The sequence below is a fragment of the Lissotriton vulgaris genome, chromosome 4_1, assembly GCF_964263255.1.
Source record: "Lissotriton vulgaris chromosome 4_1, aLisVul1.2, whole genome shotgun sequence".
NCBI lineage: Eukaryota > Metazoa > Chordata > Amphibia > Caudata > Salamandridae > Lissotriton > Lissotriton vulgaris.
The window spans coordinates 1,155,106,794-1,155,178,882 of record NC_141691.1 but is presented as its reverse complement, the minus strand read 5'-3'; the positions used below and the strand labels follow the sequence as shown (position 1 = coordinate 1,155,178,882).

Below are 72,089 nucleotides of genomic sequence, written 5' to 3'. Positions count from 1 at the left end.
GGGATTTATAATCCTGACCCGGAAGTAGAGGAATATTGGACCCTGTTATGTCCCTAGTAACGGGAACTTGTTGGGAGGTAACATTTGAGTCTATTGTTAATAAGAGGGGAGGAACGGGACTCAGGGATATTGCGGGCATAACCACAGGCAGGGGTGCGAAGTTTCCCATATTGCTCTTGAATTCAGTGTTATTCTCCTTTTCAGCTACCACCTGAATATGGGGAACCCCATTATTTGTAGATAAATTAAGGTGTTTTCTAAAGAGGATTTTCCTCCGCCTATTTTTTTCTATCCGTCTCAGCAATTTTCTTTTGTTTTTTCCATTCTTCTTTAAATCCTGTAACTTCCCTTTGTTGCCATTCTCTTCTGGAGCCTCACCCACTTCTCTATCTCCTTCGCCCAATTGCTTCTTAAAAATTGGAAAAAGGTCAGTCTCCGGTTTTGGGGGGGGGGATTTTCAGAGGGGTTTGCTTCTATATCATTGACACTTAGATTTCCTTCTTCATGTACTTCAATTACAGTTTTATTGATTTTGGAGTACTGGTCTTTTATGTCTACCCCATTTAGTACTAGAGGAGAAGAGGACTGTTCTTGGACTATGTCCTTCTCTTTTTGAGTGCCCAATAAGACCTTTAAAATCTTGGTCACTGTATCCAAGACACAATCAGATCCCCCCACAAATTTTTCCAATAGTTGTAAGATGGACGACAATAAATGTTCTAATATATGTAGGGAATCAGAAATGGGTTTGTCATTCCCCTGGCATTGTAGTGCCTCCATCCCAGTCAAATTTAAATTAGGACTAATGGAAAAATTTGAATGCGAGGATTTGGAAGGGGTACTAATGTACAACTTCAAACCAGCGTTGGTCGATGTTAGCGGAGTTTTTAGATCCAGCTCCGCTTTGACCGGGTCATTTTCTATATATCTTTGACATAGGTCATTATCCAGCAACAATGGGGACAGACCATTGTTGAAGGAAACTTTTGTCAGAGAGGTGTTTAAAGTATGGTAGGCGTCCACTTGTGGGGTTTCCCCTATATGCATGTTATCCTCTTCTGTACCGTTCCTAGTTTTTATAATTACTTCTGGTTCTAATTCAGTGTTATTTTTCGCTGTGGAGAATGTGGGAGGAGAGAAAACACTCTCAACAGTCAGAGGAACTACTTTTGATTCTATTATACTGGTAACCGCAATTTCCTTTCTGTTTTCAGACAATTCTCTTGGAGAGTTGGACAATCTATCCGAGAGAATGTCACCGGATTCTTTGAGGACCACTGATTTGTTATCCTCCATTGCAGCTTTAGTCTTGCCCTTTTCCCACAAGTTGAAAATCTGACAAGTGCTCTTCAGATTAGAGGCCTGACCATGCTTGTTTCGGAGGGGGTTCGATCTGGTTTTAGAATTTGATCTTCCTACCAGTATTCTCCCAGACCTCAATTTCTTTGTCATCATCCCACTCCAGTAATATCAGAAAGAGGGCAGGGGAGGTATTAGTAGAAAACGTTTACCAGATTATAAGCTTCAGATGTACAGCTGAACTATTTATCACTAGTGAAGGGAATAGATGGATTGAATCTAAAGTGCACAAACAAGAAGTACAGATCCTAAGAAGTTAGCCTCTGTCTTCTAATATGATCCCCTTATACGGCAAGGAGGTCACGGGGCCATAGCCAGATAGCTTGTGGAGCTTATGGGGGGGTGACTGTTAGGGAATGGGCCTAGCCTAGCCTTCTCGTGCCTCTGAGGGCCTCAGAGGGCCCGCCCTTGTCCCGGGCTTCTCCCGGCACGCTCCCGCGCCGCGGCGCCTAGAGGGAGATTTGTAGCAGCGCTGAGGCGGGGGAGTAGCCAGCAGGGAGAGCCTCACAGCTGATGGAAATGCCGAGGGTCAGGCGCTCCTGGGACTTGGAGTCCTGCGCCTGCCCTCGCTCGCAGCCCTGCACTGACCACCGCCCCAAAGTTGATTTTGGCAGTTCGTGACCTGGTTCCAACACTGACCACAGCACAGTTCTTTCAGTGCAGACCGGCAATCACGCAAACGATGCGGGACCCGCGAAGCGGGTTCCGCGAGGAGTTGAGGCGAGGAGCTGAAGGAAGAGCAATTCCGCCGTTAGAAGCTCGCAATCCAACAGTCTTTACCAGCACCAGACAGGTGAGCAATGCAGCGAGATCCACAAGCCCACAGGTTTTAGCGGTGCTGAGGCGGGGGAGGAGCCAGCAGGGAGAGCCTCACAGCTGATGGAAATGCCGAGGGTCAGGCGCTCCTGGGACTTGGAGTCCTGCACCTGCCCTCGCTCGCAGCCCTGCACTGACCACCGCCCCAAAGTTGATTTTGGCAGTTTGTGACCTGGTTCCAACACTGACCACAGCACAGTTCTTTCAGTGCAGACCGGCAGTCACGCAAACGATGCGGGACCCGCGAAGCGGGTTCCGCGAGGAGTTGAGGCGAGGAGCTGAAGGAAGAGCAATTCCGCCGTTAGAAGCTCGCAATCCAACAGTCTTTACCAGCACCAGACAGGTGAGCAATCCAGCGAGATCCACAAGCCCACAGGTTTTAGCGGCGCTGAGGCGGGGGAGGAGCCAGCAGGGAGAGCCTCACAGCTGATGGAAATGCCGAGGGTCAGGCGCTCCTGGGACTTGGAGTCCTGCGCCTGCCCTCGCTCGCAGCCCTGCACTGACCACCGCCCCAAAGTTGATTTTGGCAGTTCGTGACCTGGTTCCAACACTGACTACAGCACAGTTCTTTCAGTGCAGGCCGGCAATCACGCAAACGATGCGGGACCCGCGAAGCGGGTTCCGCGAGGAGTTGAGGCGAGGAGCTGAAGGAAGAGCAATTCCGCCGTTAGAAGCTCGCAATCCAACAGTCTTTACCAGCACCAGACAGGTGAGCAATGCAGCGAGATCCACAAGCCCACAGGTTTTAGCGGTGCTGAGGCGGGGGAGGAGCCAGCAGGGAGAGCCTCACAGCTGATGGAAATGCCGAGGGTCAGGCGCTCCTGGGACTTGGAGTCCTGCACCTGCCCTCGCTCGCAGCCCTGCACTGACCACCGCCCCAAAGTTGATTTTGGCAGTTTGTGACCTGGTTCCAACACTGACCACAGCACAGTTCTTTCAGTGCAGACCGGCAGTCACGCAAACGATGCGGGACCCGCGAAGCGGGTTCCGCGAGGAGTTGAGGCGAGGAGCTGAAGGAAGAGCAATTCCGCCGTTAGAAGCTCGCAATCCAACAGTCTTTACCAGCACCAGACAGGTGAGCAATCCAGCGAGATCCACAAGCCCACAGGTTTTAGCGGCGCTGAGGCGGGGGAGGAGCCAGCAGGGAGAGCCTCACAGCTGATGGAAATGCCGAGGGTCAGGCGCTCCTGGGACTTGGAGTCCTGCGCCTGCCCTCGCTCGCAGCCCTGCACTGACCACCGCCCCAAAGTTGATTTTGGCAGTTCGTGACCTGGTTCCAACACTGACTACAGCACAGTTCTTTCAGTGCAGACCGGCAATCACGCAAACGATGCGGGACCCGCGAAGCGGGTTCCGCGAGGAGCTGAAGGAAGAGCAATTCCGCCGTTAGAAGCTCGCAATCCAACAGTCTTTACCAGCACCAGACAGGTGAGCAATCCAGCGAGATCCACAAGCCCACAGGTTTTAGCGGCGCTGAGGCGGGGGAGGAGCCAGCAGGGAGAGCCTCACAGCTGATGGAAAATCCGAGGGTCAGGCGCTCCTGGGACATGGAGTCCTGCGCCTGCCCTCGCTCGCAGCCCTGCACTGACCACCGCCCCAAACTTGATTTTGGCAGTTCGTGACCTGGTTCCAACACTGACCACAGCACAGTTCTTTCAGTGCAGACCGGCAATCACGCAAACGATGCGGGACCCGCGAAGCGGGTTCCGCTAGGAGTTGAGGCGAGGAGCTGAAGGAAGAGCAATTGCGCCGTTAGAAGCTCGCAATCCAACAGTCTTTACCAGCACCAGACAGGTGCGCTATCCAACGCTTTCCCAACTGTTGCACCCTCTGGAGTTGGAATAGTAATTTTTACCCTTACGCTATCCAACGCTTTCTTACTCTTGCACCCTCTGGAGTTGGAATAGTAATTTTTACCCTTACGCTATCCAACGCTTTCCCTACTGTTGCACTTACTGGAGTGGGAATACTAATTTTCACCTACCCGCTATGCAACGTTTTCCCTACTGTTGCACTCTCTGGAGTGGGAATAGTAATTTTCCCCCCTACGCTATCCAACGATTTCCCTACTGTTGCACCCTCTGGAGTTGGAATAGTGATTTTTACCCTTACGCTATCCAACGCTTTCCCTACTGTTGCACCCTCTGGAGTGGGAATACTAAGTTTTTACCCACCAGCTATCCAACGCTTTCCCTACTGTTGCACCCTCTGGAGTTGGAATAGTAATTTTTACCCTTACGCTATCCAACGCTTTCCCTACTGTTGCACTCACTGGAGTGGGAATAGTCATTTTTTACCCACCCGCTATCCAACACTTTCCCTACTGTTGCACTCTCTGGAGTGGGAATAGTAATTTTTACCTCTACGCTATCCAACGGTTTCCCTACATTTGCACTCTCTGGAGTGGGAATAGTAATTTTTACCCCTATGCTATTTAATGCTTTCCCTACTGTTTAATTTTCTGGAGTGGGAACAGTAATTTTAAATTCTACGCTATCCAATGTTTTCATTAATGTAGTTTTTTGGGGACTTTGAATAGTATTTTTATTTATTTATGTATTTAATATTTTGTGTATTATTTTAGATAATGTTGTATTAAATTAACTTCTAAAATATTGAAAGTATATTGAATTTGTTTAATTTATTAAATATAATTAATTATTTTTATTTATGTTATTATTTTATGTGTGTAGATGTATTTGTAATTTATGTTATTTGTTATTAATTTATAATTAATTAAAATAATTAAAAAATATTGTTATTAGGCAAGTATATATTATATATTGTATGTTTATTTTTAATTAAAGTTTTATTATTAAATATGTATTATTTATTAATGTTAAACATTATTAAATATGTTTAAATATGTTTGATGTATTTCATAAGTATTATTTAACTTTTTTTTTACAGAAAAAAACCCGATATTTTTAATTACGATATTCTTAACATCGATATTTAGTTTCAATATTTTTTTACTTACCATGTTGCAGATTAGGTGTCGATATACTTGCCTTCGATATTCCAGCGTCGATGTTGCTGTAGGTCGATATTCTGTCCATCGATATTCTGTCAGAGATTCGTCTGCACATACCCTTCCAACTTAGGGCGACATATGCAAAAGAAACAATTGATGGACAGAATGCTGGCAATGCAAACAATCTCCCCCAGTCACAAGGATCTGTGTTAATCCATCATTCTTTTGCTCACCACCCCACCCCAGTTTGGACCCAGCCATATGCAAATCAGGCGCTAAGTCGTGAAACTTAGGGCCTTCACAGGGGAAAAAACAAAGCTGCAACACATTCTTGAGAATAGTTTGCAGCCTTGCATTTCTGAAGTGGCGATGAGAGGCGTTAAGCCAAGGAGGCTAACGCCTCTCACAGCAACTTCATTGAGAATATCCCCCCTAAAGTGTTCACCTATCAGCAACACATGAGCAACCAGTGGTAGCATCAGTTAGCTGTATCCAAGATAAATGCACTGTACAGTACACACTGGAGGGAGGCACAACTATCCCACAGCTATGTGTGGGAGACAGGCAGCCAGTGCAGATACTAAATGGCACTGGGTGACAGAACTCTAGAAGGTTTTTCACTTAAACTAGCATACACTTTAAAATGGAAGTGAAATCTTCCATTACACAACCATATATGTAGACAATTGCTTTAACTTTTCACACATTGGTAGTGTGCTATTCAGTGTATCACACAAGCAATGTTTGAAATCTTGCAAGGAAATATTTCTCTGAATTTGCGCCATTCCCCAAAGAGGTGTTTTTTATGCAACAACAGGTCTAATTATCTTTGTAGATCTGACTTTATGTCAAGAAACATTGGTAGTAGCATTTGAAAGGACCAAGCATCAACCATCGGGCACTCTCTTAATGCAATGCCAAGCAAAGCAATCCAAAGTGCTATTTGTGTTAAATAAAAGTCAACTTTCCAGCAAAGAGAAGGTTTGTGCCCTAGAGTAAATACCATATCAAGAGTTTGTGCTACTTTGTGTAATTTTGTGACAGCACAATGTCTAATTAAATCTGCCCAATATGTCACAAAGAACATGATTTGTAAGAGTAAAATGTAAATCACAGGATTTTACCTTTGTAAATGGCTAATGTAATATTCCTGGAATTCTTTTGAGTTCCTGGCTGTGTACATCCGAAACGGTTAGTGAACAGCCAGAAACTAACAATTGTGTACATAGTAACAACAAATAGGGCAGGATCATAAAACCTTTGACTGGTGCTGTTTCATGTCTGTTGTGGTAAGTAAGGCAGGAAGTGCTTTTACCACAGTAACATGAAAGCAGATTCTGGGGGAGGTAGTGTGTAATAAACTCTTTGTGCATATTTGCTGGTTTCACCTCCTTGCGGTGGTGAAGAGGGGTGCAGTTTTTTGTGGTAATGTGTTTTCGGCTTCATTGCTGTTGAGTGATGCTACTGTGTTGTACTGTGGTTGTTGTTTTGATTTTTTTTGACTGGCTGTGTTATGTTCTCTTTTGTTTTTATGGTGTTGGCACGTTCTTACTATATATTATTGTGCTATGTTTTGTTTTTACTTTAAAGAGGTCAACAAAAACTCCTACATTCCCGGCAAAGAAACAGCACATGCTTTTAATTTTTGTGACAAGAAGCTATTAAACATTGCCAAAAGGTGTTAAAATACCTCTACTCCAGCTCTCCAACTATTTAAGGCACAGTGAGTGTACACTTTATGTGATCCAGTCCATAGTTTTCTAGCAGAAAATGCTCATGAATTTACTTCTATCAGTGATAGAAGAAAATGATTTTGAAGCGGGAATGGGAAGGCAGAATCTCATCTCCTCTAGCTGAGGTCAGTTCATTTTGTTTTATTTTTATTTTAAAAATGTTTATTGACAAACAAGACTGGGCAGTATACAATATCAATTTACACAAAAAAAAACCACAGAAAAACAGAATATAAGATTAAACAGTCCCGTCACATTTCCTGGCGTTTTTGTTTAGCCACAGTTAAGCCCCAGAAAACCAATAATAACCCTTAAATAAAATTCCTATCTAAGTACCCCTATAATACTCGTAGCCTATAGCAATATACATCTTACAAGAAGTTACCCCAGATCTTAACGAATTTTCCAATTCATTTAATTCCTCTGATCTTGGCTAGTGACTATTCCATTTTATAAATTTCATTAACAAGAGCCCACCACTCCATTGTATGAGGTGGGTTCACAGAAATCCATGCCCTGGCTATCACCAATCTTGAACAGGACAATAGAATATTTAACAGATATTTGTTTAAGCTATTAGGTGAGTGTATACCCAGTAAAGCCAATGCTGCTGATAAGGCCAAGCCAATCACTTGTATTTGAAGAAAAATATATTCAATTCCCGTCCAATATTTAGCTAATGATGGGCATGAGTAGAGTATATGTTCGAGGTCTGCTGCCACCAGACCACATTTAGGGCATTTGGTGCGCTCACTAACTGTATTGTTTTGCGACCATTTCAAAATTCTTTGTGGAGTGTAGTACAAGTTACATACGGTTTTGTATAGTTGGAGTCTTAAGCTTGAAGTTTGTACCACTCTATTAATGTTACAAAATGCAGAAGATATATTCTGGGCAGTTACGTTGAGTCCTAATCTAGTAGTCCATTTTAAAGCCAATTTAGGACAGTCATCTAATCTGTATTGAGTAAGGCACTTGTAAGCCACACTAATGAGCGATTTCTTATTACCCGAGTATAAACAAGCCCAGATATCAGAGTCACTTAATTCAATCAAATTCATCTTACGTATAAAGAAATCTCTTATTTGCATATATTTGTAGCGCATCATATCTGGCAGTTTATACTAGAGTTTAAGAGTGTCAAAATGTAACAAACCCGCTGATGCCAAAATCGGCCCACTTACGCCCTACTTTATCACTAAAAATACCCGGTAGCCCTGGGTTATCCCACAGTGGCATTTCAAGTAGTTAAAATTAAATTCCAAATTCGTTCTGCATCCTTAGCAGTCTTAAATCTTACTCGTTTAAAATAATTTGGGTTGTGCACTCTTGCCAAAAATTGGTTCGCATCTCTGCCAAGTATAAACTAATGAAAAAAACATTGGTTATTAATAACATGAAGACTACGGAGACGTCCTAAAAAAGTAGCAAAGAAATATGTTCTAAAGTCTAGGAAATTAATACCGCCCTTATCAAGTGGGAGCTTTAATATCAAAATTGATCTTCGAGACTTTCTATAGCCCCATATAAAGCTACTGAGAATGCCATCCAATTTTTTGAAAAACAAGTTATGTACACATAAGGCAATAGACCTAAAAAGATTTAAAAATTTCGGTAAAATATTCATTTTAATTAAGTTGATTCGCGCTAAGAGATTAAGCGGAATCTTGTGCCATTTTTTCAAGAGGGCGCCCACTTCCTTTGAGAGAGAATCATAATTAAGTGTGTTTATGTCCCCAATCTTAGAGGATATTTTCACCCCTAAATATGTAGCGGCCTGACACATTCCATGCACTGGAGAAGTAGATTGGTGATTCATGATAACTTGAGTTTTATTTAAGTTTAATTTATAGCCAGAGATGGCACCAAAGCTGTCAGCTTCCTGAGTAATCCCTACCATGGCGCCCGCTACATTTGTTGTAAAGACCGCTAAATCATCGGCATAAGCTGTAATTTTAAGAATTTTAGCTTCATTCTGGAAAGGAATGATGTTAGATGGAGTCTGAAGGGCATTAATGAATGGCTCCATTGAGAGAGCAAATAGCAGGGGTGATAATGGACACCCCTGCCGTGTCCCCCTTAGGATTGGAAAGTTGGAAGACATCAAACCCGCATAGCTTATTTTTGCGTTAGGGTCCCTATACAGAGCCTGTATGCTTCTCAGATATCGTCCCTTCAGGCCGAATTGGTTCATAACCCCCAAAGATAATCCCACCCCACTCGATGAAATGCTTTTTCAGCGTCTAGTAGTATCAGTCCGAGTGGGGTGAGATTTGTTGCTGCCACAATCAAAAGCAGTTATGGCCATATTTATATGGGCCGTTGTATCCCTCCCTACCACGAAGCCATGTTGTTGAACATTAACTAATCTCGGCATAAGTGGAGCCAACCGTGTAGCGAGAAGTTTAGAGTATGCTTTCGCGTCCGCGTTTATCAAAGAAATGGGTCTATAAGACCCACATTCCGTTGGTGTTTTATTTTTTTTAACATAATTTTGGCAGTCTTCCATGAGTCAGGTGCTTTCCCTGTTTCTCCAATTTGATTAATAACTAAACAAAGAAGTGGTAATAGATCATCCGCACAAATTTTTATGGACCTCTATAGGAAGTGTGTCCTCACCTGCGGCCTTATTAGAAGGCAGAGAGGTGATAGCAAGTCTCAGCTCAGTTAGGGTAGCCTATTCCTCCAATCGCTCAATGCTTTCTTGCTCTAAATAATCACCCTTGGGAAGGTTCTTATTTATATATGCTTGTATATTGCCCTCAGTGTTACAGTTCTCAGGGGTATACAGCTTACCATAGTATGAAACAAACTGATCCATTATTTGTGCCGGTTGACTGTACATAGCGTCCTGGGGACCCTTCATAGATTTAATTAAAGTGGTTGCTCGATCGTCAGCCACTATGTATGCAAGAATCTTCCCTACCTTGTCTCCGCACTCATATTGGGAAAGTTTAAACTTATGAATTTTAAAACTGTTTCTCTCCCTGAACAAACTTTGCAGGGCAGAACGAAGAGCAACTAGTTTAATTTCTAGCTGAGCAATATCTTGTGTACTTTGAACCCCTAATCCAAGAGTGTCAGCGAGATGTTTTTCAAGTGTCATAATATTAGATGTTACCTTCTTAATCTCTCTCTTGCGATCTGCGTTTTGTTTAAGTATAAACTGCTGAGCAAAACCTCTAATACAGGCCTTACAAGCGTCCCATGCGGATAGGAGTGTAGCTGTATTAATATGTATTTCAATAAATTCTTTAATGTGCTCCTTGAGTTGTAATATGAAAACAAGATCCGCTAATAAATATCTGGGGAAAGAAAAAGATCTAAGTTCCGGAGCCCTTTGTGCTATGTTAAGCAGAAAAAGTATTGGGCTATGATCTGATGTTACTCTTGGACAAATCTCCATAAAACCTGTTTCAATAACTTTATCCGAAGCCCAGGCCAGATCGATGCATGAACACAGTTTGTGAGGCGGGGAAGAGTACGTATAACCAGCTATACCAGGATACAAATTCCTCCAAACATCTTTAATGTTATGTAAGCGTGCTAATTCCAGTATCGCAGCCCGAGTCTTTCGCATACGTCGAAACAAACCTTTCTTAGTTACATCCTGATCGTAGTTCATAACACAATTAAAGTCCCCCATGAGTATCAATTCACTCTCCCAAGCAAGTAATTCAATATTCAACCAGTCAAAGATGTGTGGTTCATCAATATTAGGCCCACATATGGCACAGAAGACATGTTTGCAATTTTCCAATTCGATTTGAGCGATCGCCCATCAACCTCCACTGTCTGAAGACGTTTTTATCACTTCCCCTCGTAATTGCCTTTTCTTCAGAATCGCCACTCCCTGTATAGGTGCATTTAATGTAGTACAGATCACCACTTCATAGCCAAGTTGCCCCAGTAGTTTCTTATCCTTATAACAAATATGTGTTTCAGTTAGCAGGACCGGATGTGAATTATACATTTTCAGCTCCTCACACACAAGCTGCCTCTTATTCTTATTATTAAGGCCCGCAACATTCCAGGCTAAACATCTAATTTGATACATTGAATATATTTAACATATCTAAGCATTCTATAATGTTCTGTAATTCCTTCATTATAGCCAATCTGCTATCTTCAATATTAACCGCCCTAATGCTTGTTTTGTCATTTTTTACTTTAACCCCCCCTACCCAACCACTGGACCCCCCACCCTCCCCGAACCTACCCCCCTCCCCTATGTTCCTAAAGGGAGAACCCCCCTCTAACTCCCGCTGCCGCTGGAAGGGCAGCCAACTAGGGGTGCAGCTATCTAAAGATCTGACTCCTCCCTGTATCTAGGACTTGCATCAGCCAGCCATTTTTCAAACAAAAATGTAGAAATAATCATACAATTAAACTACCCCCCTTCAAAGTTTCTAAATATTCTACTTTTATACATTTCCCATTACATACGCTTTTGTTCTGTACTAAATTTAGATAGTACCAGCTCCGCTTCCCTAACATCGGTGAGGTAGTATGTATGACCAGATTTGATGGCTTTAAGGCACGCTGGTTCCTGAAGATATATCTGGGCACCTGCTGACTTAAAGGGGTCAATTAGTTGTCGCAGCTTCCAGCGCTTCTCCATTGTAACCTTACTAAGGTCTGACCTCACAAAAATGTTACATCTTCCGTTAACACTGGGGAATTGGGTCTAGCTTTCATAGAGACAGCCTGTCTTAGTAAAACATCTCCAAAATAAATAAAAAAAGGGCGAGGAAATTTGCTTCCTTTGTTTCTATTGACTAATGGCAGTCTGTGAACTCTTTGCAGTTGCGAGTCCCAATCCCAATCGGCCAGATCTCGGAAGGCATGTTGAAATAATTTAACTATGTAAGCACGAGGGACCCCTCAGGAATACCAAAGAGTCTAAGGTTCTGCCTCCACTGTCTTATCCATATCCTCCAGTTTATTTTGAAGCGCCCAAATCTCTGCATCATGGTGAGCAGATCGCGTCTCTGTACGCGTCAATAACTCTTCTACCCCCACCACTCTCTGCTGTAGTTCTTCAATTTCTTGTCTGATTCCGCCCAGTTTACTGGTCACTTCCAATAAGCAATTCTGCATTTTGTTGTGGGCTTCTTGCCGCTGCTCAGTTAACGTATGAAGAATTAATGCTAGTGAAGAACTTTCCGTTTGAGCTGGATCTGCCATGTTAGTAATGAAAATAGAGGTGTCAGAAAGTGAAATTGGAGAGGTATGCTCAGCCAAAGGGCATCTTTCTTGTACTTCAATCCTTGTAGCAGTAGTGTTTGGGGTTGTAATGATAGTTTGAGTGCTATCTGTACTGTTTACCCCGTTTGTTACCACCTGCGGGCCTCCCCCTTCTACCAAATGTATATCCAAATTTGTATCCAAATCCATCACCTCTGGTAGGGTGACAGACATGAAGCAGTCCAACTTGCCTCTTCAGAAAAATGAACTATCTCTGTCGGGCTGTTCCCTGATATTCGCAGCGCCATGGTTTTCACCCCCCCCCCCTTTGCCTGTATCCACTTGCGTAACAGACTCTCATCTCTGATAGGTTTCCCTCTTGTGTTGGAGTATGAGATCACAGTTAAGAGAGTAGAAGGGTTAGTATTCTTCTTATTTTTGAGTTTGCTCCTTGCCTTAGCTCTTCCTTTCTTTCTCAATATCTGCTTGGCAAAGTCTGCGGGGACCCCGTTATTGGCTCTCCCTCCTCTTCCACAATCTCTTCATACTCATCATTGAAGAATGCATCCCCTTTTTCACCATTACTGGTAACATTTTTAAGAGTCCCAATTGCCTCATCGATGGTATCATCCTGTACCTCACCATTCTGCTCAAAATGAGTATTTTTCAAAACCTGGGGACTGCTATGTTCGATACTTCATCCGTCGTAGATCTGCTCAGCTCTTTATCCATACCCCCCACACTCTCTTCCGGGTATGCCGCCACAGATTCACCATTTGCTGGGGTACAGTTCAGTGCTTCCCCTTTATTGCCACTGGGAAAGTCAGTAACCAAAGTGTCAATTTTCTTACTCGCCCCCCCCTCCACATCCTTCTCCTCCTGCAGTAACAGCTTTCAATTGAGCTTTCTGAATGCCGGCAACATTGTTGCCCTTCGGCAAAGTAACAGTTTTAGCCTTAACTACTGGTGATTTGTCAGGGGCTAAGAAAAGAGAGGGGCGTAAAACTTGAGGCTTACCAGTCTGTGGGTTCACCTTATCGTGCTTCCCTGTATCCTCCAACGGCGCGGGTAACTGTATGACATTCCCAGCCACCGTAGCTATTCGAGCAGTCGCGGTCTCGATGTTAACCGCAATGGCAATAGCCCCCTGATCGGGACCATCCGCAGTTACTGGCGCCCCTCTTGCGGCACGAGCAGTACCCGGAACATTCTCTGGAGCCATATCTTTACCAACGCCACAAGTTACTCCAGAGCCGTTTGATGTTTGTAGCGGCGTCCCTACCGCAACAATTAATGAAACAAAGTGAGGGCTAAGGCCAGAGCAGCCGAGCCAGCAATCGAGCAGCCGCCGAGCCCAGCACGGCGTTTCTGGATACCGAACGTCCCAGCGTCTCCAGCCGGTTGAGCCTCGCAAGAGCAGCAGCTGTAGGATTGGCAGGTCAGATCCGTAGCATACAGTCTCCGCACGACCAACTCCTTCTGATGCCGCGATGTCTAGGTATTACAGTGTGTGAAGCATTAAATCCGACCGTATGCAAGTCGCCATGGCCAATTGTCTCTTTGAGGAGTTTTAGGAGCTTCAGACTCAGCTGCACCTCCGTGGTCTTCAATCTGCCATCTTACCTCTACTCCAGCTCTCCAACTATTTAAGGCACAGTGAGTGCACACTTTATGTGATCCAGTGCATAATTTTCTATCAGAAAATGCTCATGAATTTACTTCTATCAGTGATAGAAGAAAATGTTTTTGAAGCGGGAATGGGAAGGCAGAATCTCATCTCCTCTAGCTGAGGTCAGTTCAATGGAAGGGTTTTCTTCACAGTGAAAAACAATTTAATGAGTAAATTGCTATGTTTATCAGTATACATAAGTACCTGCGATAGTCTCAGATTGCAAAAAGCCAATCCACTACATTTATATATAAATTATTTTAGAATCTAAATCAAATAAAGCAGGGTGGACCCCACGCTGTGTGGCAGGTGAGAGCATGTGAATATTTGCACCTCAGTCTCTTAGTGAAATCATCTAATATATTTCCCTATTGGTTGTATAGATGTTTCTTAGATTTGAAGTGCTGTACAGGAGTTAACATCTGAAATACATTCCAACTTGTAAAGCCAATGTGAGTCCACAATGAATAACAGGAATTGATACATTCAAATATGGATAGGCTAATTTCAAAACATTTATCAAACCAGCAAATATTCAAAGTAGAAATTAATTCAGAAGATATAACAATATAATTTGAAGGCCAAAATGTGGCAGTAACATCATAATAAGATGAGGTACAAAACAGTAACAATCACAATGCAAAGGAATCCAATTGTTGCAGAAGGTGCTCCATTAAGAAATTTCACTTTTCTAATCTAAACAAAGTTGGAGATCAATATCTTCTAATTGGGATTTCTAGCCAGGAGCATAGAAGGTGTCAAGTGTCAACATAGAGTCAAACTTCTCTAGAAGCTCTGGGAAAAGAAAACGTGTGCATCATGAAGCTAAGACTCATCAGAGAGGTCTGCTCCCACCCAGAATCAGAGGCAAATTCTGCTGCTCTACCTCTGGAAACACCAATTAAATACACACAGTAGCATCAAAACCATCCATATCTTTCTCTCCAACCATCAAGTGCAATCCAGTAACCATGTGCAAGGGGAGTTGACATACTCCTTAAGTTCTCATCTTCTCTTATTTGGTATGCAGCTGATAGCCTTGAACATTTTGGCCTCCTGGTACACAGTGAACATGAGGCCTCCTCTCACCATCATTTCTCCGAGTTCAATGACAACTTCCTTCCCATAGGTCTCACTATCAACAGTCTTATACAAACAATAAACCTCACTCTAGCTAACAAGAAACATGGGGCCTTATTTATGAAGCACTTGCGCCGCCGATGCGTCACTTTTTCCTATGTTAAAAGTGACGCAACGGTGGCGCAAGGCCTTCATAAATAAGGTCCATGATGACGCACCTGCGGAAAAACAGCATACCGGCAAAGTTAAAGCACAATTTTCAGTTAAGGCCTAATGTCAAGCCAAGATAACAATGGATGCACAATACAACATATTAAAACATTGGAGGAAATGATCTATGCTAAATATGAATATAACTTGTAAAAAATTAGGTCAGTTATGGATTTGTTTAAAGCAGTTATATATGAACTTCTAGTGATCATAAAGTTAAATGTTGTTATTTCGGGTAAATGTGCCACGCATATTATTACATTTAGACCACATTTGAAAATAAATGTATGTACATGATGTAAACTGCGTGGAGCCTAAATTACGCTGCTCCACAGGTACATTATGCGGAATGAACAATAGATAAAAAAGAGAGCAACCATAGGGAAGAAAAGGAGACGACCGGGGCCTGAGGTGAATAGGCAGAAATTAAAGTAATTTTAAATTATGTGTTAATTGGAGTTGATTAAGTGTAACAGTATTAGGTTTGGCGTAAGCATGAAGAGAGAGGTTACAGATAGGGTAGGGCAATATTTGGAAGAGAGGACCATTTGTTAGAACAATGCTATGGAATTTAGAGCGTTAAGACTTGGCTGAAGGATGTGCTCCTATGAGCTATGCTTACTTCTGAATAAAGCAGCCTTTTCCAAAAATCAAAGCAAGTTTCAGGAGCCAATCAGATCATATCAGATAATTTTTTCGGAAGTAAAACACAGGCATAAAAGCACAATACAGAGATTAAAACATCATTAACACATTTGGCATTAAAACATTAAAAAAAAAAGGTCTATGGGCCCAAACATCAAGGTAAGGGAGTCATATCGTCAAGACTCAGGGCAAAACCATCACGCAGGTGCCCCTTTAACAGCAATTGGGAAGTGTGACTTGCGGCATCTTTCTGCCAGCAGTCAATCATGTTCTAAGGTGAAGCTCAAACACTCCTGGTCGCAACAGCTACCTGTCACCTGTAAAAGAGGCAGCTTCGCAGCCAAGCTGTGCAAATCTGTGTTTATTGAAACAAAGGCACTGCAGCAGCCTAATCAATAATCGGAACCGTGCAGTTAATTTCCTGTATTCACAGAAAAGTCAATTATTTTGTTTTCATTCGCTGCAGTCGCAGTAGAACAAATACAGTTTCCAAATTAGAGGGAAATAAAGCATAAGAGAAAATAAATCACAACGACCTGTTTACGTCTGACAATTAAGTAATTGCTGTTGTTATCAAATCATGCCAAATATATCCATTTCAAGCGACTTAAGTTATCTCTTCCCCGCAGCTTCTCACAGATGAAGACAGCGTGTTGACGGAAGCTTTAAGTGTCTGTTGAATCATTTCAGAGGTAGGATGGTTTTGAAGAATCAGATATGAGGACAATCATTTTTCATAGAACTGATAATCACAATTAAGAAAATAATGATCTGGAACAACATCAATGAGAAAATGATGAGAACCAACATGTGTGCCAACTGCATTAACAGGATGAGACAGAAATAATTCTGCTGTGTGTCAAATATTAGCTGTTATAGTATTTGCAGCTAAGCAAATACACTAAAGCACTGGTTTTAGGATACAAGCAAAGATAGTAGTTCTTATTTCAAGCACATCATCACAAACAGGACGCTCCTATGCACAATTTCCAGAAAGAAAAGTTGCAAGCTTGGCACATGAAAGTTGCTCAGAACATTCATTGGACATGTTAAAGTCTACAACCAAAAGGTATTGATATAAGTGTTGTGTTTTTCGTATGGAGAGTAGAGCAGTGGCGGCTGCATCCAATCGAAACAGGTAGGGCAGTGTGGGGCAGGGAAGAGGACAGGTTGGGAAATAAAACATTTTTTTTAAATCACACACCTTTTGCTCTGCATCACTCCTGCTGCCGGCCACCTTGTTGATCCTGCTCCCCCTCCATAAGTGGATGTGCCTAAATGCACCAGCTCCCCACCCAATCCATACACTGCTCTCTAGCATGAGAGCAGCATCTGGATCGGTCTGAGGGCCTGGTTTGTTGCTCATGTGGTACCTGGGAGCCTGTGGGCGTTTCTCCAACCCGGGTGTGGAACACAGTTGGCCTGGAGAAACATGAGTGTGCATGTCTGTTTGCCCATCCCAAAACTGCTGGCAAACCTGACATGAGCACTTACAAGTGCACAGTACTCCTCCTTGCCATGGCCCAGCCCCGCCCCTCCTGTCGAACGTAAGCTGGTCAGACAAAGATACATAAAACGATAATAACAGTGTTTTATTGATTTATTTATCATCTACTGGCAGTGGGGCGACACTCCTCCACCATTATGGGGAAGACCCCCCAGGATTCAAGTGTAAAAGTCCTATTCACTTGCAGCGGAGATGAAAATACGCCGTGAACTCAGAGCATCCTGGGGCATATTTACAATTACTGGCGCATCCCTGCAAATTAGCAGGGATGCGCCAGTAATTTTATGGCAAGACCGGAGGCTCCTATTATGCATTCTAATCTTGCATTTATTACAATAGCAGCCAAATAAGAGAAAAAACTACAGTTCCCAGAGGGCCAGACGAGAACTGGGCCGTGGGAACGAGAAAAAACGTTAGTACATTAGCCAATGAACATCGTGTATACAGATAAGAACACATACTGACTGCGCAGCTTCCTCTTTTCTTGCTGCTCGCAGTCAGATAAGTGTTCTTATCTTTGCTCCCAGTATATTGTTGTGTTTCTATTTTATTGCTATCTGATATTTGGTCTTTGCCTTAATATTAACATTCGCTTTGCAGCGTTTGCCCCCTCGTGCTGCGGTGCGTTCTCCCGAAGCATTGTCTTCTTCCGACCGCTCGCGGTCTGTCAGCTATTTTCCCACCTCCCTTTCTCCCTCGCTGCCGGTGGTCTCGCCCGGCTTCACTTCGCGCTGCTCGCGCCTTCCCTCACCTCAGTTGTCTCTCTTCGCCACGCTTCTTCGAGGCTCCTGCAGCTTCAGTCTGGTCCTTCTGATGTTAGTTCGTCGTCCTGCCTCCCGCCTTCAATAAGCCCGCCCCGCACACGCCCACTGTGCTTTTCTGTTGTTTTAACCCTTTCTGTCCCGTTTTGGCTTATTTCTCCACATATGATAATGGAACACGACAGTTCCTCTGAGGAATGTCCTTCCAAGGACGATTCTGGATCTTTTAAGAAAGACTTAAGCAAATTCATTAATAATTCTGTGGAGCAGGCTGTAGAAATTTCCATGAAACGTATGTCAAAAAATATGGAGAACTCTATGCTCAGCCTAATGTCCAAGGCTTTGGCCCAGTCTGCGGGGGATAGCAGAAAACGTAAGGTGGACCACTCTGCTCCTGTGCATTTTACTAAAAAGTTGTCATTATTGATGGGCAAGTCTCACTCGCATATGGATGAGGACGTAGTGCCTCCCAGGCCTCCGGTCAAGGAGGGGTTTGTTATTTCCGAGGGCAAGAAAAAGCATAAGACTAAGCATGCAGAGTCACCAATTAAAAAATTGGTTATTTCCACCGTCTTGGACACGGATGATGATATGGCTGATGCTGACGACTTATTTGACGTCTTTGATGTGGCTGATCCCCCTTCCCCCCTCCCAAACTTTCAAAGTCGGACTCTTTTGCCTTTGAACCCGTTTTTGATTCTGAGGGTCTCCCTATATTCGACCCCTCCACCATTCGGCACCCCAACTCAACCGAATGGCTTCCCTCCCAACACGTAGGTGAATATATTTCAGCTCGCTTGCGCCTCCCTTTGGAGACTGCAGTGAGGTCTAGGCTCAAATCTGAGTGTCCAAAACCCTCTTTGCCTGAGAAAATCACTCAAGTTCCCTCCATTGACCAACCCCTCCTCACCTTTTTCTCCAAGTTTGGCAAAGATCCCCGCAAGGGGCTAGACAAGACGTGGTCCTCCTGTCAAGACAAAGTACTGGATATGGTGGGTCCTCTGGCCTGTATTTTGGACATGGTGGAAACTGCCCGCTTGGAAGGTTCTGACCTCTCTGCAGATGACATCTCCATGTGGGCCCAACGGGCTTTCTGTCTCCTTTGCAATGCCAATTCTGCCATTACACACGAACGTCGCAAAGGACTTTTGATCAAGTTGGATCCCAAGCTTGCCAACCTTGCTCCAATGGATCCTGGTCCCAAAGCCAATGGCCTCCTCTTTGGAGATAACTTGGTCCGTGATCTTAGTAGATTTGTTTCGACTTTTGCCTCCCTCGACAAGGCCCAGCAGTCTATCAAAAAGGTATTTGCCCCTCGTGTTTTTGGACGGGCCGGACGAGGCAGGGGTCGCTCTTCCGGCCGTCCCTATAACCAAGGTTCCAGAGGCTCCTTCAACTCCTCCCAAGAATACAAGCCTCAGTTCTACCCACAACGTGGCCGTGGCTTCAGGGGTAGAGGACAGAAAACCTACCGCAATTCCAACTCCAACCAACAAGGTAAGCCTCTCTTCTTCCCCTCCTGTAGTAGGCCGTCTAAAATTGTTTCTTTCAAAATGGCGCACCATCGGCTCAGACCCATGGGTGCTCGACACTGTTCAAGGTTACCTAATAGAGTTCTCTTCTCCTCCTCTTCAGACCTCCTTTCCCCCCCCCTAATCTTCTCCTCCCATATGGCCTCTCTAATCTCAAACGAGATTCTTTCCCTTCTCCAAAAACAGGCCATTCAGATTTTTCCTTACGACTCTTCCGGCTTTCTAAGCTCCATTTTTCTTGTTCAAAAGAAAAACAAAAAACTGCGTCCTGTCATCAACTTGAAGTGGTTCAACCAGTTTGTGATTTACCGTCACTTCAAGATGGAGACGATTCTCCACATGCGGGACACTCTTCGTCCCAGAGACTGGATGGTTCATTTGGACCTTCAAGATGCCTATCTCACGGTTCCTATTCACCATTCCCATTGGAAGTTTCTTCAGTTTCAATGGTCAGGAGTGACCTATTGTTTTACCTCTATCCCCTTTAGTCTTTCTTCTGCACCTTGGTGCTTCACAAAGCTTTTGAAACCAGTGGTTGCCTTTCTCCGCTCTATCGGAATCAGACTTATCATCTACTTAGACGATATTTTGATCCTGAATTCCGACAGACTCTCTCTTCTGTCTGATCTGCGGACAACTCAGTCTCTCCTTCTGGATCTGGGTTTTCTGGTCATCACAGAGAAGTCTTTGTTGACTCTGTCTCAAAACATGGAGTTCCTGGGTTTCCTTGTGGACTCGGTGGCCTCTTCCCTCTGCCTGCCCCTTTCCAAAATTTCCAGAATCAAAGCGGAGATTGCTTCAGTCCTTCAGTTGTCCTTTCTATCCCTCAGGTCCCTAACCAGGATTGTCGGTCTTCTTTCCTCCTCCATTCAGGACATATTTCCAGGTCCTCTCCACTATCGTGCTCTTCAACGCCTAAAAATCAGGCATCTTCGTCAAGGTCTTGCCTACGCAGACCTCGTCGCCCTAGATCCAGAGTCCCGCACCGAACTTCAATGGTGGGTAGACCATTTAGATGCGTGGAATGGGCGCACTATCTTCGCCACCGCCCCAGATCTTGTATTAGAATCCGATGCAAGCCTTTCGGGCTGGGGCGCCCGATGTGGACCAATCTCGACTGGAGGTACATGGTCATCAGAGGAGACCAGGTTGCACATCAACTGTTTAGAGATGCTTGCAGGTTCCTTTGCGATCCAAAGCCTTACCAAAGACAGGATTCAATGCTCCATACTCCTTCGCATGGACAATGTTTCTGCGGTCCGCTACATCAACCATCTTGGCGGGACCAGGTCCAAAGTCCTAGCGGATTTAGCGAAAAGTCTGTGGGAATTCTGCCTTGCTCACCAGTTCTCCTTAACAGCGGAATACCTTCCCGGAAATCTCAATTCTGTGGCAGATTGGCACTCAAGGTTTCTCCACGACTCCAGCGACTGGAAGCTTTGTCCCTCCGTTTTCCTCTTTCTTTCTCACAAGTGGAGTCCTTTCTCTATAGATCTCTTTGCCTCCGCCTCAACTGTCAATTACCTCAGTTCTTCAGTTGGGGGCCGGACCCTCTGGCTTTAGCCACGGATGCTCTCCTACAGGATTGGTCTCTTCACCTCAATTCTGCTTTCTCCCCTTTTCTCATGATCAACAGAGTTCTGGCTCAAGTTCGCCGCCAGTCCACTTCCCTGGTACTAGTTGCTCCCTTTTGGCAAGCTCAGATCTGGTTCCCCTCCTTGCTGGAGATGGCAATAGACTTTCCTGTTCTCCTTCCATCCTTCGACGATCTTCTGATCAATCCCCAGGGCCTTCGTCACAGTCTTATACTGGACAACTCGTTGACCCTGTCGGCCTGGAAAGTTTCCGGCCTCCCTCTTCTAACGTCCTCCTTTCGCAAGAGGCTACTCTCTTCATCAACCAGGCCTGGGCTCCGGGAACTTCCAAAGCATACAAATCCGCTTGGTCTCTTTGGGCAAGCTGGTGTTTGGAGAGGGATCTCCATCCCCTTTCAGCCCCTCTAGGTTTCATCATCAATTTTCTGGCTTCTGAGGCCAGTGCCGGTAAGGCATACCGTACTGTTAACCTGTACCGCTCAGCAATTTCTCTTAATCATGTTCAGATAGATGGCAAACCAGTTGGCGCTCATCCTCTAATCTGTCGCCTCCTCAAGGGAGTTAGATGTGCAAAACCTCCGTTGGCTAAGTATTCTTTTTTATGGGATGTTTCTGTAGTCCTTAAACTGTTTATTAATTGGCCTGCTAACTCTGCTTTATCGCTCAAAATGTTATCTGCTAAATTAACTATGTTACTTTGTTTGATATCGATCAAAAGGGTTTCTGATGTTAAAGCTTTAGATGTTTCTTCCAGACAATTCTCTCCTACAGGTGTTTTGTTCCAGATTCGCAGAAGAACCAAGACTAATTTAGACTCTGTCTTTTACCCTTACTTCCCTGAACAGCCACAACTTTGTGTGGGACAGTGTTTGAAAATATATGAGCAAAGGACAGCTGATCTCAGGGCGTCATCTTCTTCCCAACTCCTTATCTCCTTTCGCAAACCCCACCTTCCTGTCTCTTCTCCTACCCTCGCCCTGTGGGTTCGTTGGGTGATGTCTCTTGCCGGTATTGATGTCTCCGTTTTCGGAGCGCATTCGGCCAGGGGAGCCATGGCCTCTAAGGCCTTTTGGTCCGGCTCCCACCTGGAGGACATCCTAAGATCAGCACATTGGTGCAATGAAAGTGTTTTTCGCATGTTCTACTGTAAACCTGTTCATTCTGTTGCTTCTGATGTCATTAATATGCTTTAAACAAGCATAATAGGAGCCTCCGGTCTTGCCATAAAATGTAGATTTTCCTAGTTATTATGACGGAAAGTCTTAATTTTATTAAAGACACGGAGGCGAGTATCATCCCGCCGCTACACTACTAACATGTGTTCTCCCTCCCTACAGTGAATCCGGCCTTGCCACCTGCTTCATCATAGGAGGTCTTCTCTCCACCGACTCCGGGCCTCTCCACCTTGGACTTCTTCGGACATCTCCACGCCGTCTCCTGTTGTTCCTTTCGGACTTTGCCCTTGGTTCACTGTGGTTCAAGACATTTGCTCCTGGACTTTGGCTGCTTCTATTGTTTTAGCTATTTTTCCTTTGTTTTCTAATGTTATCTGATCTTCTCGCAGCGAAAAGAGGAAGCTGCGCAGTCAGTATGTGTTCTTATCTGTATACACGATGTTCATTGGCTAATGTACTAATGTTTTTTCTCGTTCCCACGGCCCAGTTCTCGTCTGGCCCTCTGGGAACTGTAGTTTTTTCTCTTATGTGGCTGCTATTGTAATAAATGCAAGATTAGAATGCATAATACTCGCCTCCGTGTCTTTAAAAAAATTAAGACTTTCCGTCATAATAACTAGGAAAATCTACATTGTGAGCCATGCCTCCGCCACCCATGATGCGCCGCATTTACAATGTGGTGCACCATGGGGCAAAAACGGCACAGATGCATCACGCATCTGTGGCGTAAAGGTATCACATTGCTGGAGTTGCGTCGCATGCGCGACGCAGTTCCAGCAATGCTCTGGGGGCCCCATTCTACTAATGCTGCGTTAAGCCTCACGCCTGCTTCAAGCAGGCGCAGGGTTTTGATGTAGTATTGGCCTAAAAGTGACTGAGTGAAATCTTGTAGATTTCACTCAGCCACTTTTAGGAGGCGTTCCTGCACCAGAACGCCTCCTTAAGGTGCAGGGCTTTACAACGTGACTCATCTCCCAGATGCGTCATGTTGTAAATAGCCCGCACCATGGTGCAGTTTTTGCGCCGCCGCTGCGTCACAAAAGTGACGCAACGGCGGTGCAAAAGAGGCGCAAGGGGCTTGTAAATCTGCCCCCTAAAGTTTAGCTAGCAAAAACGGAGATGTTATTTTTGCCACAATGAAATCTATGAGGTAATGCTGATTACCAAAAAGCCGCCTAGAGCTGGCTCAGCGTGCAAGCCAGCAACTGCTACGAGAAAGTAATTTTCTGCTGGCTACATTTAAGTAGAAAAACATTATGGTGATAGCTTTGGGTCCCGAAGGGTAGTTTTTTTAATCTTTATTGCTCTTGTTATAAATCGATATTCCAAGTATTGAAATTTACCAGGCAATAAATTACATCTATCACCCTTTTTCAGTCTGTGCTTTTCGCAGGGCTTTCTGGCCTGTTAAATGTACCTGCTGAAATTTACCCGGCATATGGACTTAGTCGCTGCAGATAATTTCTGAGATCAGTAACCTTTACACAACTTGTAATTTAGATCCTTATGCAAACAGGTGTTTGTGCCAAGATCAATAAAAACAGGACCACTCATGGCAGAGGCCAAAGGAAGGCTGTGAAAAGAAACAATTTCAACATTCATTTAAACTAGTTCTCCTTCCCATGTGTTGATTACCTACATTCTTAAATGCTCCGAGATTCCTTTCACCGTCACTACTTCGGTTAAATATCCAATACGTAACAGATGGTTAACTATTAATTTGTATTTAATCATTTCTCATGTAACAGACAGCAGCACCAGGATACCTTCGTAGGTGATAGTGCACTTTACTGATGCACATAACCTAACATAACATAGCAGTGGTAATGGCAGGAGCGAGATTGATGGACGCATGCAAGACACCTAATAACAAGGACATATTTAAAGGTGTACATATCTCTGTGTACTCACAATGTTTCATTAGTTAACTCTACTAAGGAAGTACCTCCTAAAAATTCTGATGCCATTTGACTATGGTACCAGTAGCGTAGCCAGTGTGTCATGGACCCTAGTGCAAATAAGGAAATGGACACCATGGCTGTTAGCAATAAAACATTTAGCAATGATCAGGGTTCAGTGGGCTCCTCAGGACTCTGGGCCACGGTGCACTACACCTGCTGCAACAATGGAAGCTATGGCCCTTTGGGGTATGTTGAAACTGAGCAATACCACTTTACCATTAACAATGCTGTTCCAATGGTTCATATCCTGCATGTATTGCTGGAAGTGACGGATACATTTAGATGCAGTGAGTTTTTTAAGGCGCTCAACAGCTGTATAAATGCTAAGGGGCCCATTAGGATGTCTGGCGGATCGGTGGCGATGCGCCAGACATCCTTGTCCGCCCGCCACCCATTTCCCCCGCCATATTACTATGGCGGGGGGGACGGCGGCAGACAGAAACACCGTCCGCCGCTTTTCTGCCCTGATCGCTTTGCGACCGGAGCGGAAAAGGTTTCATATGGTGGCGGTGTCTATCAGAAACCGCCATTCATATTAGTATGGGCTTTGTGAGATGCCTTTCCGTGGCGGCAATGCCGCCACGGGAAAGGCAGGCGGTCTTTACTTTGGGGCCCCCCTGCGGGCCCCCATGGAGAAGGCGAGGTGGGGGTGCACATGGGGGGTACCTGTGGTACCCCCCTGCATTTGCATACACAATGCGGCAGGCACCGCACGGTGCCTGCCGCTTTGTGTATGCCAATGCATTACATGCATTTTTAGCATTGTGGCGGGCGGTGCTGAGAGCACCGCCCGCCACAATGTTAAAAATGCAGGATGCGCCCACCACTGTGGCGGGCGCATCCTTATGGCGGTCGGTCCTGTAATTCGATAGAATGGTGTGCGGACTAAGTCCGCCTGTCATCCTAATGACCCCCTTAGTGTCAGAAATTGGGTTTCTGGTTAGCAGAGGTAAGCACCCTGTCCAAGCAGGAATCACAATTCTAGTCAGGATGACCCAGGGTAAGTCACAGACACACCTTAAATTAACCTGTTTTCACCCTCTGGTAGCTTGACACCGAGCAGTCAGCCTTAACTTAAGAGGCAAAGGGTGAAGTATTTCTGCAACACTTCATGCAGTATCACAATGAAAACATTAAAGAAAGACTTCACACCACTTTAGGAAAATAGAGCGTAATTTTATAAATAAAACAAAATTGAAACAACAAAAAACTCAATAAGTAGAGCTTGAACAAAGGTTCCTTAATCCTGTTTGCACTGATGAAGATGTGGGGTGCAGCCAAATGATGCGTCAGTGTTTCCCTGCAGTAGGGTTGTTGTGTCTGTTTTCTCCATGCAACAGTGACAATGTGTCAGTTCTGAGGGCGATGCGCTGGTTCAGAGATGCAGTAGAGTTGATGCATTGATCTTCTCCATGAAGTGACGGTGATGTGTTGGCCCAGAAGCTCTGGTTCCAGGGCAATGCACTGTTTCCAAGGGTGATGCACCAGTCTTGCTACTGCAACAGCGTCAAGGAGTCAATTCTGCTCTTGAAGCAGAGAAAGCATTGGCTCCACTGGAGCAAACACCTTAAACTCACTTCCAATGGTCCAGAACTGGGGTGGCAACATATTGGCAGGGGAGGGTCACAAAATGCAGGTGTAAAAGCAGGACGGTTGGAAGTCCTTTATGTCCCTGAGACTTCAGATCAAGAGGCAAGCCAATAAGCCCTTGGAGTCACTCTGGCTTCAAGTGATGCAGGTCTAGTCCTCCTTACCCAGGCAGGGGAACAGCAGGCAGCTGGGCAGCATAGCAAGGCAGGGGTCCAGCAAAGCAGCAGTCCAGCAGAGTGGCAGTCCTTCAGCAGCACAGCAGTCCTTCTTCCTGGAAGAGTCTTCACTGGTCCAGATGTCAATCAATCAATCAATCAAAGCATTTATATAGCACACTACTCACCCAGAGGGTCTCAAGGCGCTGGGGGAGGGCGTCCGCTACTGCTCGGACAGCCAGGTCTTGAGTTGCTTCCTGAAGGCGAGATGGTCCTGGGTCAGGCGGAGGTGGGTCGGGAAGGAGTTCCAAGTCTTGGCGGCGAGGTAGGAGAAGGACCGTCACCCTGTGGTGGCTCTTTGGATGCGGGGGACGGCAACAAGGGCGTGGCCGGTCGATCGAAGCTGGCGTTTGGGAGCGTAGAAGTTGAGGCGGCTGTTGAGGTATCCTGGTCCTTGGTTGTGTAGGGCTTTGTGTGCGTGGGTGAGGAGACGGAAGGTGATTCTCTTGTTGACCCGGAGCCAGTGCAGGTCTCTCAGGTGTCCGGAGATGTGGCTGCGGCGGGGGATGTCCAGGATGAGTCGTGCTGAGGTGTTCTGGATCCGCTGGAGTCTCTTCTGGAGTTTGCCGGTGGTTCCGGCGTAGAGAGAGTTGCCGTAGTCCAGACGGCTGGTGACGAGGGCCTGGGTGACCGTCTTCCTGGTCTCGGTGGGAATCCACCGGAAGATCTTACGTAGCATGCGCAGGATGTTGAAGCACGACGAGGAGACGGCGTTGACTTGTCTGGTCATGGAGAGGGAGGAGTCCAGGATGAAGCCCAGGTTGCGTGCGTGGTCTGGGTGCGTTGCCTAGGGCTGGGGGCCACCAGGAGTCGTCCCAGGCGGAGGGTGAAGATCCCAGGATGAGGACTGGCGGCTGTTCTTCATCCATTCGGCTACCTCTTTCATCTCTTCGTGTAGGTTGGCTCTGGCGGTGGCGGGGTCGTTGGGGAGGGAGAGGATCAGCTGGGTGTCGTCGGCGTAGGAGATGATGTTGAGGTTGTGCTGGCGTGCGATATCTGCGAGGGGGATCATGTAGACGTTGAAGAGGGTTGGACTGAGCGAGGAGCCTTGAGGAACGCCGCAGATGACTTCAGTGGCTTCTGATCTGAACGGGGGGAGGCGGAGTCTTTGTGTCCTTCCGGCGAGGAAGGAGATGATCCACTCCAGTGCCTTCTCCTGGATTCCGACGTTGCTGAGGCGCTGCACTAGTGTACGGTGGCAGACAGTGTCGAAGGCCGCGGAGAGGTCTAGGAGGATGAGGTCTGCTGTTTCTCCGTTGTCAAGCAGGGCTCGGCTGTCATCAGTGGCTGCGATCAAGGCGGTCTCGGTGCTGTGGTTGGCCGGGAAGCCAGACTGCGAGAGGTCGAGGGATCCGTTCATCTCAAGGAAGGCAGCCAGCTGCTTGTTGACGGTCTTCTCGATGACTTTTGCAGGGAACGGGAGCAGCAAGATGGGGCGGTAGTTCTTGAAGTCGGTGGGGTCAGCTGATGGCTTCTTAAGAAGAGCGCTGAGTTCGGCGTGCTTCCAGCTCTCCGGGAAGGTGGCGGTGTCGAAGGAGGTGTTGATGATGTCCCGCGGGTGGGGTGCGATGACAGCGTCGGGCTTGTTGAAGACGTGTTGAGGGCAGGGGTCGGTCGGAGATCCGGAGTGGATGGAGTTCATTGTGCGGACGGTGTCTTCGGTGCTGATCGGGGTCCAGGCGCGGAGGGTGGTGGTGGGGGGCGGTGGTTCGGTCGTGGCGTGCGTCAGTTGAGTGCTGAAACTGTTGTGTATGTCCGCGATCTTGTTGTGGAAGAAGGAGGCGAGGGAGTTGCAGAGGTCTTGCGACGGGGTGATGTCGTTGTTTACGGCGTTGGGGTTGGAGAGCTCTTTAACGATGTTGAAGAGTTCTTTGCTGTTGTGTGCGTTGTTGTCCAGTCGTTCCTTGAATGCAGTTTTCTTGGTGGCGTGGATCAGTTGGTGGTGTTTTCGGGTGGCGAGCTTGAGGGCAGTCATGTTGTCCGGTGTTGGGTCTCTGCACCAGGCTCTCTCGAGGGCTCGGCAGTTCTTCTTGGAGCTCTTGAGTTCGTCGGTGAACCATGGGACTTTCTTGCTGCCGGGTCTGCTAGGTGGGGTCCTCAGGGGGGCGAGGTCATCTGCGCAGTCGCTAATCCATTTCGTGAGGTTGGTGGCCGCTTGGCTGGGGTTCGTTGCGCCGGTGGGAGGGTTCTTGCTCAGGGAAGTCGTGAGCTGGTCGGCTGTGATCTTGTTCCAGCTTCTGCGTGCAACCTGTTGCTGGTGGTGGTGGATCGTGGTCCTTCTGAAGCTGAAGTGGACGCAGCTGTGGTCCGTCCAGTGGAGTCCGGTGGCGTGGCTGAAGGTGATGTCCTTGCTGGATGCGAAGTCGGGGTCGAGTGTGTGTCCGGCGTAGTGGGTGGGGGTGGTCACCAGCTGCTTGAGTCCGAGGTTTGCGAGGTTGTCCAGCAGGGTGGTGGTGTTGCGGTCGTTGTTGTTCTCCAGGTGGAAGTTGAGGTCCCCGAGGAGGATGTAGTCAGCTTAGGGGATGGCGTGCGTGCTGACGAAGTCGGCAATGTCCTCGCTGAATTGTGTGCGTGGTCCCGGGGGTCTGTAGATGAGGGTGCCTCTGAGGGTGGTCTTGGGGTTGATGTGGACCTGGAAGTGAAGTTGCTCGGCGGGTGCGAGGGTGTCGTCGGTGTTGGTCGTGATGCGGATGGTGTTCTTGTGGATGATGGCGATGCCTCCTCCAGTCTGGTTGATGCGGTCCCTCCGGATGATCTTGTAGCCGTCTGGGATGGCGATGGCGATGTTGGGTGCTGAAGAGGCGTTCATCCAGGTTTCTGTGAGAAAAGCGACGTCTGGGGCTGTGGTGTCGAGCAGGTTCCAGAGCTCGACGGCGTGTCTGTGGACGGAGCGGGTGTTGAGCAGGATGCATTTCAGGTGGTTGCTGCTGTTGCTCGTCTTGGTCTTGGTCGGTGCTGGAGTAGTGCAGGTCCGGATGCAGGTGAAGTTGCAGGAGTGGCAGCAGAAGGGTCCGTGGGTGCGTCTCGGGGTGGCTTGGTAGCAGCCCGGGATTCGGCCGGCGTTGAGTGCGTTGAGTTCAGTGGCGTCATAGGTCCGGCGGGAGGGCGGGTGTCTGCGGGGGCCAGGGGGTCTGGCGCTGGGCGCGGTCCAGGCGCGGACGGGCGCAGACGGGCTTACCTTTGGCGCACCTTCGGCGCTCAATCGGTGCTCCCGCTGCGCGTCAACGCTGCACGTTCGCCCGGTCATCATATATGGCGAAGTGGGAGGGAGGGAGGAGCTGGGAGCGGGGAGGGTACACAAAGAAAAGGGGGCGTGGCCTCGAGCACAGTGGCGGGGAGCGGGGCGGGGGGCACAGGGGCACAGGGGGAGCAAAACATGGGGAATAAGCAGGAGATACTAGCTCAGGGGGATACAAGACAACAGAAAACACAGGAGAAAAGCACGAAATCAGGAGAAAAAAAAGCACGAAATCACAGAGTGCGGCAACAGTCAGGCAGAGAGAGCGATCCTGCTAGGGCAGCGGGGGGCGGGGTTGAGGCGGCAGGCTCAGCGAGGCTGAGTGAAGTAGCGGGCAGGAGGGGCACTCGCTGTAGCTGGTGGCTGTGCGGTGCGGGGGTGTCCTGGGAGCAGATGTGTACTGAGTGGTGTCACAGGTTCAGTACTTAAACTCAGTTGATCCTTTGAAGTGATGGAAGCTTCAAAGAAGCGTCTTTGAAGTGCACACAGGTCCTCCCTTCCTGTCTTGGCTACAGCCTCACTACAGGGGGGCCTGCAGCCCTTTGTGTAAGGTTGTGCCTTGCTACTTCCTGCCATCTCTCAGGATTTTCCATCAAGTCTCACCTAAGCTTCCTCTGTGTGTGGTTGTCTAGATAGAATACACAAAGCCAAGCTGTCACCCAACCCCAACTGAACAGAGACAGGCAGCAGGCACTAAATGGCTAAAGTAAGAAAATGGCAACTTGCTAAAAGTTGGAAATGACCCGCGCACTCCATAGATTTAACAAGTTTGTGTCAAAGTGAGTATGTTAAACAATTGGGTGGCGTGCAGAAAGGTAATGCCTTTTTTCAAAAGTGTGTCTAAATGAAAGAAATATAGGAAACCCCTAGGGGGTAGCGTACTTTAAATGCACAGCTGGATACTGAATATTAGCATTTATCAGTTATTTTTTTTATTTCTATGACAACAACTTGTAATTAAAGTTCATTGAATATTTTTTTTATTTTCAAAAATTTGGTTCATTTCGGAATTTTGTCATTCAAAAAAGGTACTCTGTTTCACATAGATAGTGGATTGACACTAGCAATGTTGAAATACCTCAAATTTTATAACATCCAAATGTTCATTTCATTTCATAAACTTTTATTCGATTGCCACTTGTTATTGCAACCATAAAAAGTACAAAGAAAAACATTAAAACTATACATTGTTAAAAGACATTTTGGGAGCAAATCAATCATATTGTAAACAGAATATAAAAGACAAAAAACACAAAAGCTCGGAGAACGTAAACTAAAATATGAATTACTCATAATTACGTCGGTATTTGATACAGGCTTTTAAAAAATTAGCTACATACTTCGCTATAAAAGTAGACTTCAGACATTGCAAAGATAAATATGCTGGGCGACAGGTTCTTAGGCCGATTAATCTTAATAAAGGCAGAATCCAAACCTTCCCAGGAAAAGAATACAATTTACAGAAAAAAAGAATATGTATTGTTGATTGGGGGGAAACATCGTCACAGGGACAGGAAATAATAGTAGGGGACCAGTCTTGGACATTTGGAAAGGTTACAAGCCGGAAAAAAGAATTGAAACGAAACCTTGTAAGAAGATACTTTTCGTAGTTGTTCAAAAGGAAGGTCAGATATGGTTGAATGCCCAAATGGGTCTGTACACCAATGATTTGTGAATTTGTGGGTTTCACCAGTTCTACCGAGCATCCGAGAGCTCTTAAGTGGGACAAACATAGTTTTTTGAGTTCTTTCCTTGTTAAGCCGCTCATGCTCGGAGGGTCGTTAAAGAAGTTGGTGCGGTCCATGTCCCGGCTGAAATTCCTAATGTATACTAGCCAGGGTATTTTTTCCCAGTTGTCAAGGGCTGTACAATCCAAAATTAAGGAACGCGTTAAGTGGCACTCCTCTTTGGTCCATATACGGTGCCTCAAAAGCATAGGTTGGCAACGAATGGTGTCCGTGATAAAATCCATACATAGTTCAGCTAACGAGGCATAGGTTGGGGCACTGTGTGGTAAGGCCAACAGATATTTAGCAAACTCATTCTCAATCGTTTGGAGAGGGCTTATCGGTCCGTAGCCCCAGACCCCTGCACCGTACATTGCCACACTGTGGCACTTTGCGTAATATATTGTGAGTAGTTCAGGGGGAGCCGGTTTCATCCAAATGTATTTCGAGCTGATATTGCCCTTCATCAGTTCAATGAACTTCATATAAAAGTTGTCATTATGAAAATGGAATAAACTGCTAAATGCCGATATTCAGTATCCAGCTGTGCATTTAAGGGATGATCCCCCTGGGGGTGCGCTTTCAGCTTAAGTTGTGATTTTAAATTGTAATTTGGAGACACCAATCTTGGAGTTTTCATCTCTTCCATATTCAAAATTACACCTATAAAAAGTAATAAGGTAACCCCAATGTTATCCTAAAGGAAAGATCGGCCTTACAGTAGTGAAAAACAGGAGTTTTTCACTACCAGGACACGTAAAACGTAAAGGTGCATGTTCTGCCTTTTAAATACATTGCACCTTGCCCTCTTGTTGATCCAGGTCCTACCTTAGGGGTGACATATGAATAAAAAGGGAAGGTTGGGCCCTTGCAAAAGGGTTATTTTGCCAGGTCGACATGGTAGTGTAAACTGCACATACAGGCTCTGCAATTACAGGCCTGAGACATGGTTAGCAGGCTACTTAAGTGGGTGGCACAAGCAGTGCTGCAGGCCCACTGGTAGCATTTAATTTACAGGCCCTGGGCACATGCAGTGCCCATTACTAGGGGCTTATAAGTAAGTTAAATATTGCAATTGGGTATAAGCCCATATTAGCATGTTCAGAGGAGAGATCACATGTACCTTAGCACTGGTTACCAGTGGTAAAGTTCTGAGCTTCCTATTGGCAACAAAAATGTGATCAGAAAAAGTGGAGGAGGAAGGCAAAACATTTGGATTGACCCTGAAGAGAGGGCCAATTTTCAACACTTAACATTATATTCAAAATCAAAATGACAGGTTGCATCTTAAGGAGTGCATATGTGCTGTTTGTGGGTTCATGCCACAGGTTTGGGACTGAATTGTTCATAGTTTCCTCTGGGCGTAAATAAGAATTACACCAGCATTTTTCCGTCTTAGCTGCACTATGGTATTACAGACGGAAAATTTAATATTTGTGAAGTCCTTTCTGACATACAAATGATTCCTTGGGGGAATGTCATGCTTTGCTTCTGTGCCATATCAGCCATGTGTGTGCAGAGGCAAACAAGCCATCAGTAGGTACCCTGAGTGTACACCACATAGAGGAGGCACACAGACAGTGCCGTGCCCCAAGGGTGTCCCATTTTGTGTGAGTCAATGTGGTCCCAGAACACCGCCTGGTACCTGCCAGCAGGCTGGTGCCATACCTACCTGCAACCACCCGTGAAAGGATTTCTGTGGACTTTGAAACAGATGGCAGGTCTCTGCTGCCAGGGAATGATAAACTTAATGCAAAGAGCCAGTCTACCTTTCAATAACGTGCTGTTGCCAGTGCTGGAACAGGTTTGTAAATGCACTGTGAACAACACACTTGATTTGAAACAGTTCACTGTCCTGATCTGCACCCAGTGAACACAAATTAGGGTGGAACAGTGCACAATATCCTATGGCCATCCTCTGAACTGTCGTTTCTCAGATCAATTTGATAAGACAATATGCAAATGCCGAATCTGACCTAATTTGTGGTGTATTCAGTAAAAATACTGTAAGTTCAAGGGGAAATAAACTAGATACCTGTGTTCTTCATTCAGCGTTATTCATGTCCTTATCTTATGGTATTACAGAGTCACTCTGGGGTACTGATGTAACTCCAGCTTTTGTCTTTTCTCAAAGCCTTTCTGCTGAAGTTCTGTTTGCTGTCACAAATGTAACTCCTGCTGTTTTCCTGTCCTGCAGTTCTGTTACTCTCCCTGATCCTTGTTGTCTCAGCTATAACTCTTGATTCTGTCCTTTTGTGCCATACAATTTCTGACACTCTGAGCCATGGCCCATTGCAATAATCTCTGCAGTAGTACTTTCTTGTAGTCTTGTAGCTGTGTGAGTCCTGATGTGTCTCCTGCTGTTGTCCTGTCCTCCAGTTATATCACTATTGATTTGTGCCCTGCCTCCACTGCTACAATTCCTGCTTTCGTCTTATCTTAGTCAGATGCTGAATCTTAATTATGCTTTAACTGCTGTCCTAGCCTAGCCTCCCACCCTGCTGCTTTCACAGATGTTATGCCTGAAGTTGTCTTATCCTGCAATTCTATTACTGGCACTGTGAGACCAGCTTCCACTGCTACAACTCAAGTGTGTTTTATTCTACAGTCAGGTTGCTATCTCTAAGACCAGCTCTCAATATTGCTTTTGGCCTATCGGGCAGTGTTGCTGTAGCCTCCACGCCTTACTGTAACTCCTACTGTTGTCCTACCATGCAGACGTCATGATCAATGAGTCAATTGTCACACTGCTGTATACTCTTGCAGTCGTCCTGCTGTCAGTGCTATCATTGCTTATGTTGTTCAATGTTGCAGTCTTCATGGTGCCTGTGAGGGCTGCTCCTCTAGCTGTAATGCTTGCTGCTGCCTTTAAGCTAATCTCTCACTGCTGTAGCACTTGCTGTTGTCATATCATGCAAACTAATTGTGCATCTTTCAACGCCTCTAAATTCTACTGAATTCATACTCTGAGAGTACATTTGCTGACAATACTTGCAACTACTGCTGCCATCAAAACCTGCCAGGCATTCTGCCCACCTATCACAAACAGTGCTATTATTTTCTTTTGCTACAGCTGTAATTCGTATTGCTCCCCCACCCATAAAAATCAGGGGCCTCATTTATGAGAAATGACGCATCGCTGCGTGAAAGCAGCGATGCGTCACTTCTCAGTGCGCACTCCTTGCGACATTCCTGATGCGTCATATTTAATGTATGACGCATCATGTCGCAAGGAGTTACAGATACATCAGTATTTCTGACGTATCTGTAAAAACAAAAGTGACGCATTGTTGGAGTGTGTCACAAAAGTGACGCAACTCCAGCAATGCGTCCTTTCATATGGGGAAAGCCCCATGTGAAAGGGCTTGCGTCAGTCTTACGCCTGCTGTGAGGCAGGCGCAGGATTTTGACGCAACAGTGTCCTAAAAGTGACGCAGTGAAATCTCATAGATTTCACTGCGTCACTTCTCCGACCCTTCCTTGCGTCAATACGCCCCCCTTGCATACATTATACCTGGCGCAGGTATAATGTGGTGCAGGGGTTCACAAAGTGACGCATCTACCTAGATGCGTCACTTTGTAAATATGACGCAACAAGGAGCATTTTTTACGCCACTGGTGCGTCACAAAAAGTGACGCACCGGCGGCGTAAAAGTGACGCAAGGGCTCATAAATGAGGCCCCAGGTTTGTTTGGGTGAAGATGAGCTACAAAGATCAACAACCGCATCTTAACTTCACTCCTACTGGAGTTTTGCACCACTGTAGCCTCGGATTTGGCCTGACTCATAATAATTAGAGAAAGACTTGGACGGTTTTGCACACATTGGTATTTGACTGTAGTGACAAATTGGGGTATTTAATGGAGTGGCGGATAGGGTTTGGCTCATGCAAAACTTTTGGTGCAAATCCAAATACAAGCTGCACTACAGGGGATGAACCTGTGTCTTGAATTGAGACTTAACATCAACAGTTCAACAATATTTCAATGACAGTGAAGCACATTTTGCCCATCAAGGATGACAGAGAGTATAATATTTTGCAAACCACAAAGGATTATTTGCAGATTAGAAAAGTTACAAACTTAATTCAGTCACATTAGTCATAAAGCAATGATTACCTTGTTACCAAATGGTTTGATGTAATCCAAAAGCAGGCCAAAACAGCAAATGGAAAGACAGGTTATTTACAGACAGTCATCTGCAATTTAGATAAGTTTCAGTTTCCCTTAAGAGCACTTCCGTAAAGCTAAATTAGATTTTCAAGCGAGGTTGGGGAAATTAGGCAGCAGGTGTAACCAAGTAAAGCCTCTTATGGCGGAATTAGATGAAGATTCAGTCAGAGAAATTAGTATAGATTTGCCAGAGAGTTCAACTCAGTGAGCAGGGCAAAGTGAGTATAGGGTGTCAAGAGAGGATGGTGTATCTACTTTTGAAAGGGTAGGTAGGAACATCTGCATTCAAAAGTGGACTGAACCAATTTGAAATCTCACTAACCCAGCAGTGTACAATTAAAATATGAGATTCAGTGAACTGCAACTCATCCCACAGTTCCCAGGAGATGGGAACTAATCAAATTTCAGCAATTCGTCATGAAGGTTTTGTCATCCTCTTTTTCAGGCATTACGCCAAGGAGGCCCACAACTACACTACCTTCAGCAATATCTTGTTCTTGCTTGTTCCTCAGAGTCAGGCCCACGGGTGTAACAGATACCACCACATCCCCTGTGATGTGATGACGCCCCCCAGTAATCTAGGCATAAAGGGGGGACCAACTCAGCCCGTCAGCTTGAGGGTATGGGTATTGCGAGGGCCCCCATACCATTCCTTCCAGGGACCCCCCTAAGGTTTACTTATGCCACTGGTCAGCCCATTCCCAACACTGGTGCAAAAATGCAGGGGGGGCAACATGTGCAAAAATGCAGGGGGGGGGCATATTTAGGCCTTGGATTATGGCATGTTTTTGCCACGCAATGTGGTGCATCAACAACACAAACCTAACAGAGATTTATGAAGTCATGCAAGGCCACTTTGCGTAGCCCTGATTGGCTCCATAAATCTGGAGTAAACGGATGTATGATGATACCACGCATACCATCACAACGCAGTATTTTACATCGTGGTTTTGACAATGCAAGTTGTTACATCGACTTGCGTTGGAGGGCGCTGGATTTAGGAATAGTGAGAATTACTATTCCAACTCCAGTCTACGTACAGTAGGGAAGGTGTTGGATTCACACTATTCCTTAGTCTAGAGCGCCCTCCAGTGCAAGTCGACGTAAGGACTTGTGTTGTTAAAACCACAATGTCACCAATACGAGTTGTAATGGTTGCGTGGCAAAGGATGTTTCCCAGAGTAAACAAATGCAGCACCAATCACTGCGTTGCCTTACTCTGCCATGGGGAGGGGTTCCATTGGCATTGAGTGGGTGTTCACACTCAACTCCCATGGATTTTGGTGCATTCCCAGATTTGCCAGAATTGGTGAACCTGGGAATGAGCCAAAACATTAGGCTTTCCCAGGAGAGGTGTAATGAGGTGAAATATCTTTAGTTCTCCTTGCTACTTCCTCTTTCTATGTGTGCTGCAGAAGGCAGCACACATAAAAAGTGGAATATGCCTCTCAGGTTTGTTTTTGTGCAGGAAGGTGCCCCTTTCCTTCACAAAAACAATAATGCATACAACAGAGGCATCCTTGCACCATGGTGCATGGGCGCCTGTGTTGGTGCTAGGCTGCCTAAGGGGGACAGCGCAGTGGAAAAGGGAGGAATGAGCCATAGTGACTTAAATACACCACATTCCTGCTTTTTCCCTGTCACACAGTGCAGCACAGCAAGGTGACTTAGTCTGCTGCATGACAATTTTGTAAATCTATCCCCCCGGATAAGTTAAGTTGCTGCAGCTAGGGTTCTGAGTCGAAAGAAAGAATGTGATAATGCACTGTAGCCAAAGACACATTTGGCATCTTAACATGTTATTTTAACAGAGTCCCACATCATTTATGGCTAAGCTTAACATGAACACACTCTAACTATGGTTAACTATTAACATGAGAATCACTAACTATGAACAAACCTAACATGAAAATAGCATTTCAGATACGAATATATAATGTGCATTAGTATTTGTGCTAAGCAAAATGAAATATCATCACCCTCTCTTGGCTCAGAAGACATCACACAAAATATGCAAAAATCCCACACAACTGATTCTTAAATACCTGTTGTTGACTATTGTTGCTTACATCTAGACTCTTTCAAATTGTTAAGACCATCATAAATGTGCCACAGTAGCTCTTCAAGTTCTTTTTCTTTTCTTTTTCTCTTTCTCCCATTACCCTTCTTCTCTGTTTCACCTCCCTTGATCAATCAGTCAAGGGTTTGTAGAGCATGACAAACCACCTGTGAGGGTTTCAAAGCAATGGAGAGCGGTAAATCCTGGGTTGTGGTCTGTACATTCTTTAAGACACTCCTTCCAGTCATTCCTTTAATCAATTTCAGACACAATAATGATCAGATAGCTAGGACAGCAATGATTAGGGGTCAGAATTGTCCCCAATATCCCACTACCTGTGGAACAAAGCCAGCCACCTACTGTGAAAATCCTTTCCCAATTGCCTCCCAGGAAACTGTGCTTTAGAGCCATGTTGATAGGCATATATCTTAACAACTCCAGTGACATGTTTCAATATGGCAACCACGTGTAGGTCTCAATGCACCAGTACGTCTTCTATGTCTCAGCGTTCGCTTCAAATATCAGTGAAAACTCAGCATGGTTTCACCAGCGCATGGCGCTGTTTTGCGGCTCTCAAGTACTCGGAATAACTGGTAGGGTTTAGTCGATGTGGGATTGTGGGAGACTGATGCCGTTCTAAACACTTATCTGACTCTTCTTTATGTGTTTGCTTCAGTGTGGCCTGCTTAACACTCGGGCTCTGTGTGTGGAACCAGCTATCCTGTTTTCTCGGATACTGTGGACTTAAGGTACTTGCACATTGTCAGAGGATTGCTGCTATATAGATTGGGCCATATATTAAGATGGTGACAGATGTGTATTTTTGTTATTGTCTCCCAGAGTACACTTCGTGTGCACTGACATCCGTAAATATAATCGTGCAATAACAACAATCCACCCACCGTTATAATCTCAGCAGAAAAGGTCACTTAATTAAGACAGGTAAACATAATATTTTTTTCCATTAGAAGAAGCGTTGCCATATCAAGAAAAAAACCCATTTGCAATTCAAGATCCCCAAAAACATCTTATCATAATAAAACCAACTATTTTAAACAAGCCTTTAGAAATACCCCCATGTACTGTACAAACACATCATTCCTTGCCCCTCATTTGGTTTATTGACCTTTTTCCTTCCCCCTCCCCACCCCAGAGGGTTGGATAAGCCCCAAAAAGCGCCATCCAGGAAAACCAAAGAGATTTTCTGGCCCCACCCCAAGGTTTGTTGCAGCAGAAAATCATAATGCACTTTTATTGCACCAAAGTTTTTCATTCCAAAAATTTTCCAACAGATCTCTCATCTCCAAAAGACAATACACTTGACCCATCTGAAATAAGTGAACCCCATCCTCTCTGAACAGATGATCTTCTGTGCCTGTGATATTTTCCTGGAACCATACTTTAATACCCATAACACGACAGAAAACTTTAAGTGCCAGAATAAGCTTTCTGCAAGCCTTTTCAATTGCAGCGTGATTGTAAGCCCCCTCCAATGTTGTCTGTAAATAAATTCAGTCCATACCATAGACGTACCCTCCCAATTGTTCTTTATGACTGCCAATTCCAATTTCATTAGTTTAATAGGAGATTAACCCGACAAAGGCACTAAGTCATTTTTGCCTAGGTAGATGATTGACATGTCAGGTAATCCTCTTGCAGCCGATAGCTTTGTTAACAAGGGAAACAAACCCTCCCACCTCATTCCACCTTTCCCTTTTCAGAAAACTTTGTGACCTATGCTGGGAAGTCCAAGTGCTCTGCCGTAAATCTGCTGTTCAGCAAAGGTGGCTGCCCATTTAATGAAGGAGTGACCTACTATCTATGTACGCATTTTTGTTGACAATGTGCCTTTTACAGAACCTTAGACGGAGAAAGTAAAATTAGCCGACAGCAAAATCGCAATAAAAATATTACATTATTATATGCTGACATAGCAAGTGCAACAAGCAGATTTCCATCTACCAATCCTCTTAATGTCCTCCCAACCCTCTGGCCGCTTCAGTAGTCGCCCCTGTGCAAAAAGAGTATGTCCCAAACAGTAATTGGTCTTTTTCCTGTTTATTCAAAGTTTTTCATAAAACCCCCAATAAATGAGCACTGGAGATCTTAGTCCCAATTCCCATGAGAGAATATTGCCACGGGCAAAAGGCCATCGGAATATACAAATGACTCCCATTCCCTCAACGGGCAGCAATCCGGCACTTCACTAATGTTTAGATGAACCCATGTGCCTTTGCCCAATTGATCTGTTTTAGACCTCTTCAACAAAAACTTCAATTTGTCTCCAAGTACTTGAACCTCACTGCTCTGAATGCCCATCTGGTCTCTTAGACCCAATAATTCAGAGACCTTGAAAGCACCAAAGAATAACGAGATCAGGCACGGCCTAAAACGTGAAACCTCCCAAAAATCGTAACAGCAAACTGACAGATGCAACAACTGTTGTAAAAGAACAAAAGTAACTGGCTCACATAATGGAAAAGAATAAGAGAGCTCTCTGCTAAAACCTTTCAACATACGTCTTAACAACACATCCCCCACCAAGTCCTGACCCCACCATAACTGGCCATAAAAGGAAATTCCAGCCAATTTCCCAGAAATGGTTGTGTGCAACAGGCCCCTGTTAATCAAGTGCAACACAAACTGTAAACTGAAACTTCTGTTACCAACTGAGTGCCCATCAAAGTCATGAGATTTTGTGTAACTTAAAAATTCACTCCGAGCCTGTCGATAACTTCATCTGGTGGCAGGAGCTATAGATTTTTCCACCAATTTGATGATCCTCAGTCCTCCAGCACCCAGGTGTTCTGCGGAATTGGAGTTTTGAAGTTGTCTGCCCCAGGCGCCAGACTGCGGAATTCATGCCAATGAAAGCGATGCAACGCATCTGCTATAGAATTGTTAATGCCCGGAATGTGTCTAGCTCTGAAAACAATATTCAATTTGAGGCTCTGCAGCATTAAAACATGCAAAAGGCGTAGCACCCATAGGTCGTTTGCTTTTTATTTATTGATGAGATTTACCACAGCCATAATATCAACATAAAAAAGCACACATCTGTCCCGAAATTCTTCACCCCAAACTAACAAAGCAACAATAAGAGGGAATAATTCCAGGAAGGCAATGCTGCGACCATGCTGCATCCAATGAGATGGCAATCTCTCCGCACACCAGCGCCCCTCCCAGAACAGACCAAAACCATCGGCCCCAAATGCGTCTGAAAAAAGCTGTATCTGCCAAATGGTGTTGACCTCCACAAAAAAGAGAGACACCATTATAATCTTCCAGAAATTTTAACCAAATGACAAGATTCTCCTTGATGGCTTTAGTAATTCTAACCCTGTAGTGAGAAAGGAATGCTCCTGACAGCGCCATCCCCAATCGTCTAAAGAAGGTCCTGCCTGCCCTGACCACAGAACAAGCAAACTTTAAGTAGCCAAATAAGCGCTGAACCTGCCTGAGCTCAAGTTTGTCTTTACCCATAAAAAGGAATTGATTTATTTTACTTTTTCAGCCGGCAAACGAGACACCATAACTTGAGTGTTGATTTCTAAGCCCAAAAAGTGAGCCTGGTGCAAGGACCCTCAGTTTTTTCAGGAGCGAGTGGAACACCAAACTCCTCAGCCATGTCCTGAAAGATGCCCAATGCTCTGCGACACTGATCTGAATGTGCCTCTCCAATAAATATAAAGTCATCCAAATAGTGACATACATATTTATGACTACTTCTTTTTGAAGAGCACAAGACACTGAGCAACCCATAGGGAGAACTCTGTCTACATAAATTGCTCCATTAAAGAACATGCCTAGAAGCTCAACATCTGATGGATGTATTGGTAGTAAACGGAAGGCTGACTGAATGTTACTTTTTGCTAATTCTGCACCCGTCCCCGCCATCTGAACCAACCTTAATGCATCATCTACCGAGGCATAAGAAACATTAGAGTCATGATAGATGATGAATTAAATGAAATTCCCCCGTCACTTTCTTAGGTACTAAACCCAATGGGGATACAATCAAATTTTGCATAGGGCACTGGATAAAAGGACCCGCTATCCTATCAGCTGTTAACTCCACATCCAGTTTCTTTTGTACAATCAATGGCAATTCCTTGGCAGATTTCAGGTTATCATCCCAACTATTATGTCTTGGCCCTTGGTACCCAATCTTGCAACCATCCCTAAACCCCCAATAGAGTTTCGAAGCAACTTCAGAATCTGGGTATTCTTCCAGCCATGATTGCATGCTAGAAAGCCTAATTGGAGTATGAGCCCTTTGGCATAGTTTGAAAAACTGATCACCTCCCCGTTAGGAAAAACCCTTGCTCCCCAAACCGCTGATTACTAAAACATTGTGTAATGGCATGTTTTCCTCCACATTGTAAACATTCATGCTTGAATCTACAGAATTGTCTGGCACATATACCCCTGTTAAAGTTCCAACGGGCTCTGGATATTGGAAACTGTCCTCTACCAAACCATTCCACCCCGATTTGGGCGGGGCACGGCTGAAAGGGCCGGTAAGTATTAGGCATACCACTTGCTGTATGTGTCGATCTCAGTGGTTGGGTACAGGACATCCATTGAAGCAAAGGTTCCTGATAAACATCCTCCAAAGGTTTATCATGGAAAATACTGACTCTCGCCCTGAATTCCTCATCGTAGCTGAGCCACGCAAAACCACCGAAGTGTAGTTGGGCCTTACGAATGATGTTCATATATTTGAACAGAGCAATTGCCCTATCTTGGTGCTTTTAAAAATACACACTGGCATATATAGAAAATGCTGGGGTCCAATTCTCAACGGTTTTCTGTACCCTGGGACGTCTAACAAGCTCCCATTCTTCTTCCTTGGACCCTTCCTTAGCCTGAATGTCCCTATAGAGCAGTTTAAACACATCGACAAACTCGTTTTGCCAAATCTTATTTTTGGTCTTATCAGGAAGATGGGTCCCCAATGGCATAGCTAAACCCATATAAGGGAGCTTCATATGAATATTGACCTCCACCCCCTCCGCCTGACCAGAACTAGATTTATCTACACCAGAAATCTATGTAACTTGACTCACATCCTTATTTGCAACTGCAACATTGTTTTTGTTGATGACTGATCTGCAACCTACCCTGCATCCTGCCCTATAAAACACCCAACTGCCTCAATCACAGAAGCATCACCCACCCCAACTGAACATGTAATGCGCTTGACGGTCAAAGGTTGAGACCAAGAAGCCCACCAATGAGGCTTACCTGTCGTTACCTGAGCAGTATGTTTCTGAAATTCTTTGGGATCATCACGCTGACGATGACTGTCTCGCTGTTCCTGATCAGTTGCGCTGTCCGCTCTTGACCTAGGCATCATACTAAAAACAGTGGATGCCTCTGACCCTCCCTTTGAGAAAACATGTTCATGACTCAATGCACTTACATTAACATCACTTCCTTTCAACAAATCCCCTTCATTTATATTGTCAGAAACATCCAAATATTCAAATTGATCATCAAAGATCTCCAAATCCGCATTGCTACTGCCAGGCATTCCCCCCCCCCCATCATAAAACTTCCAAAAATGCTCCACATTCACAAAACTGGAAATATCAGTCATTGGCCAAGAAGCTGTTGATGATGAGATCTTCCAGCCGCTCTTGCTCGAAGATGCTGAAGATTTGCTAGCCCCAGCCCCTTGCCCAGATCTGCCCACTACCTTCGTTGGGGTGTCAGCATGTTCTATCCACACCCATAGACCACTCTGAGGTCCAAATGAGGAATCAAAATTAAACTGGGGGTGACTATGGAGTGGGGGGGTGAGAAGCCGGAAAAAGAGACTCAGTTCTAGATGAAAAACGAAAATGTTTGGGAGTCAACACGTCAGGTTCACTGTGTGGATAGAACTCAGATGCCTCCAAAAACTCAGGGACATCTTCGAGAACTGTTGATTCTGACTGGTCCAACTGCCCCATATCAAGTGAATCCTTAATGTAAGAATGAGATTTATCAACAGGGGGGCCTCTGGGCACTGGTGACTTAACAAAACTCGACATGGCCACCTCAAATGCCTCCCCAGTCACCTGAAAACTCTTAGCCAACTGTTTTTTGCTACCATGGAAAGCTGAAGACATTGTTGAAACCCCAAAGTTTTCCTTCCCATTGTCACTGGAGTAATCCACTAGAGAAGAAGAGTACCTGTCAGAGGAAACAGGGGCGCTATATTCAACTGTGTACCTCTTTTGCCAGAAAAAACGCTGTTCCTAAATAACCTTGGTCCCAAATGGGCCCTTTTTGCAGGAGAGGGGCTCGCTGGTAAAGAAAAAGAAATTGCAACCTTCATGCTCGGGCCCCGTCCCCTACCAAAGCTTCCCTGCACACCTGTTAAAGAAAGGTTCCTGGAGGAGGCCCCACTCCAATGTGAAGCCCGCCTCTTAGCGCGACCCACACGAGGGGGTGGAGACTGCACCCAACTAACCTGCCTCTCTCTCCTGCGCTGATGAGCAGGGGGGTGCCTGCAGCCTGCCACTGCTGCTCTGCCTTGAAGAACGGCTGCAGCTCTATGGTGTTCTTCCCAAAGCTCCGGTGTTGTAGGGAACCAAAGGAGCACGGCCGTGTGACGGCAAACATGCTGCCACAGCCTCTGCCACTCCAAGCACTGTGGTCTGCCATGGGCGCCTCACGCCCTGCCGCCACAGCAGCTGATCCGTCGGGCCTCAAGAGGTCCTCCCTGCCTGCTGCGCACAGGATGCGAAGCGCTACGCTGACAGCAGCGCCCTCCTCCATTGAAGGTAAATTAATTACACAAAACTGTAATAAATATAAATGAAGCAACACACTGACAGGGTTTAGGGGGTCAACAAAAATTTGCCGCTAGCTTCCCTCACAGTGAGCCTCCCACGAAAACCCTACCTATAAATACTTACCTGCTGGTCCCGCCCCTCACCCTATCGACACCTATCGCACCGAGTGGATTGCGCCAAGTTCCTCCTGAGTCCCCATTTATGATCGGTAGCAGGACATTGTGACAGACACACTTTTAATCATGCCACACATCACAGCGGTGTTTGTGTTACTTGGTGCCACGGTTGACAGGTGTATCAAGTTTCACATCTTATGCTTCTGCATGCATGTCTTAGGATCTTTAGAGAATCTGGTTCCTCATTATCTCAATGCCACTAGTTTTGGTCTACTTTTTATAGTATAATCACATTCATTAACTAGTGAACGTTGATCTCATTTTTTGCCATTTTTTTCTTCACTTATACCACTGTGTTGGGGTATCCCTCCCTGTACATTACACAGCATTACAGCATTATTTACAAACCAAGCTCTATTTTTTAGATTTATAGAGAACCCTGAAGAAGGGAACCCTGTCCGAAATGCATTGGGCAACAAAAGAATATTCAAGGAATTCCTGGTTTTAAAGACCAACACAAGAAATTTAGTACACATTCATTTGAAACAAAGTGGATGTCGTTAAAAAAAAATATTATTGTTTTTGTTTTGTTTAATCAATACATACCACACAATTGAATCTTGTATCAAATAAAATACTGAATGTAAGTTGAGAATTCCATATGCTGCAACTGTGCATAACTTTTGATTAACTTATTGAGTTTGACTCACAGCTGTGCAGCCAGGCATCAGGTGAAGCGTCACTTCTTTCTTTTTAATTTTTTAGTCGAGGCAGACAACCTCTTCCTGATCTGCACGCATACTAGAGAAAATGGTCAGCAATGTTTTTATTTAGGTAGAATGTTAAGGGCTGCGCAACACAACTTATGTTATAGATTTAAACTGCTGTTTAAGCCTGGCAAAGCAAACTTTTTGCCAGGCCCAGACCTTTGTTTTAATACAGTTACATTTAAGTTACCTTTATGGCAGTCCTTGGACAGCCCACAGGACAGGGTACTATGCATTCAAAAAGTAGGACATGTCATAAGTTTTACGTGTCTTGTTAGTGAAAAACTGTTAAATTCTATTTTCACTCCTGCAAGGCCTTTCTCTCCCATAGAATAAAATTGGAGTTGCCTTATTTCATTTTATAAGTGTAATTTCCAAATGGGAAAAAATAACCAGTTCATGTTTGGTGTGTCTGAAATCACAATTTAAAACTTAAATTATGATGAAGTCAGATTTTAAATTGCACTTTTGAAAATACCACTATTAGAAACTTGACATTTTCTTGCCTCAGCCATTTAGGATCTTATTTATGAAAGCCCTGTGTCACTTTTCCACCACGTAATGTGCTATAAGTGTGAAGCGGGGCTCTGAATCAGACTTATGACGCCACACAACACAGCCAACATGCGTGCAGTGAGTAGCCTTAGAAATCTTGAGTATGGCAATGCAGCCCAAATCGATGCGTCGCCTTACTCTGCATGGGCTTTGCAGTGGGTTTTCCCATGCAACACCCATGGATTTTAACGCTGCCACAGACTGTCAAAATCATGAAAACCTGGGAAATGGCCCAATCCTTATGCCTCCTGAGGTGCGGTGTAACAAGGAGAAATATCTCTATTTTTCCTCATTCTTTCCTCTTTCGATGTGTGCTGCATTCTGCAGCACATATAGAAAGAGGAAAACTCCCTAGGATTGTTTTTCATGCAGGAAGGTGGCCATTCCTGCACAAAACCAATCCTGCATACAATAGAGGTACTCTTGCACCATGATGCAAGGGTGTCTATTTTTGCGCTAGGCTGCCAAAACGGCACCAGCACAGGGAGAAAGGACTGGAATGCACCGTTCTGTTAAATGCAGTGCATTAATGCCCTTTCACTATGGTGAACGGCAGTGAAGCCAGGTGCCTTGCTGCATTGCCCTTTGCCAAAATCCGATAAATGAGGGCCTTAGTGCATGTAACCTGTCTCTGGTCATATGACTAGGTGTAGCTGACAGTTGAGCTTTGTGTATTTCTCCTTTCTTAGATGAGCCTAAATGAGCTATCACTGGTAGGATGGGAGGGAGGAGAGGGGCTCAGACACACTTACACCTGAATAGACTGCGTCCTGCCGCCACACAATGGGCTGCATACCCCATGTAGTTAGTCTGGGGGCAGGGAAGGCCGGATTCCTGGGGACGTCAAATGGAAACTTGTGGAACCTTTTCCCCACTTCTAAGGCACTACCTGGCATAAATACTATACAACAACTCCTCAGCACACTTCTGGACATGTGGATACCCTGTCAGGAACAAGGACTGCAGTGCTGCTACAAAGACTGCCACTCGACTGGACTGCTGCTCAGCAGCTGTCCACTGCCCTCTTACCTGGGGGGAAAAAACTGGACCTGCAACTTCATCTTAAACCCAGGACCCCAGAGTGACTCAAAGGTCTAGTCTGCTGTCTTCCAGGTCTGAGCCTCAGGGACATAAATGGCTCCTCAATCAGCTGCAGAAAGTTCCTGACCACCAAGTGGTGCCTCTAAGGTCCTGGACCCTTGGTGTGGCTCAAGGGCTCTTGAAATCAGGTGTTGGCACTCTTTACAATAACGAATGGACTCATTCGCATTGGAACCACGTTGCCCTCATGGAAATTCATTGTGAACCATCACCAGTCCATCTCTTTGCACAACAAGCAATGCCTCCAATGCTCTTCGCACCATGCTGCCTTTCTCCCTCCAATAGTACTATAAACGCTTTCTCAGCTTTAGATATTTTACATCTCAACCCTGCACTGCAAGCATAATAAATAAATCAAGTCAAACATCAAGAACTAGGTCTGGCCAGTTGGAATTTGAGAAAAAATATTCAAAGGAAATGCCTCTATTAGCTCGATCACCATCAGATATGTTGGACTGATACTGCTTCTTTTTTTACACTGAGAGTGCACTGAGGCCTGATAACTAGACCACGCTGACAGTGTTCCAACCCTTAGAAAATGTATCTCGAATTTTCTCCCTCAATTTGCAGAGACTGACTTACTTATAAGTTCCTAGTATATTGCACCTGGTGCATGTAACGCCCAGGTCTTCAGCACTGATTGTACCACCCTGTGTTTGGCGAAGTACAAAATGTCTCTCAGCATGCCACTGCAAACTGAAAGGGCTGTGGTACCACTGCTAGGTGGACTTTGCCATTCAAACTAATGGCAAAGCCCCCACTTAGCTTAACAATATATGTAAGTCTACCCTAAGGAAGGCCTATCAAACCCTAAAGCAGAGAGCTGTATATTCCTCGGCAGGAATGCGCATGCGCAGGCTCCCGAGCATGCGTAGTTTCAAAGAAGAAGGCGCGATAGACCCGGAAGAGATGTCCCCACAATAAGGTAAGTGTTTTTAATCTTATTTAAGGCTTTAATCTTTTTAATATTGCAGGCGGAAGGCAGGCGGGAGGTGGGCGGGAGACGGGCGGCCGGGGCGGGAGCCACGTAAGGGAAATTTGCTGAGAGGCAAGGAAATTGGTTCAATTTCCGTGCCTCCCCGCGAAAGTCCAGTACGCGACTTCCCCCACCCCTAGTTTAAACCCTATTGACTAACAAAGGGTTGCTGGCTGACCACTCAGCCCCGCTACTTAGATGGGTACTATATAGTATCAAGTAAGTTGGGGCATTAAATCTGACTTGATGCCGAAGTCAAATTCCATGTCATTATTAAAGAAATGCAACTTTTAGAAAGTTCCCACTCAGGCATTGCTTATGAGGCAGTCAAGATTATGGCAAATCTTTGAACTCCGATGCATCGCAAAGCTCAGCTTTAATTTCATAGCCACTTTCTACTCTGCACACAGCTGGAAATATGTGTGCAGACTCTGTTTGAGCTCCTCATCTGTGAACCCCGACGGGTTCCTCATCTCACAGCCTGCTCAGCCTTCTGGAGCCACTGCGTCGATTTCTGGTGGGATGCCAGTGGCTGCCATTTTGTTAGCACACGCTTGCATCTTGTTCACTGCATGGCACACATTTTCCACCTTATAAATTAGGGTATGACTGTACTGGTCATATGAAGACTTATAATTATTGCTGACATCACTGCTTATGTTCCTTCTTAGTTTTGTTTCTTCTGTTCAACAATCTATGGGAAGAATATTACATATTTTAAATCTCGTGCTATATTTATACCTCATGAAAAAGCCTTGCTGTGGTCCGGACTCCTGGAAACTTCAACTCAAAGATATTATACTGCTTGTCTCTCATTTCAAGTTGTGAACCTACTTTCAGTATATCTATTATGTTTATTCAATCAACTTACTAGCGGTTCACTGGTGTCTTTAGATTTTCAGAGGATATTGCTTTACATCTACTGTTCTTACTCCTTATTTCATACCTGCATCAGTATTTCATATGTGGGCACGATAAATCCTCTTCACAAGGTACAATATCATACTGTGCATCATGACATAATGGCCAGTGACCCCCCTTTCAATCTTTAAGGCCACCTCCTCTGGCACAAAATCAAAAACAGTTAAAAATGACCCTCCATCACCCATCTTGTCATCACAGAATCCTGTACTAGTTATTATCAATGAAGAAGAGAGAGGATTACAACCATTTCTGTGTGCTACTAATGAGAAATGTCAGCAAATTGAAGATCGCTAGATTGTCATGGAGGGTAAAATGGTAGAAATAGAGCAAAGCATTAATTCTCCATTAAAAATGTCTACTAAATTTACTCTACTCCACCAGGAGATTCTGAAACTCAAACTCCACATAGAGGATCTTAAGAAAAGAAACTGTTGCAAACATCTCTGTCTATATGACCTCCCTGAAGCTGTGGAGGGTCCTGTCCCATTTCTCTTCCTGAAGAAATTTCTTCCAGACCTACTTAGTATCCCACGTACTCCCCCTATGAATCTCCAATGTGCACATCCTTTGGGCTGTCTAACTACTCATGCTTCTAAATCTAGGGTAATCATTATGCTTTTTCTTACATTTCCAGATCTTCTGTGTGTTCTGTGGCTTTCTAAATCTAAATGTCATCTTATTTGGTCTGGTCATAATATATTAATTTCTCAGGATCTCGTCCATATGACCAATGCCAGACAAAAGGAACTTCTTGCTCTACGACCTCAAATGCGACAACTAAATATTTGTTATGACATTCTTCAACCTTTCCTCTGTAGCAGTACCCATGAAGGCACCTCAAGATCCTTTGATGATCCAGTTAAAGTAAAAAAATTATTTCACAACATTGCATTTTTATTTATTTTTCCAAATTCTCTTGGATAATGACTTTTTTTCATAATTTATTTCACATGCTTTTTGCTGTTGTTCCTTTTATAATGTCAACACATCTCATGCTGATTCAGAGTAACTATCTTCTAAGATCTGGATCTTCATCCTTGTTTGGTGTATTACTTTATTTTCATATTCATCCCTTGCCTTTCACTTTCCTCTTCTATCTATATCCATGCTCTATGAGTGCTGGCCCAGGGTTACAGGCCCAGCACCCTAAGAAGCAGGAGCCCCAAGCCGCAGCTCCTGTAATTGGAGAGTACGGTCCAAAGCATGCTAAGCAGCAGGATCCTCAAGCCACCATCCCAATTCTGCATCATTTGACCACCGCCTTGATATTTGGCTCTCCACATTCCAACACAGAAACTGTAGCCTGGATTTACCATGTATGGGAAATGTTGAAATTCCTTCTGTGCCAAAATTGTTTGAGCCAACATGAATTTCTCTTCAATTTTTCTCTACCTCAATTCTAAAGTATCATAGCAAAGCTTTGCATATCTCAGTATTTCATCCAAAGGATTTGACTGCCAACAAAATACTTCTGCTGAATTTGTGAGCTATCTCCAGGCACAACCCAAGAACAAACTGGAACATAAAAATACTAAGATTACCCATCTAATGTTTTTGATGCTGCCATGACGGCAGAAAACTTGCATCAGTTTTTTGTAGTAGGCATGACCCGACTCTTTCGACTCTTGCGTAGTTCTTGAAATTTTACAATCGATGAATCTCTTTCTGTAGAACTTTTGTTTTCAAAAAGCTATTCACTTATATATTTCTGTAACTGTCTGAGAAGGAACATTCACCTGAGCATCTCTCAGTTGGCAATTGTACTGATACCTTACATTCTGCCCACAAATCATTAGGGACAACAATGTCAAAGAAAGTATTTAAATCTTCCCAAAGCGCCATTGAAATCTTGACAAACTGGTCAATCTGTGTATATCAAAGGTCAGGATTTCCTCTCAGTTTTAGTTTTGTAAAGATGAAAAGATCACTGCGACTCCAAAATGCCTACACTTATCTACCCCCATGTATTTCTCTCAGTGGGTAAGTCCTAACCCCTAAGTCACTTATGCTAGTTTAATCTTTTGGCCCTCCAGTATAGCTATCTTTCTTTTAATTCCTTACTTAGTGAGCCCACTAATCTGTAATCTTTTGAGTATCATTCCACTTTTAGATGCTCCCAACTTATTCTCTCAAGTGTAATTTCAGTCCAGTCATTTGCATATTCTTAAGAGTTTCCTCAATCATGAACATCTGAACTCTTGGATAAATCAATACCATATTCTGCTGCTATTCTCCTTAGGACCTAATGAGCTTCACATGCATGTCTAGTGGCTTCTCTACAAAGGAACACAACATTTCTGTTGTTGTAGCCATGTATGCCTTCTAACTTTCCTTCGAAAACTCTAAAAAATCAGACTATGCTTTGACAACATCCTTTGCCTTTACTATTGACTCCTCCTCATTTGGGGTATCTGACCCAGAGCTTTCCTTAACCTCCACAACAGGTCCACTCTCAAATGGAAGTCGTTTCTATTTGGGGTCTCGCTCCAGTATCTCTATTGTGGTACTAGTGCTTGGTGACAATGGTTTGATAACTGTGGAGGTGACAAGGGCTGGGGCAATGACAGTTGTACTCAGTGCTACCAGTGGTCGAGCTGGAAAATCAATGGGCAAACCTGTAACATTGGGCAACCCTCCATAATAGAGACCTTGTTCCACAGGTGCGCCCGTGCATAGGTAAACAGGTTGTTGGAGAATTATGGGCTGTTGATTTCCTCCAGCCTTCTGAACAACGTTTTACGAAGGTGGTCGAGAAGTAAGCAGATCGCTCAAGAAGTCATCACTAGAAGCACTATCACACATCTCAAATTTCTTCTCCTGAATTCCACCACCTCACAGTTGTTTTTCTCTGTTCTGGTTCTTTTTAATGTGGGATACATTCTAATGCCTCTAATTACATTCTACCTCCATTCTTGTTCTGTATCTAATCTCACTTCCATCCAACTATGGACTTTGGGACATATTTCATTTTTGGTAGGAGATTCATTTCTCTGACAGAGCAACAGAGAAAATGACTCTGTCACCCTGGGGGATATACCGACCACCAAATTTAGAATGACCACCAATGCTGGCAGTCATTTATAAAGCATTGCGCTGAGCCACCATCACACTGGTTCCTGTCAGGCTTTCACACAGTTTATGCAGGTCTCTGCCAACATGATGGATCATTTGACCAAACTGGTTTCTGTTTGATTTTCATAAAGAAAATCCCAATGCAGGATTTTCATTTTAAAAATGAAAAGGATAATGCCCCTCTCACCATGGAAGTCATCTCCTATGGTGAGGGGGGGACATTTTGTGTTTTTACTGCCCTTTGCCACCAGGGTTTGTCTGGTGGTGACGGACAGAAAAATTCATCTATATGTCCACCCATACTATTTGGGAGGACAGACATAGAGACAATTTTCCTAGGGCCCTCACTCCATCAGGGCATCAGAGATTTTTGGCTACAGCAGTAACAGAGCAGTGGGCAATGGACTTCCCTCTTCAGCAACCATTAAGCTGACTGCTTTTTTCTTTGTTTTGGTCCGATATTCCTCCTACTCTTTTGCATAAGTGGCACACTCCTGTGTACTTGAAGCCTCATATTGAGCAGGTCAGGAAGGAGCTTGATCTCATAAAACACTCACCTCAAATCATCAATTATTCTCAAATTAAAAGTACTTTGTGGGGGCATCTACAAAGATTATTCATTCTCTGCGATCTTACTGCTCTATTTGGTCCATAAACTAATGAGTAAACTGGCCTTGATCACCATGGTACGTGCGGCCCTGCCCTTAGGAGGGTTGTACCAGACTTCAAGGAAAGGTATTCTACCATCATCCCTCAGCAAAGCTCCCAACTTCTTGAAAAATTTCATAATTTCTCTACATACAGCATAATGAAGAATCAATAAAATTCAAATGAAATATCCAGCAGTTCTCATAAAATCTCAATGTAAAACGCAACAATACTTACATTTAATCTCAGCGTGACACCACTGAATCGGCCACTCACAGCACAGCACACTCTGACATAATGGCCAATCCCAATGCAGCACAAACATCAGCTGACCAGCACCAGGTGGCACCATATGACGCAACTCGCAGCACCTTGCAGCTGCTCTCACTCAAAAGCTATCAACTTCAAAATAGCAAATTTGGATGGATTTAACCCAGATCTCTTGACTAGGGGTGAATATTTGTTTGATTCAGCATTCTGTCCATCATTTTTAGCTGCAGCATTTTTCACCTCAAGTGGGATGGGTATGCACAGCCGTAGCTCCTGTGCTCACTGTGCCACTGGAATCAAACTAGCCTGGCTGATGAGGGGTAACCAGAAACTGGCCCCAGGATGCTTCTTTCCAGTCCAGGGAGGAACTGGCTTGGCAGTTCAGGCTGGACTTTTCCCATGGGGAGCAGGGTCAAGACTCATTTGCATATGGCTAGGTCCAAACCGGGGTGGTATAGTGAGCAAAAGAACAATGGATTTAATCTAGATCACTTGACTGGGGTGAATGTTTGATTGATCAGCATTCTATCCTTCATGTGCACTTTTCACTCAAAAAGGGAAGATTATATGCCCAGACGTGGGTCCCTTGCTAGCTGTGCCACTGGAATCAAGGTAGCCTGACTGATGTGAGGTAATACCCCAAAACGAGTCTCAGGAGGCTTGCTTCCTGTCTAGAGAGGACCTGGATTGGCAACTCAGGCTGGAATGTTCCCATGAGCAGGGTGAAAACTGATTTGCATATGGCTATGTCTAAAATGGGTTGGCGTTCTGAGCAAAATAATGAATAGAAGAACCCCGAACTCTTGTCTGGATGTGAATGTTTAATTGATTCAGCATTAATTCCATTAATTGTTGTTGCAGAATTTTTTGCCCTGAGTGAGATAGGTATGCCCAAACGTGGGTCTCTTGCTTGCTGTGCCACTGGAATCAAGCTAGCCTGGCTGATGAGGGGTAATACACCAAAAAGGTCCAAGGATGCTTGTTTCCGGTCCAAGAGGACCTGGCTTGGCAGTTTGGGTTGGGCTGTTCCTATGAGGAGCAGGGTCAAGACTGCTTTACATATGCCTGAGTCAAACTAGGGTGGCGTAGTGAGCAAAAGAACAAGGGATTTAACCCAGATTTCTTGATGGGGTGAAAGTTTGGTTGATATAGCATTCCGTCTATCATTTGATGCTGCAGCACTTTTTGTCCTAAGTGCGAGTAAGTACATTTTTATTGTCTTAGGTTAATTAAAACCATTACAAAAAATGCATTGAAAGCACATATCATCGGGTAAAAAATTATAAGAAAAATTTTAAAAACAAGAAAACTTTAGTTATAAAAGTAGTAGTGCTAAAAACAGTTTGATATGGGAGGTGAGCGTTGTTCATAGCGACTTGTCTTGGCCATAGTTCAATTGATCTAGTCAGGGCCAAATTCATGTTTTTTTAGTTTCAGTTCCAATAGTTTAAGGAATTTCACCAACTTCCCATTTAATGGCGGAAGACCTGGATCTAAACAAGCGAGAACTGCTTGTCTGCGTGTGCGGATTTTTTGTTCATTAAAGGCAGTTTTTAGCAGGGCTGCTTTTTCTTCTTTCAGCCTCAAGCAGGTGCATAACAGATGTTCGAAGTCTTCATTCTACGCACCGCACAGCCTACATGTTGTCCCACAGTCCCTTCTCAGCCATGGTTGAAAATGTGGAATGGATGGTAGGATTCCTAGCCTATGTTTTAAAAAGGCTTCTTTAGTTTTCCTGCCATACCCCAGACCAAAGTATGCTTGTAGCCCCGGTGATTTGTATGTGCACAGAGTCATCCAGGTGTGTCGCCTGTGGGAAAAGGTAGCTTTGTCTTCCACGTACGATAGTCTTTTTATGCACTTGTTTAAAACATGCTTGAATTGCGCATGCGGTAATGGAGTTTCCCATAATTCTTTCAGACCTGCGACAGTCAGGGACTCCTCCACGAATGTTTTTGGCGGCAATTTGGAGGAGCTGCTTAAGTCTTGCCATAGCTGATGGTTCAATGTGTTTTCTGCTGAATTCTTTATTTTCTGCCAGCACTTTATATATGACCCTTTTCTTGCAAGCATTTGGCGGGTCTGTCCAAATTCTAACCGGATCTGAACTTGTGAGGTGTAGGTTGGCAGGTTAAAGAGAAGTCGGTAGACCTTTGCAATGGTTGTGTCCAACAGTTTCGCGTCTGTGCCTCTTAGAGCCTCACTGCCATACGTGATAGATGACTCTATTTTGACTTGCGCCACACGGAGCAGTGGCAGAAGAGTGGGGCAGTTCTAAGTGGGATGGGCATGCCCAGAGGTGGTTCCCTTTCTCGCTGTGCCACTGGAATCAAGCTAGCGTGGCTTAGGAAACCGGTCCTAGGATGCTTGTTTCAGGTCCAGTGAGGACCTGGCTTGGCAGTTCGGATGTGACTGTTCTCAAGGAGCAGGGTCAAGACTGATTTGCATATGGCTGGGTCCAAACTGTGTTGGAGTACTGAGCAAAAGAATGATGGATTTAACCCAGATCACTTGACTGGAGGTGAAAAATTGATTGATTCAGCATCCTGTCCATCATTTATTGCAGCAGCAAGCCCACTAGTAGCATTTAATTTACAGACTCTGGGTATATTTAGTACAATTTACTAAGGACTTATAAGTAAATTAAAAGTGCCAATTAGGTGTAGACCAATATTGCCATGTTTAAAATAGTGAGCACAAGCACTTTAGCACTGGTTTGTTGTGGTAAAGTGCACAGAGTCCTAAAGCAAACTAAAACCAATTCCATATTTATGTAACTATTGTTTATTTTTGATAATAACAAATGCATCTGTCAGTCACTTGTGCCTTTGTGTTGAGGTATTTGTCACTGGAGTTAATTCCTGGTAACCAGGACTTACTGTTGTGTAATTGGATTTTTTACCAATACAAGAGAGAATTAAGCTAGAGAAGAGAGACAGGAAATCAGTGACAAAGGGAGAATGTAGAGATAAAAAAGAATCTCCAAGGGCGAGAAAAATACAGGGGTCTTACCAGAGTGAGCATTGCAAGTGCTAATTTGAAACATCCTCTCTGACACAGTTGTGGGATTCTTAAATATTGATAGAGCTTGATCAGTGCTATTTTACCCCTTATGAAACTGGCAATTGGTTGCTTGTCATGGACATTTTATAGGTGTGTGCTGCTTTTGGCTTTTTTGACGTATTTAAAGTAAAAACCCATACCATAACATAATAACATAATCCAACGTTAGTCAATGTGAAAAAGACAGGCCATGTAAAAGTGAAAAATGGCTTTAGATGGTTTTTACTGACAGGATATGCTTTTAAAGTGCTCCTGGTGTGGGTGGTACAATAAGTGCTGCAGGCCCACTTGTAGCATTTTTTACCAGTCTTGGGTACATGTAGTACCATATTCTAGGAACATATAAGTAAATAAATATGGCAATTAAGGCTATGGCAATTTTACGATATTTGAAGGTGAAAGCACGAACATGTTAAGTGAACAGTGTCTAAAAGCCAACAAAATCGAATTCAATATTTATATAATTATTATTTATTGTTGATAATAATGGAGACATCTGTTGATCACTTAATAAATCAGTCAACATCCACCTTTGCAGTTTTGCTTGGTGAGAATCCAAAACAAATTTTGTTTTGTTTTTTTGTTTGCATTAGCCTCATACCTTATTTCTGACGGGAGGGTGTTCCACTGTTTCCGACTGGCTCCTAAATGTCCTAAGCTCTTCTGTCTTTGGTCGCAGCTATTGGTGACCAGAACTCATTTCTGGGACAAGGATTTACTCTTAAATAATTTGACTTTTTCTAGCAAGAAAGAGTAGTAAAAAAAAGAGAAAAATAAGGTAGAAGAGAAAGAAGGGAAATCAGGAACAAGGGAAGGAAAACAACCTACAAAGGTGAGAAAAAAGACAGTGGGTGTATTCACATAAAGTGAGCAGCAATGCTACAGCAATTCTCCCTGGATGCTGAACCCCCTTGAATCCCCTTGTTCATGACGAGCTCAGCTCGTCATAAGCACACGAGCACTGGGCTGCTTGACGAGCTGAGCTCGTCATGATCATGGAAGGGGAGCAGAGCTAATATACCTCTTAAGACAGTGATAATTGGTTGATTTACATGAAAATGTTAAAGTTGTTTACTGTGTTTGGCTTTTTTGACATATCCAAAGTTAAAAAAGAAAAACATAACATAACATAATGACGAACACAAAACAACACAACTTAATTAACTGCTTTGTTACCTTTGTGATGTGGTAGATGAGGGCAGTCAATTGCATGTATTTTTCAAGTATTTTTTTCATTCGAGAACAGTCCATTCACATTACTTGAAAGAATCTTTCTGGTGCAAGCACCAACAAGGAATTTTTACTTAAACAATAAATTCAGAACTCAAAGGAACAGTTCCCTCATATATCGATTTTGTTTTTTCTTGGTGGGCAATGTCTCTTTGTCAGTGATCCCTCTCCAAAATTGATCCCTGTCTGGTGATCCCCCCTAGGATCACCCTAGGCCTGTGAACTCCAAGCAGTGATTCACTCACTTGATATTATGGATGTTTTGAGGAGGCAACAGCCCCCCAGGCAAGGCCAAGTGGTCCCCCAAAATAATTAACAGTTCTTCTGCCCTCTTTGGGGGAACTATTTGAAGGGATAGCCACAAGCATCCCCCATGGGGGCAGAAATCTCACTATCCCACCAGGGATAAATATAAAGAAGAAATATAAACAAGCATTGACATAGCCAAAGGACTCACCTTTTGGACCTTATGTATATTCATTGCAGACCAAAGAAAGGACAGGATTTCATGCTAATGGATTGTGAATTGTCCATTTATATTGTAAAGCTATGACAAAATGTGGGAGTCACAGAGGCACTGGAGACAAACCTTTCTTGTTTAACTGTAAAAATTACAAAGCTTGAAAAATAGTCTAACAGCACAGACAGATTTCCTGTTTTACCTACTTCTGTAACTCAGTTCAAAATCTTCCTGTAGTAATGAGGACTGAACAAAACAACTTTTTAGTTGCTGCTAATAGTAGGGAACCCCCCCCCCCCATCCAATATCTAAACAAGAGGAGTAACGCAGTCCATCGACCAGAGAAGGATGAAATGCTCAGTTAGCCCCCACAGCATTGCAAACCCTGAGCTTCATGTTGCATCCTGAACTCTGTAGTATGTGGTTTAACCTAGTGGTCTGTGTTATTGGATTCAGAAGGATATAAGTCAGAGCCTGGCGGTCTTTCAACCATTATGTAGCGCCAACCACTGTGTGGACTGCAGCAGGCACTGATAACAGGGACGAAAAAAAGTCTTTCCAGTTCCTTGATTTATCTTTTACACCCCAAAACATGAAAGAAGACAGCCCACACAAGCGAAGGAGGGAAACTATTATATGAGAGGAGAGCCATAAAACATTCTACCTGTAAGAGGGGGGCATACTTTTCTAGCTGTGCTGACATAACATGGAGCACCCAAAACTCCACATTCTGCCTGCAAACAATCTAATTTATTAATGGCCCACTCCCCTTTTACTTCTGAGCCAAAAATAGACGTGCTGGTAATGGCTGTGGAGAGAGACGGTCCAGGCTGAGGCCACTTTGCAGCAGTGAAAAACAAGCCTCCGTTGTGATGGCACTTGTGAACAAAAAGGAAGGGCTGGATCTGTGTCATGAGTGTGGCACCCAACAATGAGTGCTTTAAAACCGGTGTTTCTGGATGTAGAGTAAATGGAGCTGCAGAATTCTTTATATATCGAAAATAAACACAAGTTGCATTTCTATCTTGTTATAACAGTACAAAACACAACCCCATGAAAAGTCATGATCTGTATTATTTTCCTAACTTCTTTTGAATGTACAGCTCTGAAGCAGCATGAGTGTGTGGGTGGCATGAATGCTGATAAAACACTGTCACCTTTCACCGCTGTTATCTAGTCATGGCTGCTGCAGGGGGCAATGCAAGGCTAGTAGCCTAAGGCACATGATAAACAACTGTTTCCAGAAAACGCATTACCAAGGATTTACACCTTTTCAAAGTGGCAAAAGGAAAAGGCGTGTGAAATAAAACATTAAAAACATAAGAAATCAGCTGGTAAACAACCCAATTTTTTCTACAGTAAAGGTTGTGAGGTAAGCATAGGAGGTAAGGGTGGGAAAAGAAAAAGGTTGGAAAAATTAGTTAACTAGCCAGTGACTGGTGTATGCCTAATCACACAAACAGCTTGAGATGGGGGCTTGAGGGGAGATGGCACATCGATATATGAAAGGGCATCATGGGATGAAGTTGGTCATAGAAAGAAAAACATATTCCCCTTGTAAACCCACTATCGGAAGCCAGGTGGGTCAAACAAAGCAATCACAAGGAGATGATGGACGGAGCGCTGAATCTTTTCAGACACTCACCTCCAGTCACGGATTTGGGTTGAATCCATCATCGTTCTTTAGCTAACTGCTCAACCCCAGTTCAGACCCACTCATATGCAAATCAGTCTTGACCCTGTTCCTCATGGAAACGGTCTAGCTCGTACTGCCAAGCTAGGTCTTCCCTGGACCGGAACAGGCATCCTGGGACCTGTTTCAAGGTAACACCCCTGATCAGTCAGGCTAGCTAAAATCCAATGGCAAAGTGAGCACAGCACCCATGTCTGGGCATACCCTGTCAACTTAGGGCGAACATAGTAAACACAATGAGACAATGGACAGAGCGCTGGAACTTTTCAGGCACTCACCTCTATTCACAGATCTGGGTTGAATCAATCATCCTTCTTTAGCTCACTTCTCCACCCCAGTTCAGATCTAGCCATATGCAAATTAGTCTTGACACTGTTTCTCATGGAAACAGTCCAGCCCAAACTGCCAAGTCAGGTCTTCCTGGGGCAGGGCAGCAGGGGTTTAAATAATATCTCAGAAAACCCCATTATTTTGTGCAATACATACACCAAAGACACCAGTAAGAAGAAAATGCCATCTGAGCTAAGCTTCATTCCTGCCTTATTCCAACACAAAAGAGAACAACCAGCCCGACTGAAATAATATATTTTCCCCTGTGCTGAACTAGCTGGAGAGTTCACATTTTACAGAACGAGTGGGAGGGGGTAAGCAAAAAAATAAATAAGCAGCGATGGAAGGGAACAGCTGCGTTTGTACTCTTTTCGCTTGCAACTATACTAAATAGCAGGAAATTGGGATTTAATTGTTGTAAATCCTCTAAAAATGAAGGACAAGAGCAGGGAAATTAAGTGAACGTGCGCTGAAGCTGAACACTTAGTGAAGACACAAGCAGCTGGTAACAGCGACGGGCGCTGAAGCTGAACAAGCACCTAAGATGCAAGCAGAAGCAAACAATAAACAGACAAGAGAGCAGAGCAACAACAGGAGAACATAAATAAAAAGTAGTGCAACAAAACATAAGACAGAGTGTTAAAGACTCCTTGTAGCAGAGGCAGTCTCCTGAGTGGAAAACAACAACTAAAAAAAAAGGACTAATGTAGTGTTCACCAATGAAAGCAAAGGAATTCTGAAACAACCAATGGAACGTGGTGGGCGTACGGATAGCCCATTTAGTAGATAACAGCATGTCTCTGAGAGATAGCACATGTGCTGCCTAGGCCAGACCAAAAAAGACGTTTTGGGGCAGTGCACACTGTTTTCAGACCATGCCGCCACTCAACAATGGGAAAACAGCCTTTCTGGCCCCCTGAGGTGCAAATAGGACTGATTAGCCCAGATTTGCTCTATTGGATGAGGCACAAAGCCCAGTAGACACCAGGGCAGAAACTCAAAACATTAATAGCTTTGTTATTTACAATGCCAATAGTTTTATCTTTCTCAAATGTGACACCTATTGTAACACAATATGTGTTGTAGCACTGAGTGGTGTGAGGGTGATAGGTGTGAGGGTGAGGGGTGTGAGGGTGAGGGGGTTTGAGGGTGAGGGTGAGTGGGTGTGTGAGGGTGAGGGTGAGTGAGGGGGTGTGAAGGTGAGGGTGTGTGAGGGTGAGGGTGTGTGAGGGTGAGTGAGGGTGTGTGAGGGTGAGTGAGGGCGTGTGAGGGTGTGTGAGGGTGTGTGAGGGGTGAGGGTGAGGGTTAGGGGGTGTGAGGGTGAGGGTGAGGGTGTGAGGGTGACTGAGGGTGTGTGAGGGTGAGGGGATGAGGGTATGGGTGTGTGAGGGTGAGGGGGTGATGGTGAGAGGGTGCAAGGGTGAGGGTGTGTGAGGGTGTGTGATGGTGTGTGAGGGTGAGGGTGTGTGAGGGTGAGGGTGTGAGGCTGAGTGATGGTGAGAGGGTTGTGAGGGGGGTGAGGGTGTGAGGGAGAGTGAGGGTGTGTGAGAATGATGGGGTGAGGATGAGTGAGGGTGTGAGGGTGAGGGTGTGTGAGGGTGTGTGAGGGTGAGGGTGTGAGGCTGAGTGAGGGTGAGAGGGTTGTGAAGGGGGTGGGGGGTAAGGGTTTGAGGGTGAGTGAGGGTGTGTGAGGGTGAGGGGGTGAGGATGAGTGAGGGTGTGAGGATGAGGGTGGGTGAGGGTGGGTGAGGGTGTGAGTTGGACTACCAAGAGGACTTCTTAATAAACTCCAACTAGTCCGAAATGCAAAGGCCTATCTTATTTTGGCATGCCCCAAAAGACAATACTATGTAAAACTTGAAGCCTCTACATTTGCTCCCATTAAACAGAGGATAATGTTGAAAACCGTGACCATCGCTGAGAGGGCCTGGCATATTTTTAGCTCTCTTTATCTACGAAGGAGAGAGAAACAGTGCGCTCCTAGCAGAACTCTAAGCTCTTCCAACGAGGGCTTAGGAGGTATCCCTAAATACACATGGAGAGGCTATGAGGATGCTCTTGTGCCTATTTGACAGCAAAAAATGTGAACCTGCTTCCCAAAGCACTTAGATATTCGGATACAGGAAAAAAACCTTTAAGGCTCCATTAAAGACATGTATATTTTTTTTGAGACGTCCAAGTTGTTGTTCCCTTTTTACATGCTTTTAACACCAGGAATGCTTCACACAAAGCAGCTGCATGCTTCATGAATAATTATTAATTTATTCATACAAATATGGGTATTGTTCAGAATAGGTCCATTCGATGTTCCCTTCCAAGCCTGCACGGTCCTCCGGACACCGCGCTGCTACCCATCCTGCATTCCTCTCCACTTATTTAAACGAAGCCCCATTTACTCACTGTTGCTAACAACTTTTTTAATATACAGACATCAAAACGAATATAATTGAAAACGCTTATTTTCGTAACTGGCGGTATGTGTGTGTTTTTTCCAGCCTGCTTCCGGCGCTGCAGCAACATCCACCGTACCGAGTACTGAGCCCATCGCACTGCGTGGACAACAGGAATTACTTCACTCATTTTTTTTTCTCGGTCCTTCCGGTGGCGCAGGAGCAGCACAGCTGGTGCTGCCTCTGCACGTGGGTGTGTGCCTCCCTCCGTGCGAGCCCGGGATAGCCTATGTCGGCTTCCCTCACGCCAGCACAACAAACGGAGGCAAGAGAGCGGCAGCATCTACCAGCGGAGGCAGAGCAGAGGAATCCCGAATACTGCAGTGGGGAAAGGGTGGGCGGGAAAGCAACGGGGTGAGGGCAGCAGAAGAGAGATGGTGGGCACAAGGCGGTATCAGAGAGCGAGAGAAAAGGCGAGGCAAGGGGAAATGAGTAGACAAGAAAGGACCGGGCGAGTGGCAGTGTCAATTAAAAGATGGAGAAAGGAGGTAACGAGAAACAGAAGCGAGATGATTAGACTGAAAGGGCAACAGTGGGGATATATGAGGGATGAGAAGTAGAAAGAGAGGAGAGGTACACTGTGGGAAGTAGAAGAGAGAGGGCAGCTAAGATCTCTAGTGGCACTTATTTTAGTGAAAACGATCTATTTCCCGCTGCTACGACCAAGGTGTATTCGCCCAGTTGAATGCAATTCACTTGAATGGGTTTTAGAGTTTGGGTAGTTTATCACAACAAGACAGAGGGCATTGCTGTCGGGAGGGGGGAGGAGAAATGCGACACGGCCGCAGCGGGGGGCGGAGCAGGGAGAGCGGCGATGAGGGAGAGACACGGCCTGGCGGCCGTGAATAGTGTGAAGCAGCAGGGGCCTTTGAAGTGAAGCTAAGCTTCACTTCAAAGTTGTGGGAGGAGTGCGGCTGAGGCAGAGCGCACGCTGGGGGAAGCTTGTGGGGCGGAGCTGGAAGAGCTGCTGGGGAACAGATGGCTGGCGATTTGATGCTGTGCATGCGCATTTTAACTTATTGCGCTTGCGCATTCAGCTAAAAGCGCACATGCACTTCATCAAATTGCCAGTCTGGTTAAACTCTGTTTAAGCCCCTATAGTCCCGCTCCGCTCAATGCGCATGCGCATTGACAGGCGAGACCTAAAAAGAAGGGGTGGGGGCATGGCCAGGTATCAGGACTGGGCTATAATACAGCTACTGCCCATGGTGCCAACATGAGTAATTATTCAATGAGAACGTTTGATATTTCTCCATTGTGTTTTGGGACCTTTCCTGTCTCCGGCAATAGGCACACCCACAAAAGTTGGATACCATTTATATCAGGAGAAGAGTGATAAAGGAAGAATAGTATAACATTTGCTATAATCAATGGAATTTCCCTCTATTTTTAGCTTGCAAATGTAAGCCAGGGCGCTACAAGGATCACATTTTGCAAAATGCTCTCTGAATCACATAATATGGCCATCCCCAAATCCAAAGTTGTACAAATAATCACTATTCCTAAACTCACCATTGTGGATGCATTAAAAAAATGTATGTATTTCATTCATACTCATTTTTCATTTGTGAGATTTTACCACATGAAATGAAGCATAGTTATAAAATAATAAAAAATATCATAAGCTGCATCTCAGTTTTTGGCTCTGGAAACCACAAGTTTTTAGACAACCAACAAACCCCACATATCACTGCGACCAAAAGAGTTTTACGGGCATCACAGTATATTACTTTCCTAAATGGCTACTGCGGAAGCAAATTACACACAAAAATGTTGTCATCTATTCCTTTACTTTCGAATTATTTTTATTATTTCTTTATTTCAACAGTTAGTTTCTTTGACAAAACATGTGTGCAATCTATGCAATTCAGCATTTGCTGAATTTGAAATGTTATCTAGTTTATGGAAATGTGTAGGTTTTGGGTTAACAATTGGATTTCCCAACAGTTTCCTCCACAATCCACAAGCAGGTATAAAGAAAAAAGGAAACATTGAGTACCTCTTAGAACATAAAACAAATATAATGCATTTTTTCACAAGACTGTATGGCCCTGAAAGCCAAGGAGATGGTAAACGTAGTACAGAAAACATTTTGATGAGGCCAATAAAAAAAATAGATAAATTTTCCTGCTCAGCAATTGGTTCCCATTCAAAAAAAGAAAACATCAAATGGTGCTATATTTTGACTATTTGCTAGGTTTCCTCTAGGACCGTGGGTACCTTTAGAATCCCCAACATGTAGGAAAAATTAGGCAAATGTGGCCTGGATACCTTTTGTAAAACAATTATGGAGAAAGCTTAAGTGCGAAGTGCCCCAAACATCAAAGAAGAGCGCATCACCAGGGTGTGAAAAGCTTCACCTGCTAAGAGAAGATTTATCAATATCATTGCACAATGCAACAAAACAGTCAATCAATCAAAGTAAGCTTTATTCAATTGCAAGAGGACAATCATAAAAGCACAATAAAATACAAATTACAAAAATTGTTCATATTTAAAATGAGTTCATAGCAGTTCATTTACTCAGAATTTATGAAATTTCCATAAAATAAAACTGCTAAAACTGACGGAACCCCCTTTTGCCAAAAAGCTTACAAGCTAAAACAGATTCTAATCAGTTATAAAATACATTCAAAAAACAATTATGACTTTAAAAATAATTATAACCCATTACACATATCACCGGTCACCATCCACCTCCCTCTGCACATTACTATCCCAACTCAGTGTTTGCCTGATTCGGAGCACTCTTTCAATGTATAAAACAATCCTCCAGGCAATATGTACATTTTCTAGGGATTGCAAGCGAATTAGAGCTATGCGACACTGTCTTAAACCATACGCTTTTAAAACGGGTACAAGTAATGCTTTTCTTTGTGTCACATAAAATGTACAGAAAAACATCACGTGTAGTGTTGTCTGATTTGATTGGGAATCACACGGGCAGGCTGACAAATTATGTGACCAGTCATTCATTAAAGGTAATGACAATTATCTGTCAATGGATCCTAACCTGAATCTAAAAAGTAGCATTCTATCAAACCCACTAGATACAAAGGAGAGGTATGGCTCCATCACTCTAGATGTGAGTGATAACTGGTGTTTCAACACACAGGGTTTCAGTAGCTCACCTAATGCTCTCTCTTCAGCTAGGTACACACGGCCCCTATATTTTAACTGCCTTCTACAGATACCAATCATTGAACTGGGGTTTGAATAAAACTCTGTATTGCCTAATATTGATAAAAAAGACTCGACGTACTTCGTCCAAGGGATCATACTGACCCCGTCAGGTCTTGTTACATCCGACATAATAGTTCTGTGCCAGAGGAGTATGGGCTCTAATTTAATAAGATCCGATACATAGGCAAGACCCAATTCCTCATGGCAGGTAAAGGTGGACGTGCTTTGGTGCTAACAGAATAAAGCGCAGAAAGGCGTTTCCCACCAATTGTATCGGAAGTGTGTTCATGAACCCCTATACCCCTGCTCCATAAATAGCCACTGAGTGACATTTTGCCTTATAAATGTGTATAATCTCTCCAGGTGGCTTACGCCCCAGTTTCCTACAGAAAGTGGCAAGTGCGCTGGTGGTTCTTTTAAATGCAAGTTTATTCGCAGTTATGGTTTTTGCCTAGGTGTTATCATCATTAAATAGGATAGACAAATATGAAACACTTGTGGTTTGGGATACCTTATAGCCTTCCAAGAAAGTTTTCCTACTCCGGCCTCTGTATTTCCTATTTCCATAGTTCATGATAAAAGTTTAAGAAACATTAATTGATAAATCCAGAACCTTCCTAAAAACCTTAAAACTGCCTAAAATCCTTTGTAGATCATTTTGCATGAGTGCCATCAGAACTGCAACGTCCGAGTACAGTAGTCTAGGTATCGGACGGCCTCCTACTCGTGGGAAATCTTGACCGCTCTTAAGTAGCTCATCCCTAGTGCATTTATGTACAAGTTAAGGAGGAAGGGGGCCAGTACACAGCCCTGTCTGACCCCCCGCCTGACGGGAAAAGCTCTAGCGCACTCACCTCCCTTGCCATATTAGAACCTTGTATACAAATAATATGCACCACAACAACTATAGTGCAACACAATTACATAACCTAGCAACCTCCACAACACAATGCCACACAACACAAATACGCACAAACATTCTTGTCACGATCATCACCTTTCTGAAACTTGCTTGCAAAATATAGTGGTGGTAGGTGTTTGCACCAAGCACTGCCTTAGCATAGTACCTAGGACATGAAACTGTGCCAATGGTAAAAGTTTTCTGATCCAGCCCACGAGGTGCAGAATGTTAATTGTTTTATTCTGATACAATAATACAGTTCATATGTTATGCAGATCTGTAGAGCGCACTATCACTCAGGAGGGAATCCTGGTGCTGGATATGGATCAAACTCATTCGTTTGTTTTTTAAATATTTTATAGCACATTTTCCTAAAATACAAACCACACGATCCACCCTCCCTCTCCCCCCCCCCCCCCTACGGTAAAAAAAACTGCAGTTAAGCCTCCAATTCATGATATTAAGCATACAAGATAATTTAAGTTCATTCATTAAATCTGCGATCAAAAATCTCAGTTTAATACTTTCCCAGAAAAAAAACAATATTAAAGGATTTAAAGTGCATTATGCTAGAGTAAAAAATATCCATGGGCCTCCAACTGTGCAGCCAAGATCATATACCTAATAAGTCATTTTACGCATTTGGATAAGAGCGCCCATATTAATTGCCCCTTCCTCCTGGCCAGGCTGCCTTTTCTAGCATAAAGCACTTTCTCCAAATTGAAAACTGAAAGTAAGCAAGGCAGCCATTGTTGAAACAATGGGGGGGTTCAAGTTCAACCATGCAGAGACAATTGTTAGTCCTAAAATAGCCATTGAGACAGTAAGAAAATATTCTGTATCCTGAGACACTTTTTCTTTTTGCACTCCCAGTAGAATCAAGCTTGGAGTCAAAGATGCTTCTAGTTCCAGTTTAGAAAGAAAAAAGTTTGTGATTTCATTGTTCAAAGGGATTAAAGAGGAACATATAGCAAACATGTGAACTTTACCTGCACAGGATGTAGCACACCGGGGACTTCTCGTCCCTTACCGTTTCCCCATTTTGCAATTCTGGCTGGTGTGTAATATAACAAGAAGCAGGTCTTAAACAACTGTGCTTCCAAATTAGCTGAAATTAAAACAGTTTGAGATAAAGTGAGAGCTTCAGAAAACTCGTCTTTGGATATTGTCAACTTTGCTTGCCACTTCAGAAAATATTTATTGAGATCGTCTTTCATTTCTGCATGCACATCTGGAGAGAACAGACCAGGAAACAGGAGATACGCTTGGATAAAGAAAGGCACCAAGGCACAACCCAGGCGGGGAGACACTACAAAAAAACTAGAAGAGGGAAAAGAGCAGGTACGAGAAGATCACAGAATGAACTTAGGATCAGGGCTGGGCAAAATTGTTAGAATAAAAGAACACAAGAACATCAGAAGTGACTTTTGATTATTTGAAGAGGTCATTGAACCATGCCCTTTTATTGTGTATACTATTGAACAAATTTGTACTAAATGCAAGTTAAAATATGAACAGCATGTGCCTAGACCAGTGTGTAGATTAGAAGTGTGGGCCTTTGGTGTCTACCTAGAGGGATTAGGGTGTTTTTCCTTCATCTACTGCACCACACTTAGAAGATGAGTTTTACGATTACGCTTACTCGAGAGGCGCCAACACCCCACAGTAAAGAAGCACCCCACCTGTTGTTTTTGATTAGTGAAGAGTGGGTGCAGCCTTAGCATAAAAAGATAAAGAAAATATGGATAGAGACAAAATTGTGGAGAAGCTCTTTGAAAGTCTGGCAAAAGGCAACTTAGTAGCCACATCCACACACAGTGGGAATCAGTCATGCAAGGAAAGTCTCAGAGACAAATATATCAAATTAGAGAAATTTTAAAAAAGTGAGAATGCAAAGTGGTGGGACGGGGTAACACTGAAGCAGCACCTCAGGCTGAACAGGATACCTAGAGACCTAAGGGCCCAAATATTTCCAACATACAACAATCTAGACGAGGACCACTTGAAACAATGGGAAGATTTACTGACACAGAATTCTAACACGCCAATGGGCATTTTAATTGATAATGCCGAACGCAAGGTTCTCCCAACTCCAGATAGAAATCAGCACTCTAGAGATGGAAATTAAATATCTAAGCCTTCAGGGTAGCCACTGAAAAAAATTATACTATCTTAAAGGAGGTCCTTCAGAAACACCAGGAGGACATTAAACAGAGGAAGGCCCAAAAACTGAAGACGGACGAGATAGATTATAGGGATCGTAGAATCTTTAAGTTCGCCAGGAAGTACAATCAGATCACACACAGTGAGAGGGTTGGAAAAAATCAACCAGACCCGAAACCATCTCTATCTCGTCAAGTTCCACCTCACTCAGTGCCCCTATGACTAGCGATAGTGAGGCAGACAACACTGCAGGCACATCTGGAGAGAACAGACCAGGGAATTCTTTTTTACGGTAGATACACTTGTCAAAGAAAGGTAGCAAAGCACAACGCAGGTGGGGAGACACTTCAAAAAAACTAGGAGAGGGAAAAGAGTAGGTACGAGAAGATCACAGAATGAACTTAAGATCAGAGCTGGGCAAAATTGTTAGGATAAAAGAACACAAGAACATCAGAAGTGACTTTTGATTATTTGAAGAGCTCATTGAACCATGATTTTTTTATTGTGTATACTAATGAACAAATGTATAATAAATGCAAGTTAAAACATGAACAGCGTGTGTGTAGACCAGTGTGTAGATTAGAAGTGTGGGCCTTTGGTGTCCACTGAGAGGGCTTCAGGGTGTTTTTCCCTCATCTACTGCACCGCATTTAGAAGACAAGTTTTATTTTTATGCTTACTCAAGAGGCGCCAGCACCCCACAGTAAAGAAGCACCCCACCTGTAGTTTATGATTAGTGAAGAGTGAGTGCAGCCCTAGCATTGAAAGATAAACAAAATATGGATAGAGACAAAGTTGCGGAGGAGCTCTTTGAAAGTCTGGCAAAAGCAACTCAGTAGTCACATCCACACACAGTGGGAATCAGTCATGCAAGGAAGGTTTCAGAGATAAATATATCAAATTAGAGATATTAAAAAAGTGAGAATGCAAAGTGGTGAGACGGGGTAACACTGAAGCAGTACCTCAGGCTGGACAGGATACCTAGAGGCCTAAGGGCCCAAATATTTCCAACATACGACAATCTAGACGAGGACCACTTGAAACAATGGGAAGATTCACTGACACGGAATTCTATCACACTTATGGGCATTTTAATTGACAATGCCGACCACAAGTTCTCCCAACTCCAGATAGAAATCAGCACTCTTGAGAGGGAAAGTAAAGATCTAGGCCTTCAGGAAACCACTGAAAAAATGATGCTATCTTAAAGGAGGTCCTTCAGAAACACCAGGAGGACATTAAACAGAGGAAGGCCCGAAAACTGAAGAGGGACGAGATAGATTATAGGGATGGTAGAATCCTTACGTTCACCAGGAAGTACCATCAGATCACACACAGTGAAAGGGTAGGAAACAATTTAACCAGACCCGAAACCATCTCTATCTCGTCAAGCTCCACCTCACTCAGTGCCCCTATGGCTAGCGTTATTGAGGCAGGCAACATTGCAGGCAGTTCTGGAGTGGGCAGACCAGGAAACTCTTTTTTACGGGAGATACACTTGACAAAGAAAGGCAGCAAGGCACAACCCAGACGGGGAGACACTACAAAAAAACTATAAGAGGGAAAAAAGCAGGTACGAGAAGATCACAGAATTAACTTAAGTTTGGGCTGGGCAAAATCATTAGAATAAAAGAACACAAGAACATCAGAAGTGACTTTTCATTATTTGAAGAGCTCATTGAACCATGTTCTTTTATTGTGTATACTAATGAACAAATTCATACTAAATGCAAGTTGAAATATGAACAGCGTGGGTATAGACCAGTGTGTAGATTTAAAATATTATATATTGTCCAGATACGAGTGTTACTCTGTGCTATTAAAATCTCAACCAGTTCATTTCTGTGAAATCCAGTAGGACAACCAGCCTTTCACTGTAGATAATCTCCCATTTGTAGATACTTAAAGAACTCTCTATGAATTATAACACACTATATCTTAAGGTCAATGGCTCTAACAATGCCAGAAGAAGAACAAAATGTACCTAATTCATTTATACCTGTTTGAACCCTCTTTTGGATACACCATCCCTAAAAAGTTCTGGCAAAATCAGATTATTCTGGAGAGGATTATAACAATTCAGCCTTCCTAAACCTATCAGTTTACAAACCAATGGACATACCTTATGGACTCCCAGGAGACATTTAAAGTGCTCCTTTTCATAATAACTAAGCTCCAACTGTTTCCAAAGGCAGTTCCATGCCTCCCAACTAATTAACAACTTAAGTGTGCACGGAATGTGTTTTGGAGGCTCGTTCGATGGTGGTGTCATAAGTAGGATGGATCTGTATTGCAGTGTGGTTGCCCAAGAATACAATTTCAGAATAGGTAATGCACAGCTGCCTCTTTCTTTCAGGATTGAAAGATATTTTAAAGTCCTTCTAGGTTTAAAAACCTTGTAAAAAATGGTGTCAAATGCCTTTAGCCAATCATTTGCAAATTCCAGGGGTATAGGTCTAAATAAATATAGAATTTTAGGAAAAGAAATCATCTTTATAACATTACATCATCCGATTATTGTAAGATGCAAACTATTCAATGGAAAAAGCTCTTTTTTAGTCTTCCCTATAAGAGGCTCCAAGTTCTCCTATATATTTTGTAACTTCAGATGAAATGCGGATACCCAGATATACCGCGTTTTGACCATTCCTTTATCTACCCTCAAAATCGTACAATTGTTAACAATTTGGGTCTTCTGGTTATTTAAATGTAGCCTGAAATCTCCCAAAAATGTAGGCTTCCTCTTGGATTATCTTAAGAGCAATATCTGGTTGGGGGTCACTAAAGCTGTATCATCTGCATATGCTTTAATCTTATGTTCAGACCATTGCACTAGCACAGGAGAAATAGCTGAGTTTCGCTCTAATTTTCATATAAACAGGTCGATGTATAGTGCAAACAAAAGTGGAGAGCAAGGACAACCCTGTTGTGTCTCCCGGGAAATCACAACAGGCTGTCATATCCCCGGAAACACAGATATTTGATACAGGCTTATAATATAGGGCTTTGATTCCCAGTATAAACCCTGATCCAATACCCATTGCCTGCATTGTCTGCCAGAGAAAGTGTCAGGAGCCCCTATTGAATGCCTTTTCCGCGTCTAGCTGAATCAAGGCCATATGGTCTCCTGACAACTGCGCTGCATCATACAGCAGGATTACTCTCCTAATAAAGCCATGTTGTCCTTTAGACACTAACTTTGTTATCACTTACGCTAGTCGTGCAGCTAGCATTTTGGAGTAGATTTCTGAATCTCCATTAATAAGCATTATTAAGCGGTATGAGCCCAGTTCTACCGCAGGTTTGTTCTTTTTCAGGAAAACAACAATTTTGGGAGAATACCATGATTCTGGATGTGGAATCTCGACCAAAGATTTGTTTGAATAATGAAGTCATATGGTCTTTCATTTGGGGCACAAATGTTCAATAAAATTCGGAAGGGATTGAATTTGCACCTGCAACTTTGCTGGGAGGAAAGCTAGACAACATAAAATAGATCTCCTTCCAGTGCAATGCCCCTTCCAAAAACTCCCTTTCACCCATAGAGTGTTTCTTTAAAGATACTGCTTTTTAAAATCCTTATGCCTACATTGCGCTGTTTTTAATATTTTCGTAATATAGGGATTTATAATATATCCTAAATGCATTCCTAATCTTACTGGGGTCGTAGACTAGCCCGAGAATAGGGTCTCAAATTTCTCGCACATCACTTGTTGTGCTTTTCTGTCTTGCTTTCAGAGCCAAATGGTGCCCTACTTGCTCACAACATTCATATGTTCTTTCCTTCCTAACCGTGAGCTTTTCTGCTGCAGTGTTAACAAAAATCACACTAATTGCTGCTCTACCTGAGATTACCCCTAGTTGGGCTACTTCTAACTCTCCTCCCTGTGGCACTATTCTAACCAGATTTTCTTCTGCTGCCACTAAAATGTTTTGCTTGGCTTGTATGTGTTTTTTCTCTTCCTTCCCTGGGTTCAGAGAAAACCTCAATGTCTCCCCCCATAAGCATGCCTTAAATGTGTCCCAAACCATGCTAATTGGCGCGCTGCCATTGTTCTCTTTAAAGAATTTCGGAAGTCACTTTCTGCTATGTCTACAATAATCTTCGTTTGCAGTCAGGGTACGTTCAAATCTTCATGTGGTTTGAATTTTCCCCTGATTTCTAGAACTAAAGGATTATGGTCCGAAAGGAACTGC

At 44.2% G+C, this 72,089-nt stretch overlaps 1 protein-coding gene across 1 annotated transcript; it reads left to right on the top strand.

The window, feature by feature from the left end:
* The first annotated feature begins 18,112 nt into the window (after window positions 1-18,112).
* On the top strand, window positions 18,113-50,755 carry LOC147723000 (uncharacterized). The gene is made up of 4 exons (XM_086967421.1): window positions 18,113-18,559; window positions 18,646-19,438; window positions 41,613-41,725; window positions 50,669-50,755. The coding sequence occupies exons 1-4, from the start codon at window positions 18,113-18,115 to the stop codon at window positions 50,753-50,755; spliced, it is 1,440 nt and encodes a 479-aa protein (XP_086823547.1).
* Window positions 50,756-72,089: the final 21,334 nt, after the last annotated feature.

Excerpts from the sequence above, each read along its gene's own strand:
- LOC147723000 (XM_086967421.1), top strand. The coding sequence starts at position 18,113 with ATGGAACACGACAGTTCCTCTGAGGAATGTCCTTCCAAGGACGATTCT. Across the intron at positions 18,560-18,645 it reads ATGCTGACGACTTATTTGAC|GGTCTCCCTATATTCGACCC; the intron begins GTCTTTGATGTG and ends TTTGATTCTGAG. Across the intron at positions 19,439-41,612 it reads TTCCAACTCCAACCAACAAG|AATTGTCTGGCACATATACC; the intron begins GTAAGCCTCTCT and ends TTGAATCTACAG.